The sequence below is a fragment of the Ptychodera flava genome, chromosome 20 (genome assembly GCF_041260155.1).
Source record: "Ptychodera flava strain L36383 chromosome 20, AS_Pfla_20210202, whole genome shotgun sequence".
Taxonomy (NCBI): Eukaryota; Metazoa; Hemichordata; class Enteropneusta; family Ptychoderidae; genus Ptychodera; species Ptychodera flava.
The window spans coordinates 35,244,537-35,305,484 of record NC_091947.1 but is presented as its reverse complement, the minus strand read 5'-3'; the positions used below and the strand labels follow the sequence as shown (position 1 = coordinate 35,305,484).

General features: G+C 36.5%; 4 protein-coding genes across 6 annotated transcripts; 2 read left to right on the top strand and 2 right to left on the bottom strand.

Annotated features, from left to right (window-relative positions):
- Positions 1-416: 416 nt before the first annotated feature.
- LOC139120806 (RING finger protein 145-like) lies at positions 417-8,135 on the bottom strand. The gene is made up of 2 exons (XM_070685371.1): positions 7,521-8,135; positions 417-3,174 (listed from the first exon to the last, which is right to left on the bottom strand). The coding sequence occupies exons 1-2, from the start codon at positions 7,705-7,707 to the stop codon at positions 1,517-1,519; spliced, it is 1,845 nt and encodes a 614-aa protein (XP_070541472.1). The 5' UTR covers positions 7,708-8,135; the 3' UTR covers positions 417-1,516.
- A 206-nt stretch (positions 8,136-8,341) lies between these two features.
- On the top strand, positions 8,342-12,131 carry LOC139120805 (E3 ubiquitin-protein ligase RNF139-like). The gene is made up of 2 exons (XM_070685370.1): positions 8,342-8,606; positions 10,148-12,131. Exons 1-2 carry the CDS (start codon positions 8,423-8,425, stop codon positions 11,983-11,985), a joined length of 2,022 nt encoding a protein of 673 aa, XP_070541471.1. The 5' UTR covers positions 8,342-8,422; the 3' UTR covers positions 11,986-12,131.
- A 10,700-nt stretch (positions 12,132-22,831) lies between these two features.
- LOC139120804 (uncharacterized) lies at positions 22,832-52,500 on the bottom strand. 3 transcript variants are annotated; one of them, XM_070685369.1, is made up of 7 exons: positions 52,396-52,500; positions 43,336-43,534; positions 43,037-43,110; positions 32,000-34,043; positions 29,334-31,123; positions 25,913-26,130; positions 22,832-23,095 (listed from the first exon to the last, which is right to left on the bottom strand). In XM_070685369.1, the coding sequence occupies exons 2-7, from the start codon at positions 43,508-43,510 to the stop codon at positions 23,026-23,028; spliced, it is 4,371 nt and encodes a 1,456-aa protein (XP_070541470.1). In that variant the 5' UTR covers positions 43,511-43,534; positions 52,396-52,500; the 3' UTR covers positions 22,832-23,025. The 3 variants fall into 3 exon arrangements, with proteins under 3 accessions (XP_070541470.1, XP_070541468.1, XP_070541469.1); XM_070685367.1 differs by lacking the exon at positions 52,396-52,500 and adding an exon at positions 45,019-45,111; XM_070685368.1 differs by lacking the exons at positions 22,832-23,095; positions 52,396-52,500 and adding exons at positions 23,246-23,437; positions 45,019-45,112.
- Positions 52,446-56,002, top strand: LOC139120807 (12S rRNA N(4)-cytidine methyltransferase METTL15-like). The gene is made up of 4 exons (XM_070685372.1): positions 52,446-52,983; positions 53,515-53,654; positions 53,853-54,044; positions 54,848-56,002. Exons 1-4 carry the CDS (start codon positions 52,579-52,581, stop codon positions 55,452-55,454), a joined length of 1,344 nt encoding a protein of 447 aa, XP_070541473.1. The 5' UTR covers positions 52,446-52,578; the 3' UTR covers positions 55,455-56,002.
- Positions 56,003-60,948: the final 4,946 nt, after the last annotated feature.

Sequence of the window (60,948 nt, the reverse complement as noted above, 5' to 3'; positions counted from 1 at the left end):
CTAGAATTGGGCTGTTAACAAATGATGTCATTGTTCTCTATTTGATATGCAAAAATAAATATTTGTCTGTAAATTTACAGTACATTTTGAAAATTTTGCATTCATGAACAACGGAGATACAACTCAATAGGTTACTGCCAAGATGATGGACACAAGAACAGACATATTGACTGCTCACACTACAACCTACCAGGGTACAATAACAGCCACGCATATGCGCGCATGGAACACCGACAAAATTTGTTGAATTTCTAGCAGTAGTGTCTGACGTCACACAATTAGTAACAAGCCTGTAACCACAAATGAACAGCAAACAAGCAAAATGATCCATGTTCCAGTAAAGAGAATGTGGAATGTTACTAAACACAGTTACAGATATACTTGTCTCAATACAACAAAGTGGAAACCACAAGATATCATTTTATTCAATTTATTTGCTTTCAAAATGTGTTTCACAGCCTGGATGAAAAAGTTTTTGCAACAAAGTTTGCAACTTTTTTGCAATGATTGAATGATGACAGTGTTTTGTTGGCAAGTTTTAATCTCAAACTACCGGTAAAGCATACCATCACGTTATGTTTGAACTTTTCACAACTTAAGACTTGATGGGTAATGAAAGTTTGTGTAAGTGATACCGACACCATCTGCCATGACACAGTCACATACATTGACATACCATCAGCAGTACATGAATAAAACAAATGGTTTCTGAAGGTATTTGACCAACTCTGAAAGCTGGCAATATCATTGGTGTGCTTGCCAGCTGTGTTTAAATGTGCAGGCAGTGTTTCATCTTATATTGTTTTTATTAACAGCAATACCAAACAAAAATTACTCCAAAAAATAAATAGAGATTTTTTCAATTGAAAGTATTACAAATAATGTACAGTAATTGTCTCTCATTAAAGATTATGCTTTGAAGGTATGGTATAATTTGGAGGAGGGATTACAGAATTATAAACACATGGTTAGTTATTTGGAAACAGAAGTTTCCAAACTTTTCTGAAAAATTACCAGCTCTCTGAACACATTTTCATACATTCTGAAATTGAGTTTGGAACTCGAATATAGTATTAGATCTAGCTTGAAAGATTGACATATGATTTACATTATCTACAGCATTGATCAACTTCATTGCTCACTATACCAGTATATAACTCTTGCCTATAACATGACTTGGAACTATCACTGATAAACTGTACTTTAAACATAATGCGCACAACGGAACTTGGTCACATGTACGGTACATACAGCAACCATCATATAAGCAGGCCTTGCTAAAACTACAGAGTTACTTATAATTTTCAGTAAATAACCATGGATAACACATCTCTCTGTTATCATGTATGGATACAGGTCACTTTTCACTACACAGGTAGGGTTAATATCTACCAGTACAAATCAGATCTGCTATTGTTAAATTAACCTAGCAATACACTAACTACATAATGCAAATTTTATAGCCATTATGGCTGATGATATATACATGTAGCATGTAAGGTTGCAACCATTATTATTATTCACCATCAATATTTCTATCAGCAGCCTCAAAATTGTGATTGTTTCCAACATTAACATCATCTGCGGTGTTCTCATGTTCTGTTTCGCTTTGCAAAGTTACAATTGGTCGATGACAAAGCGGACATTTGTCTTGGACATACAACCACTTGCGAAGACACAAAGCATGAAAGATATGTTGGCAGGGTGTGATTCTAGCAGATTTTAAATCCTGATAACAGATTGCACAGACATCGTTGAGCTTGTCAATTTCTTCTTGTGTGGCATGAGGCAGGGAATTGACCTTTCTCATTGCATCGCGTCGTAACAGAAAACTTTTCCATCCCATTTGTGCTCGCTGCCAGACATTAAAGTAACAGTGTACCACAATAACTGATGCACCAATGATGCTATAGTCACTGTACATGGATTCCATCCCACCATACAGTAACACTGATATTGCAACCAGGAACTCCAAAACTCTGCAGAAGGCTTTGATGAAATAAACAAGGTCATCCAGGTTTTCCCAGGGTTCTTTGCGATAGCCATCAATCATAAACAAGGCATAAGTCACTGTTGAAGCAAGTACTTGTATCGATGTCAGCACACAACTTGACACGATGATCAGTAGCCAGAACTCAGTCTCGAAGAAGGTGCACACAATGTAAGTCATGTACAGTGGAAAGAAAAACAGGAAAAGACACATTGCCAACACACGGAGGTGATACAGCGGGTTGTAATTGTGTGCAGCAGTCAATGACATAAGCACTGGTTCTGTGATCTCATGCATGGATTGGATGGTTGAAGCAAATACAACAAATAAGACAATCCCAAGCAGAAAAATCCTCTGTAGTCTTTTCATTTCAAGTACTCCTGTTTGCAAAGCTAACAGTAATAATGTTATGCCTTCAGTCCAGCCTCTATGTAACATATTGTGATTTACAAGTCCCTCTAAACCTTGCAGATACACTTTACACATAGTCAATGTTAGAAATGCCACATATGAGACAGTATAACACAGCCCAACCAAGCTCCATGGACTATCACAGCAATCTGCAATGGCTGCCAGCAGTATTATGGCCCAGTTTTCACTGAGAATTGGATGGCTTTTTGTTGAAAAGTAGGCATGAATTTGAAAACAGAATAGCACCAACCACGATATCAGATAGACAGCAGGTATGAAGAAACGGCTGTACATTGCAAGAATGACACTGATGAATCCGTAGACTTCCATGTATTCTTGCAATGTCTGGTAGCCAGCTATAGCCATGTTATATGGTACGCAAACATGCTGTATCATGAAAAATGCAAGCTGTAAAGTGGTGAACGCCATGGCAAACGTCTGAACTGTTCTCAATTCCGTCAATGGAATGACTGTACTAAGTCTGGAAAGCAATGGAAGCAGGTACGCCATGAACATGAAATAATACTTCATCTTCATCAAATGTGTACACAGGATGGTGATTATGATTTGAACACTGAAAAACAGAATCCACATCTGAAAAGTGTCTGAATTTGAAAAGATGGATCCATTGTAGCCAGCCTGTAGTTCATTGTCAATGTACTTTGATGACAGGTAATGTGCCAGGACCATTAGCATACCAGTTAGAATATAGCGATACAGCTTTAATAGTTGTTCAAATGATAGGACTTGCACCAGAAAAGCTGACACGTAACCTGTTGAGATCAAAAACACAAGAACTAAATCAATAAAAAATTCCTGTGACTATGATTCCAAGGATGGCAATGTATCACATTTGATCATGGATGAACAAAACATTGACAAATATTGGAATTTATTTTGCATTGTTGTTACCTGTTGTAGGAGCATTTGTTATGAGAAACTGGGGGGATTTCTTACTTTGATGATTAAGATGTAAGGAATTGTGAATGAGGCAAATGTTATCACTTTTCACAAGTTTTTTGTTGATGAGTGGTAAATCATTAATTTTGAATTTACAAAGATTCTCACTTGTATATTGATATCAAGTAGGAATGTTGCCACAGTTCTAAAACACATGAAAACAGTCCTTCCATCAGTACTTCATTGTTTGGGGTGTGAATCTCATGATACGAACTTTAGCAACATAATTTTCACACTTGTGGAACATCCTTGCTGAGGCTAAGTTTATAACATGCCACGCAGTATTTTCCTGTTTAATTTTGTTTTCATCAGATTGCAAACTGTCTACATGTGTAAATTTAGGAAAAAATGAAAGCAGCAATATCCTGAAGCAATGAGAATTTCATGATTTATTGAAATACTTTATGAATCCATTGCAGTGATGATTTTTGAAGTCTTTTTTCTATGACCACATATCACTAATTTCAATGACATGATGATCTTTGTCTTTGTCATGTACACGTACAGATTTAAACCCCACACAACTCAACTTACTAATACTTTTGTGAAAACTGATGTTGAAATGGTGGACAATGCTACCTACAGTAGGTCTTAGAGATGAAACTGGTTGCATAATTGCAAAGTGCAAACTCAATCATGATTTGTGGAAAGAATCAAAAGCACTAATGAGGACAGGTACCACTAAGGTCTTTGGAGACTGTAAAATTGAAAGAATAGTTTTGATTCAGAACCGTTTTTGAAATCCTTAAAGTGGCACTCCCACTTGGTAACATTTTTATAACACATTTTTTTAATGCCAGCGGTCGATATTAGATGTGGCGACTGTGCGCGGATCGCGAGATATCGGTAAAAACATGCCATTTTCTGAGCGTATTTTTCACATCCCGAAATCTTACGATCGTTTCTGATTATGACCCGAAATCCCCCGAAGGTTTGTTGTTGTGTTGATTGACGATATCCTAGGGAGTCCATAATAAGTTCTAACGATGCAATTTATTTACCTCCCACTGCGAAGACTTTAATACACAGCATTATGCCTTTACCTCAGGTAAGTTTTTTTTAACTTCTCCTTAGTTTTTGTCGTTTTAATTATTCTCAATCAGTTGTACTATATTTTTAACCAATGCCTCATAGATATCAGTTTTTTGCCTGTAAAATATTCACCTTCTCTGATTTTACTACATTTTGTCGTCTGCCAGTGCTGAGACAGCCTGTCGGCCGAAACTAAGTTCTGTTTCACAAAAATGTTTCCAATTTGAATATGCAAGAAAATGTACAGTTCAGATTTATATCACTGATATCATCTCCTACCGCGTCAAGGTAGTTTTTGCCATATTCAGTTTCAAAATGTTGAAATCCTGTCAATGTCTATCACCACTGTATAATATTGCATTGTTGACTTGAGTCGGCTATTCGTGCAGTGCGCTCTTAGCAAGGCAAAGATGTGTTATACTTAGGTGTGTCGACCGCGATTATCCATGGTGTTTCCGTGATAAAATGTTGGTTTTTATGATGTCAAATGTACTCTAAATATTTAGACAGTTTTCCTGTAGAAAGGGTTTATCTGTGTGCGACCAGAATTGAATCACAGACCATCGATGCATCGATTATCAATGCGTGAATGTAGCCCGGGCCGGTTGCGGCAAGACAGATGCATCGTCCACCTCGGCAATAGATTTGGACACGTACGATAAACTACGATTCCTGACACTTATTACCCTCTGTCAGTTACTTTATCTAAATTGTCCCCTAGAAGATTGATAAATGTTTGCAAAATTTATACATTGAGTTTGGTTATGAATTGAATAAAGCCTGTGCACGAAAAATTTACATAGGGCCTACCCCTCACGGTGGTGAACGCCGCGTAGGCACGCGACAGCGTAGACTCGTACTCCCAAGATTTGTTGACAATGGCCCCAGTGCCGAACGTTCGATGTTCGGAAACTGAATTAGGTGGGCCACCGGAATTCAAACTTTTACTTTTTTGAGGACATGTTTTATATCTCGCGATCCGCACAGTCACCACGTCAAACATCGACCGCCGGCATTAAACAAATGTGTTTAAAATGTTACCAAGTGGGAGTGCCACTTTAAAATTCAACCTTCAGGGCTCGAAATTAACTTTTTCCCCTGGTAGTCCCACTGGGCTACCATTTTCTGAAGTTGGTAGCCCAGTGACAAGGTCTGGTAGTCCATGCATGAAGGAAGAGTTTTTTTTGTAAAGGATATTTTTATTCATATCTAGACAATGAAAGATTTATTTAGCATGATTCTATCCAGGAAGTGAATTTTCTAGTCATTGACATCAATACCTGCATATCATAGCCTCAGGAGAACGGTATAGCATGTGTAGTGGACAACGGTGACGCCTCAAAGTTTGAGGACCCGACCTATTCACACATACACAGAGCTTATATGCAAATTTTGATGTTCGCCATGACATCAACTTTTCACTCAGCACATGCAAACATAGCATGGCTAAATAGATTGGCCATGAATTTCAGGATGACAACTTGGTACAATCATGTCCTCAATACTTTCGTGGCAATTTTGGCTATATTTCTCCACCAAAGTACACTTTCATGGGATGATCTCGTACACTTCGGAAAGCGTAATTTCTGGATGGCCCTACAGCTTTTTCTTTGCAGTTTGAATAATTTTGTGTTTAATTGTGATTGATACATTGTGATTGTGATTGTGATAGTAAATAACTATGAAAATGAATTTTCATTGGCGATCATTTCCCGAGCCTGTCATCCAAGTACATCAGTTCAGATAATGATATTTTATTGAAAGTTTGTCGCAACAAATGCGACTGCACTGTCGCCTTTTAACTTGCATAACAAAGTCATGTATGTCTAGCCTTTCTGTGTCTAGCTTGGTTGACTGTATGAATGTCGATCATCTCACCGCGATCAACATCATGTCAACCATTGTCCAAGGCTTTGGTAGTCCATGTTGGCTACCATTTCATGGGTTTTGGTAGCCCCAGGGAAACTTGGTAGTCTGTGGACGCGGGACTACCGCTAATTTCGAGCCCTGACCTTGTAAACAATTGATGTATCTCTTTTCAAGTTGTATGTTCTGTATGTTGTATGTAGCGTGTTGTACTGTTCTTATTATCCTTTATATGACGCATGCGGATTGTCCCTCTCCAATAGTCTCATTATAATGCATTATTATGCCTAGTTGTCTGAAGCAAGTTAACGCTGACATGGTTCATATAAGGCAAATCTCACAGGTGGCATGGAGATGGTATGAGATAGTCAATTATTATGCAAGTTCATGGTGAAGTTCAGCATTTGTATAGTATAGGGTCATGTTTATTACTTTACTATAACTGATTTACTGAAATGTATATACTTGTGTATGTGTCAACTGAATGAGATTTGTTGTTGTAACTTTCTGTGGTCACATCTATTATGTGAGGTATTTCTTGGCATCAAAGTTTCAGCTGTTTTTAGGACATAGATGAAGGATGGAGAGACTGTTGCTTGAATTCCTTGTCAGTGAAAACTTTAAAATATAATACCCTAACCAACTGAAAGGATCACACTCAATTGTGATGTTATTGTAACTCAAAATTTCATAGACTTTTTGAAATATAGAGAATGTGAATTGTCGTACTTTGAAACCGGGTTTATTTGAGGTGAAAAGCTTTACTGATAAGCTGATGTCGCCTGGTACACATTATTGACCTGATCAGTACACAGAACAAATAATATCTACCGGTACATTCTGAACAGTACAGCTAAGGTCAGTACAGAACGGTTAAGTACAGAGTAAAGCATGTATGTACCAGTACATTTGTAACACCTCCATGTTAACACACCTGCCCGCCTACACAAGCTGAGTGAAATACAGATAGCTAAATAACAGTAAGGGATACAATGATAGGAAAGAGTTCCTTAAGGCCCCCACCCCAGATTTTTTCTTAGGTAGGATATGCAACACTTTTAAGTAACCCTAATGCTAATTCAAAACCCCTTACAAAGATGTATTTGATGTACTTCTTCCAAGGAAAGTCTGTGATCATGGAGGTAGCAGAGAGGTACCTCCATGCTGTGATTAATTAAAGTGATTTTTTGTGGTCGGGGCATAAAGGAACTCTTGCCTATTTGTGATATTCGCTATACCTAAAGTGAAATGGTATTTTTACCAAGAAATTGAAGAATCCTTGCCACGTAACCCACATCTATGAACACCAACTGAGTCGGTGCGGACTCCCTCTGCAGTATGTTGACAAGGTCAGCATGGTAGAGTATTTCCAGGAGAAAAACGGCTGGAACTCGAAGTAATATGTTAGCTAGTCTTTTAAGTCTTTCTGTCGCAGGTTCAATTTCCATGTCTGGTTATCCGAATGTTGGACGTAAGAATGTGAAATTTCATGAATAACATTCCACTGCTGACGAATAAAATGGCGAATTCATTGATAATATATATCTGAGTAGTGGTTCGGAATTGAGTGATTGTGAGACAGGCACCTCATTAGTTCGTTGACCTCACGATGGATCCTTTGGGCCTGACAAGTGACATTGACAATCTTGTTTACGTATCGGTCAACGAATGTGATCACATCAGATCGCCTAATGATATCTAAGCTGTCTTGGTAATGGGTCCGCGAAGCATATACAAGGCCTTGTCTTGATCCGTGACATCACTAACATTGATAAAAGTACATCTATTTGGCTGATGGGCGATGCAGTGCTTGCTCACTGCACTGCAAACTTGTCTGACGTGCCCCTCGACAGCTGTACAGTTTCAATGACATCCTTTTTCAAGCAACTCCATAGTGCACGAAACTAGAAATACCATTTTAATGTATAACGTTAACTTTTTCAAGTTTTAATCACAATCTTAACAAATTTATTAAATGTTTACATTCATAGAAGTCGATTTAGTAAATATAATGCATCATATGTCTAGTGCATATTTACAATGATTTTGAACGAGCCCATTGAACCGGAAGTATACTGTACTTTGTTGCAGCTGCCGACTGGCTGCATTTCCGCAACACAAAATTCAAGAAACTCACATATCTGGGCGTGACCCGTCTGAAAAATGGATGGGATCAATTTACAGTCAAACAGAACCTCTCCTGGACACTTAAAGTCAATTATTCTAGCAATTTTAGACGTTGTTTTACGAGTGCCTGCAATTTTTTTCATCGATGGCCTCCTCAACTACCAAGTACCCCTACCCTGGCAAGACCAATCCGTGTTTTCAGTTGTTGTAACGGTTAATGGTAAGTTTTCCTGAGCAATGAGTATATCACGACATTTTAGAGCTGTAATCCTGTTATCTAAATTATTAAACTTACAGCTTTACCAGTGCTATCAGGTATTTTTGCAGCTTTTCGTCCTGAAGACTGCTGGCACATACCGTCCTAAACCGCCTTAGCCCTGCGTATTACCATATTACTACTACCTCCATGGTATTACTAACTTTTACGATGCATGTATGTGTTGTCCCGGCATGATACGGGCACTGTACCCATGCGGTGAGTCAGGCCGATAAACGCCGAGAACACACGGCATCGTACACAGGGCTAATATCGTCCTAAGCTCTGTGTGCCCATAGACCTAAGTTTCGGGGGTCTATGATGTCGAGGGTCTACGGTGTGCACGTGCAGTTCCGCGAGTCTGCTATTTACAGCCACACCTTCAACCACTGACTTCGTCCGAGCATATGATGAAATTATCAACCTTTTGGATTCTTTATGTTGATGGGATCTTTGAATACCAGTCTCCCCCTTATTGTCTATACCTCGCTGTAGTTGTTGAGCTTGTCCTGTCGATGTAGTATAAGTTGCAATGGATGTAAAAACAGATTTTTACATCCATGATTTTGCCCAATACATTCAGCTCACTTGAGACGATGGGATATCATGATGCTTTTATCCCATGAGCTGGCCCAGATAAGATTGCCACTAGTGTAACGTAGAACAGGATAGATGAAAAATCTGTATTTTTAATACCCCTGTTCTAGCAGAACTTTTTTTAGTACGTACTGACCAATCAAAACTGTACCTACTATACTGTTCCCATGGCAGAAAGTTATTCATTCATAGATTCCAAATAATCTTCAGTGGTGCCTTGGTCTGGCTGCCCTTAATTTCAGGGTCCACAAGTAGGGAACTGTATACAATGTGATCCGTGGGTATTTGAAGGGTGTATGTTGTACACTGGAGTTGTACATTTAGGACTCATTGCAGTTGCCATACCTTGTGATAAAATAGAAATTTTAATCCTTGCTACACTTAGTTCAGCGGGATAAATAACATTGATATCTAAACCCTACGATCTGCAGAAAAGCAACATACAAGGCATGAAATGTCATGTCCTTCCATAAAAGGTACATTTCTTTCATTACATAGAGAGTAAGCACAGCTACCTTGCTCTGGGTTGCTGTAAACTTGGCCATCAGTGTTAGCCTGTCTCCTATTACTACATGTATGTAAATCAGTGCATCATTCTATTATGGTATGAAGCTTTGTGTCAGTGATCTTGACTAGCATGTGCAATTACTGCCAAATTCGAGGCACGATTCATTTATGCAAATGAGATTTTGGGTAGCAAAGGATAGCAGAGGTAGCCACGCACTAATACATTACAGCTTGAAATCTATTTATTTCAAGATTATTTGGTTTCCACTACCCTGATACCGATCGATACGTAGCGGAGACCTCGGCGGAAAAAATTGTGCCCCAAATCCTACATTGTATAAGCATGTGCCCAGGAGAATTACTGAATATGCTAATTTTCTGTGCCTTTTTTTTTTTGGCAGGATTGATACTTTCATTTATCATGTTCAGCTTATCACTCCATGTACTATTGAAAGTCTATGCCTTTGCCATGGCAACTACAATTCTGGGTGCTTCACATTGGTGGAATCAAGTATTCAATGAGAAATTCAGGGATGCCTTCCAACAGTCGAAAGCAGGGGACATCATAGAAGATACAGAGTTCTATGTGTATTTGTTTGTACAAATAGTCTATGCAACAATGTTTACAGTTTCCATCGGAACCAAGTATGTACTATCTGTGGGATGTATGACATACTCAGCATTTATCATGCCCATCATCTTCAGACTAGTCTTACCAGCATATGTAGAACAGTTTGATACAGTTCCATTTATCATTTACAAATTCTCTCAGTACTTTTCTATAGGAGCACCATTATTTGTTCTATGCGCTACCATAATTGGTAAAATACCAGAGATGTACTCATCCGCAAGGTATGCATTTGTACTAGTGCAACACATAATACGTAATTATGGTGTACACATATTCGTGGAAGACCAATGGCGGAGACTTCATGTGCCAACAGTACTGCGTGTTTTCTGGATTACAAGGTTCATGACACAAGCTGTATTCCTCACTGTCATGTTGTTGTCGGTGGAGGATCAGTCACTGTACACATTGGAATATGAGAAGATATGGGATATACTTAGCAATTTACTGATCAGTGGTTGTGATTCTACATTGACAGTGTTGGGAATGAGTGCTATCATTTCATCCATTGCCCAAAAGTTTGGCAGCATCATTCAATTTATCCTTGGAGGAGAAAATGATGAAGATAAACACATGGGAACAGTTTCAGCCATTCTGTTCTTTATCTTGGCATTACAGACAGGGTTATCTGGTTTAGCACCAGAACAAAGATTGGCCAGACTTTATCGGAACTTTTGCCTTCTACTGACAGCTATCATGCATTTCATACACAACATGGTCAATCCAGTCTTGATGGCACTCAGTGCATCTCATAACACATCAATTACAAGGCATCTCAGAGTTTTAGCAATCTGTTTATCACTATTAATAGCAGCACCTTGGTTGATGATTCATATTTGGAATAATTACAACATTAGTACATGGCTGCTGGCAGTTACAGCATTTTGTGTTGAAGTCTGTATAAAAGTATTTGTTTCCCTTCTTGTCTACTTACTCTTCATAATAGATGCTTACAGAAATACATTCTGGGAAAAATTAGATGATTACGTATACTATGTTAAAGCCTTTGGCAATTCAATAGAATTTATTTTTGGTATTTTCTTATTTGGTAACGGTGCTTGGATCATGATCTTTGAATCAGGGGGAAACATTCGTGCATTCATGATGTGCATTCATGCATATTTTAACATCTGGCAACAAGCAAAGTTAGGTTGGAAGGTGTTTATGAATAGACGTACAGCTGTTAAAAAGATTAATTCATTGCCAGTGGCAACAAATCAACAACTCGATGAACTAAATGATGTTTGTGCCATCTGTTACCAGGAATTATTGTCAGCATGTATTACGCCATGCAATCACTATTTTCATAGTTTGTGTCTTCGTAAGTGGCTGTACTTACAAGACAAATGTCCCCTATGTCACTCATACATCTACAAAGAAGACAAAGATAATGCAGAGGATGTTGATGAGGATGAGGAGGGAGATGAGGAGGAGGAGGAAGATGTCATCAACAATGACAATGATGAACATATCCAAGACAATGAAGTTCTGAGACATAGACAATATCCAGGGATACATAACGAACATGAAAACAATGTTCAAGAACATGAGCCTGTAGACAGCACGACAGATAACAGTGCACACAGTTTACAACATGAACATAATGACTAGATAAAGTGTGTGTAGGTTCTTTAATTTGTATATTATATACATGTATCTGTAATGTTAATGTGCAATATAATTAATTTTGTAAGAAAACTGACACTGACTTCAATCAAAAAAGAAGCAATAAATTTTAAGATTTTTGTTACAATCTATTATGTTTGTCCCTCTGTCTATTTCAGCTGTACAAGAGGTACTGGCTGTAATTCTCCTTATAATATGGCAATCTAGTACTGTTGTTATTATCATCATAATACTGAAAAAGTTTCTGTACTGAGCTGTTAAATTTTAAAATAAGGAGGATAAAATCCTTTTTTTGTGCATCACTAATCCATGTTTATGATATTCACAGTCCCTGGTTTTAGAAGTACAATTCCATCATGACATACATTTAATACATGCTGTACTCCATTTATCTGAACACCAAATTTGTTGCTGGACAACTAAAGGCAATTCACAAGTTCAAATAAATATGGAGCCTATGTTAAATCCACAGAAAAATATGTCATGGTCATTAGTAACAAGAAAATCAGTTTTACAGACATTCTGTAAATGGTTAATATACTTTTCTTTACAATATCAAGGAATGCAAAATTTAAGAAACTGACAATATACCAGTACAGACGCTCAATTTCAACCAATGAATTCATTTGTTTAGTATTACTATTCATTTCCACTCCATTACACTCCATTTTCATTTTGTTTGTAAGATAACGTTTCACCAGTGGTTGGAAACCTTGTTCATCTTTATTGTTCAGAAACCACACTGACATCAACATCACTGTTCACTGTATCTCTGCTGCTCACTTTTTATCATATCACGCTATTACATTCAATTCCAATCATGTCAGCTTATAATACATACATACTGGTAGATATTTCATTCTTTATAAATTTGTTTGAACAGTTTTGTGGAGGGACTGTGGTTTGAATTTCTTTTTCTAAATCAATGAATCCAGAAGTGGATTGTAAGATTGCTTACATTGTACATGTAAGCATTGTATGTAAAGATTGAAAAGTGTGTTGACCTATGGTTAACCACATCAAGATGACCCCACGTGAACTTTGTTATCCAGTATCATGAAGACAATGAACAAAGACCTGTGTGGGTGAACAAAGGCAATGTCAGATTATCTTTTTGCCAAGTTTCATTGAAATCAGGTCAGACAAAATGGAGTAAGGTAAGATTACAGACAGATCTAGATTATGAATCCGAAATCAAAAGAAATAGTGTTAAAGGGTAGTGTCATTCTGAGAGGTGTAGAAAAGTCTGAATGTTTTATACAGTGCATGGGCAAACACAGATAAGACCACTGGATATGCTAAACTGTTCAAACCGGTAGAGGGCGCTTGTCAAAGGTCATGTACGTATGTCTTAGGGAACTCTAAAGTAGTGGGCAGCTACTGATGGAAAAGCTTAGTACACATATTCTGCTTGTACTGGAGATAAATGGCTTTTGACAGCCCTGTGTGTTCATGAAAAATTGAGTTATCAAATCTGTGGCTACCTGGAAAACTTAGGCGATGCTGATGTGCTGGATTATATGATGTAGCTTGATTTTTGCAGAATGTTTGGCAGTATTGAGTAATTGATGGGTAGCTTGGTTCGATATGCAGGCACACCACTGTACAAGGCTTTCAAAGCAAAATAACACATAAAAGAACATTTAATGCATCTAATTTATTTGCCAATAATGAATATTATAAAAATAGAGGTATGCATATTCACAGAAATTTATACAGAAAATTACTTTCTCAACAGGAAATCCAAAGCCAGAATCTGTCCTACAGAGATCACTGTAAGTACAGGATATCTTGCAATCAGGTAAATTACAAAGTTTTGAGTATCAAGTGTGGTCAGAATCAGACGTATGCTCTTTACTATTAACCTTCATAGAAATTGAATATCAAATTCAAATGGTAATATTTGTAATGATACCAGGACATTAACCCTTGGAGATTTATCAAACAGACTTTGCCTCCTCACCCATCAGTTAGGGCTGGAAATAACTGTCTGTCTGGTAAATTTCCAGGGGCTGACTGCCCTTGAACTAGGACTTGGTAAGCATTTACATTATGTCAAGAACTATACAAAGTTGAATCTTCAAGTCACCAAAGAAACAAATACTGATATTACTAGACATGTTCTCAACACTATGTTACAAGTGGTATAGCCACAAACTAATGACGTCAAATTGCCATACACAATACACAGTGCCATAATTACAAGGCGTCTGTGTTTTGTGTGTGGCGATTTGACGTCATCAGTTTGTGGCTATACTGCTTGTAAAATTGTGCCATGTTCTCCAAAGAAAACCAACAATCTTCATGATACAATATCACTGTAGAGTTTCTCTCACAGTGATTTTCTTCCATCTTTTGTTGCGTTTCAAAAACACACTTCAATGCATGTGAACATTAAGAAAACACGAGTAACAGCAAAGACATATTTTCTATAAAACAAAGATACAAAAAGTTATAATCCGACACATAAACCAAACGATGCATTACAGATGTGACTATATCTTAACATTCCACCTGTGTGTAATGCTTACAAAATTGACTACTGCATTAGATTCAAGATTGTCCCATGATACATTTCACTATGTCACAGCAATAATACACTAGTTTGAGAGAAATGAAAATATACAAGCAAGTGCTATGACTGGATGTTACAGAAGGTTGAGAAGAGGAACAGGTGGGTTAAACAGTGCTTGCAGAAATGAAAGACAAAAATTGTTTTTCGAGAAAATGTACAGAGACGGAGTTATCAAAGTCTAGCTGGTTTGTGTCTCATTTGTTTTGGAGACAAGTGTTGAGATGGAAGATCAACTTGTGACAGCACTGAGACAATAATCATATAAACATGGGTGATTCACAGGTGGTTGTCATGCAAACAAAAATATTCCTTTTCCCTGCAAAGTCCATTTGAACTTCTCCACTCTGAAAACACCAAATGTGATTTCGCATTGTCTCTCATCTGGATGCAACTCCATTCAATTCATACAAATGGACAGTGCAATGATTCACAATCTCTAAATAATGAATTACGTAGTTTGACAAAAAAGTGTAATATACAGTATTAGCATATCAGCAAAGTTACATCTATCACTAATCTTTTGCTGAATCAGAAATTTTAGAATTTTCAGCCAATAACCATTTTTCAGAAGACTTGTGAAACAAAAAATAATTCATTAATTTGAGATGTTATAGTTTTGAAAAATAAAATGTTTTAATTGCCCTTCAGGCCAAATTTTTTTCTCAAAGGAAAGTTACACACTAAACCATGGAACAGCAATAGATTTGTGAAGGTAACAACTAGTATTTCTTGCTGGTCTCATTCAAAATGATATTTACATAGTTCAAACATTACTGACATGACATTGTGCAATTAAAATACACAAGAATGAAAACAATCATTATTCAAATAGATCCATTTTGTTTAAATGTACACTGCATCGTCATGCCATCAACCGTATCATTTGCAATCATTTTCCTGGTAGAAACATGATGTCAACAAATTAAAAACATTACCTACAGCGTAGTAGTAAGTGCCGTAGTACTTCAAATATTGTGGACAGTAATCTGAAATCAAAGACAGTAGAGAAGTCTTGCTTCTACTGCTTATGCTGAACTAAAAATCTTGTGACCAATTACATATACAGGTTACCATGACTTCTAATGATTACTAGCATTCATTTGTTTCTGTCTTTCATAAATTGTCTGCTATATGAGCCGTGAACGACGGATAAATCATTCTATCACTGGCAACATAATATATCATCTACAGGAAACTTTATCACCATACACACATTAGATCTTCACTACTATGACCAGGCTGTGCGTTAATGAACATGACACTGCCGATCTAAATGACACAAAAATTATAGCTTCACTTTTAAGTGATAAAAACTACATATCTGATATGAGACTTGTAGTTAGTGGACTCACAGTTATTATTTCCTTCAAGACAGTGACATTCTGTACACTATGTAATTTGGCTATCATCTCCATGGAAACAGCTCCATTAGAAAGGAACAAAACAATCCCATGCCAATACATCATCAACAACTTATCATTAGAAGTGTGAGAAATTTTGAAAAAACATGACATGGAAACACTCTCATGCATTAGGCCAATTTCTATTATCTGTCTGACATATTTTTTCACTTTACCAAGCAGGTGCAAGTCTTCATTATACCGATATTATACAATACAGCGTAGTGATTCTTGTTACTGATACACTGTCCAAACCTTTACCTAAATACTTTATACTTTACAAATTATGCAATTTGTATTAAAACAATCAAAACACTTCCTGGTGCAACAGCTCAAGCAAGATTTATGTGAACTTAGACACTGGCTTTGCTCATTGTCCATTTGCAAAATATATAAAGCTATCCATGTGAACAAATACATGTATGTACAATAACAAAAATCAGTAAGATTCACACAACCTCAACAGAAAGGCTCATTGCTGTATGAGATTAGCCATTGGGTATGCCAAGTGTGGACAAACAACAACAACAAACAATTCAATGTTTTCTACAAATGGATAATATTAAAACTATCAATAATATATAATGGTGGCAAGAGAATACTACCAATTAGCCTTTATGAAATCTAGATAGGCAATCACATAACATGTGTGACACTGTCCCTTTGACGTGTACATTCACACTGTCCCTTTGACGTGTACATTCAAGACAGAAGTTCTTATATACCATTGAAAAAGTAACATAATATTTGATCTGAATTTTTCACTGACTATATATACATGCTAAAATGTTTGATAGACATTTAAACCAAGCAACGTAATTAATTTTGCAATTCACACTGAACACCTTCACCCATACAATTTTTAATTCATGTTTTATATATTGTAATACATATGTGATAAACAAAAGCTTTCTGGTAAATTTTCAACAATATTTTGGCAACTGCAAGTATCATACATCTTCTATAATAAATTCAAACACTTATATATGTTTCTCTTCATTCTAAAGACTACCATTTTATTTTACAAAGCAGATAATTATGGCATAATTATATAATCTTGAAAAGAATGATGTTCCAAGAAGACTTGTAAGTGGGAAGTACTTGAGTCATAGAGGGTAAAAGAGGAGTAAGATGATTGGTTCAACCCTTTTGCTAGAATGGTTTGACCCAGAACCATTGTTATCAATGGTGATTGTGGACCTGTTTACAGAGAATTGGGGGTGAACAGATTGAGGGAATGCTTTCTCTAGTTCTACGTAAAACTGTTCTCACTGTATTAAGAAATGTACACAAAATTTCAATAAACTCTCTCTCAAATGATATGGTGTGATCAAAGGAAATAACATTGTACAAAGACTCATGACATAAAACTACATATCACGTTACTGTCACATCATAGAATGATATTTTTGTAGTGAAAATGAAATCTTTTCAAGGTCATATCAAACATTACATACCATTCTAGTCACCTTTTAAACCTGTACATCAAAAATTATAGAATATAATGACTGTAGAGAAATTGGAATCAATCAAGAGTAACACCGCCAAAGTTTGAAAAGTTTATCATTGAATATATGGATTAAATGGATATTATTAGATATATGTCTATTTAACATTCTGAATAATACAAACATTTACTGTGATGAAAAATTTTCATGGTATTTTACACCAGAATGGAAATGTGTTTACTTTGAAGACCAAACTAAACAGCAGATGACTGCTGTCTATGAAAGAATAATTATGACCAATATACTGATTAATGTGTATCATACTGGTGAAGAGATAGATCACTTTCCCTTATTTCATGACCATGGAATAAACTTTCGCTATCCTTCCGCTTGACCATATGCCAACTACTACAAATTTCCTAAGTCTGTTTCTCAAATATGAATGTGCACCTATTCTGGAATAAAAAGTACACACAGTGTTCCATGGATAACATAGGCCAAAGAGGTCATGTGATGGCGGTACACACAAAACGAATCGCACAAACATGTATGTATAAGAATACATTTACCATATATGTGCTCGTGCATATTGTTTTGTTTCTTTGTTTGAACTTTGAGTGTAACCTGTTTTTCACCACGATGGCTTCATAGAATCATTTCAAACTTTGAGTTTGGCTCATTTCCTATTCTTTCCAATAGGATGTGCACAACTACAGGGAAATGTGGGAATGAAGGTTAACTCTTCAAGTCAAGTCTCAGTATCTGTCTATTTTCACTGTTTTAATGTCATATGCTGCAGATTTGTAATGCTGTAATAAACAATTCAAGCAATTTGAATTTATACTCTGTGCCTCAGGACAGATATTCCAACTAAAATTTTTACAATACTTTTCTGATCTACCACTTTTTGGGGCTCATTTTATAGCTCTTGGAGTGAACAAAATTTTCATTGGATTATTTTTGTGAAAATCAAATATTTTAATTTTCCCCATAGAGATAATATAGGGATGACAGTTGTTTTTAAACTTCAGGTGTACATAAATTTGTTGAATTGTTTCTCTAGTACCAAATTTGGCGTGATGAACCTTGATTTTTACTCTTGATTTTGAACAGGCATAGCCTAGAAGAGATTCCATATAGAAAGTTTGAACAAAAGTTTAAGTATTTCAATTTTGAAGCATGAACTACCTTAATACAAATGTACGGCATAAATTATGTATCTACATGTATAGCAGGCTGTGAATTCTAGGGAATGTCCCTTAAAAAATGCTGCCAATTTACAGCTTCACAGAAATTTCCACATTTAATTTGTTCATGCCCTGCAAAAAAATAACACAAAATGATATGATGAACTAACCCTGCCATATTTACCAAGGAACTTGGCAATCGAAGTGTAGCTGTGGATATTTTTTTGAAAAAGCCCATCTTACAGTTGCTAAAATGTACAATATGCTGTTTCTTGAGTGAATTCATCAAATTTGAATAAATCATCATACATACAGATAAAAAGTGCAAGTCTTTCATGCATCTTAGTCCTGTTGGCACTCAACTTCTTTATCATGTACCGTAGTATTATTGGCTATAATTTTCGAAAATAAACAGTTACACATATAGATATACAGATTCAGATATACATGTACAGCTCCATCAAAATATTTTGATGTTCTGATTATAATAATATAGGTAGTGTTACTTAAAAATACATCATGAAACTGTGAAGAATAGAAAGTAAATCATATTTTGTGTGTATTAGTGTCATATGAGGTTGGGACATCACGCTACAGATACTGTCTAAAACAATGGTACATTCTTGAAGTCAGATACTTTCTAAAACAATGGTACATTCTTGAAGTCAAATCATTACATGTACCTGGTAATAACATAAACATTGCTTCATGCAGCTAATTTATTGTACAGCTGATCTGATTAATCATTGATGACCAATTACATGATGATCAAAAACTAGTTGCCAAACAATCAGCCCATAAGAATTTTTGTCAAAGTACAGTAGTGGCATTGTAGTTCTAGAATTCCCCATCTCCATGAACCAGTATTATTGATTCACTTCAGCTTTGCTCATTATGCTTCCATTTAAAGGAAGTTTTGAAATAACCTATTATATCAATGTAAGAAGATGATGGGATAACTACATGTATCTCTCCTCTGTTCAATAGGATTTGACGGTGGTATTGAAAATTGTAACTACAGTCTATTATAGCAATCACTTTCAGTGAATCGTATCAATTATCTGCAGTAGTTTCCCTCTATTCTCTGAAAACATCTCTGACTGGTTGAAACTGATCATAACATAATAGACATGCAAAACAATGAAAAAATCCTAATCACTATATTTGTCTGATGTGAGTCAGTGTAACATCTGAAAATAACTCTTATTTGTGTAGCCACTTGACTTTGATGTAATTTCTATAATTTGATCAGACTGTTTTCACTTCTTATACATTGTATAACAGGGCTTGACAATTCCTATCGCCCGACGCCCGGGACAAGTGAATTTACGTTCGGGCAAGTCAAAATAAAATCTGGTCGCCCGCCGGACAAGTTGTTTATACAACTTCTGGCGCAATCAACGCGAACCTAAGTTGCGGTTTGTGCACGTGTCGCCCGATTTGCGTTGTCGTTCACACAACAAAATAAATGTCAATCACTGACTTTTTTAGATACAATTGTGACGTTCTTCTGCGATTCACTTGCCGACTCACACAATGTTGCAATTTTTCGATGATCGACATGAAATTGTTTCATCGTCCAATTAAAAAGTCGCTTAAAATTTAGCGTAAACAGCATTTCTTTGTTGTATGCTGACTGCTCCGCCCCAACAAATTAGGTAAAAAATTGCAAACCCAATGCCATAGCGCTTATTGGCAATCGACCGTGCAGTACTTAAAAATCATTTATGCGGCCTCGCGAGGTAGACGAACATTGTTGGCAGATAGTTTGTGGAGTGATCGCTGTAAATATGAGTATTTTACGGTAATATCTCCACTAATGCAAACAAGGCATTGTGCATTTTCGCGAGCCAGAACGTAATTTCCGCTCCGCAGACCTACGCAAAAATCAAGCAAAGTTGTTGCCGTAAAGAGGCACGTAGTTTACGACTGAGAAACGACATTGTGATTATTTACGACGGCGCCACGAGGGCCAGCGTGATCGACGACTCGATGTGATGATTTAGAACGATGTTTCTGACAAAAGATCTAAACATAAGCGTTATGATGAGGAAAAACGCCGTAGATGTTATCTGCCGAAATGGAATTTGGAAAGCACAGTGGCCTTGGTTGAAATGACGGTTCCAAAATGTTCAGTACGTCGTGTCTCAAACCCCACCCATTGCCAAAGCATGGAGGTAGGAAGAGACTACCTCCATGGCCAAACCAAGCGAAATGCTTTGCTTGACAGATACGACATGTTTCGCGTTGAATCGATAAGGTCTCACGAGTTTAGTCAACCGCATTTGGACTGTTTTGCACATCACAGATGAGATCGTGACGGGGACAATGATTGTGGAAATTTTGTGGGTCCCGCTGAGCACGATAGTACGGTTTCACTTGCCAACAATCCGATCACATGCACTCGCAATGCGTGAACCGAATGACGACGACCAGCGACAGAAACTGACCAATCTTTTTACGACGGCATTTATGCTTGCCAAACACGGGAAGCCGATGTATGATATGTACCTTCAAATTCAATGTTAGCCCTGCGTACAGGTCTGTGTGTTCCCGGCGTTATACGGCCTCTTGTGGTGGAGGCCGTATAACGCCAAGAACACACAGACCGTACGCAGGCCTACTTCGATGTAAACTTTTGAAAAAATCGGCGTCAACATCGGCGAAAATTACCAAGATAAGAAAGCCCTGAAAGCCGCTACGGAATTCGTCGCAAGTATTTTGGTCTTGATTATTACAAATGGAGGACAAGTAAATTTTTGAGAGGACAAGTGAAATTGAAAATCCACTTGTCCGACGGACAAGTGAACTGGAAAAAAATTGTCAAGCCCTGTATAAATGATAATAAAGAGGTACATTTTTATCATGCATTTGTGTATTTTTTGAGGTGAATTATTTAAGCAATAACCTCCGCCGCAGGAGGGTATACACGAGATTTTGGTACAATGCGCGACATATAGCACGAGCCGATAGGCGAGTGCTATATGGAGCGAATTGTACCAAAATCGAGTGTATACCCGACTGCGAAGGGGGTTATTGCTATTATATTATATCAACTTGCGTGTATTTGTTGTCTTACTTGGTATTCTCATCACTATGAGCGCCAAATGCAGAAAACGGACGTCTGAGAGATCGAACGTCGGAAATTCTGCGCCCGAGACCGAGCATTTTTACAAGTTGGGATTCCGTACAGGCACACAGTATCCTACGATAAATACGTCCATATCGACATTGCATTTTATTCGCATGCAACACGAACGATACTTGTCAAAATTACCTGCTGCCACTCACACAGAAAATGGGTCAAGAGTTCAAATCAAAACAAAAAAGTAACAATTTTTTTCGTTAATTTACATAAGAACAATAGTCCTGGCTTTTTCTGGCATACTAAAAAAATAGATTTGTCTCATTCTGTACCGCATACCGTCGCGACATTCAGTGGTGGCACAGTGAAATTACAGGATCTATTTTGATGGATAATTTGGACGTTAATTGTACCAGAAAACAAGCAGTTTTAAAATAACCCACACTTGCGATGACTGCAACTGTGATGAACAGTTGTGCAGATTCTGAGTGTGTTGCCCGATGCAGGGAGAGCTGGACGCTGACACTGCTCGTTGCATTTGATGTCAAATATATATCGTCGCAGTCGCCAGGAGTCATCCCATTGTTATTTTGAACTTCTTGGTCTACATCGTTAGGACATCCCGATCTGTTATAGCCCAAACTTTGGTAAATAATATCTGACATACCGTTACTGTGAGGAAGTGTCAATTTATTTGCGTATGAACGAATACTATCTTCATTTTAAAGAGCGGTACTAGGATATATCGCGTCTCGACTCCCGCAATATCAAGCAAAGTGCACGGTGCGCTGTCGCCCTAATATTTGTGTGCATCATACCCCAAACGTGCTGCTTCAGAGATGTCTTTCATCATCGATCCCAACTTATTTACACCAAGAGGTGAGTTACAGACCCACACTTTATCTGTGTATCAAAATTCGGTCTTCGGTCTTTGAAACAAAGTGGACTGTTTCGGTCTTTCTCGAGGGTCTATGGTTTAGATAGGTACGTTCAAATGCACCGACCGGGCAATTTTCGAAAATGCTGGTTTAGGGGCCCGTTTTAGCACTGCTATCAGTGCTAAAACAGTATTTTAGCATCGGTCGAATGAGCTCTCGTCCAATCAGAATGGCGCATGGTAGCATGATATAATATAATATATGTTATAAGTTGTACAGTTTCCATTTTTCTGGATTGAAGCATAAATCCATCATCTACCCCATAACAGATGATGTTTGACAATAAGTACATACAGTAGCAGTGATCCGGTATTGTATTGTGTTATATTCTGGGTGTGGGGAATAACTTCATAACTGTTGTATAGGGAGCCTGGTACCTGGGTAATCTTGGTTTATTTGATTCCTTTGGCTGCCAACTCTTCTTTGACTCTCCGTAAGTAGAAAGGATCAGGATAGCCATGACTGAAATATCAATGAGATAATGATATGATATCTGTGTTTGGATCAGGATAGCCATGACTGAAATATCAATGAGATCATGACATGATATCTGTGCTTGGATCAGGATAGCCATGACTGAAATATCAATGAGATCATGACATGATATCTGTGCTTGGATCAGGATAGCCATGACTGAAATATCAATGAGATAATGACATGATATCTGTACTTGGATCAGGATAGCCATGACTGAAATATCAATGAGATAATGACATGATATCTGTGCTTGGATCAGGATAGCCATGACTGAAATATCAATGAGATAATGACATGATATCTGTACTTGGATCAGGATAGCCATGACTGAAATATCAATGAGATAATGACATGATATATGTACTTGGATATACTGGTAAAGTCTGTATACACTCTGACTGCAGCAAGTTGTATGAATATTCGAACTTCAGATTAATAATTCTTCTACTCCATAAAACTGCTACAGTTAGGGTTACATTTAGCTTGTGTTGCTGTGTACTGGTACATTGTACATGTTGATCAATGTTCTTTCATAGTGTTGTTGATAGTTCAAGTAATGTGCCAAACAACGGCCATAAACACCAATAGTATAGGATAGCATTCTACTGATATGTAGATTGGAAGATCATGTTGCTCACAGGAGCTCCTAAGAATTGATGGATTTTCATGATATGGCGTATTAAAAATGGGCAGATAATTATCATGCTTTTCTTCTTCTGCAATTTTGAGCATTGACTCATGGATGTGACTGCAATAATATGAAGTTCATTTTTGAATGAATGTCTCAACCTTTACCTTGACTCACACCCAAAATATTACATTACCCTGAAATGCACTCTACAGCTCATGACATTTAACAACTATTTTTAGGGAGGCCAGCAGGTTGCCCAGGACGTGCTGAATTGACACTCAATCACCAGTGACTTAGTCATGTTCAAAATTGAAAAACATCGATAACGGGAAAGAAAATTGTGGAAAAAAATACATGAGGCTAAAAATTAAAAATGAAAAAAATGCAGCTATTCTCTCATATGTTTTTTATTTCTTTATACGAACTACTTACTTTTTGAATAAACTGCAAAATTGAGCTAGAAACGGTACCGGGAACGGCGATCTGAAACATGGCAGCACCTAATATTTACATCGCCGATTTTGAAACGCATTTTTGAAGGTGAGCCAATCAAAACATCCCTTACATCGAATACTCATTTGAAAGCCCAGATCTCGCTCTTTCTCGCGATATAAGGTTCTTCACCAACATAGGGCAGTGTATATGACCAAATCCGAGACAAAAAATTGAGAGCGATTTTTCCGAGACCTAACCCGACCAACTCTCAGTGAAACGTCCTCTAGTACGCAGTTTATCATTATTTCTTTTGAATTTTTGCTTGAAAAATGAGAAATTTTGAACAGCTCATGTATTTATTGACGGAGATATTGACCACGCTTCACAGTAAGTGAGGCTACCCACAATTCTCCATGATCTGTACACACGGAGATCACTCATTGAACTGGAGCAAATTTCTTCTGTACACAGAACAGCTCGGTCCATATATCAAAATTCTGGGACCATAGTTTTGATAATCATAATTCTCTAATTTCTCACGGTGAATAATGAAAGATCAATCCCTTTTGCGCAGAGGAGATAGCAATTTTGTGATTTTGTCGACATAGATTTTTGACAGCCATACACAATATTTTCAAGGAAACTAAGGGAATAAGTTGCATCTGTGTTGGCAAAAGAAAGGGTATTGATTTTTTTAAATGTTTGTAACAAAGGAAATTTGCATGTCTGACAGGTGGTATGATGAGACCATCTCAGTTGCTGATAACTTTACCATGACAAGTATGCAATTTTTAGCACCTCCAAACATCGACTTCTCATTCAATTTACTCCTGAATTTTAAAGATGATCAATAATTTTGGAACATAGTTTAACCAATAATCCTTAAATTAAATTCTAAGTTTCAAATTGTTCAGAAACTGATAAAATTGAAGAAGCCTTTACCAAATAATGTCAAAACTCTACATGGCCCCAGTGGTGATGTTTTGAAAGCCTTTATTTGGATAAAATACTTTTTGTAGGTAGTTTTATGCAGTAGAGCTATTCAAAAGTGTCATCAGCTCAAAAAGACCTTCAATTTGATATATCACTTATGCCATTTGAGCTAATATTTTCATTTTGTCATTTCTCGTTAAGTGTCGTTCATCCGTTGCCATGGATAAATCCAATATGGCCACCATCGTATCGCGTAATTTTAGGATACATTTGTGTGTACCATTGAATTCTATCTCCATGCCAAATTTGGTACAAAAAGAAGTTTTATTAACAAAGTTACAGCAAATTTACTGTAAATTTCAGCTAAAACTCCTTCATTTTTGTCCCATTGTTCCCATTGTTATTATATGTATTGTCTTTCTACAGAAAGAGTAAAAGTGAATGTTTTAAAAAGCTATAAATTGTAACCGTTCATCCAATTTCGAAAATTAAAAAATGTTTAGCTTCTCTCATTGAAATCTAAAAAACTACATTAATTAAAATGCAGATTGAACATTTCAAAATTTCAGTTGGCCTCCCAACTATTTTATATGGTACTACTACTGGGTCAACTGCTTTTAAAGCTGGCCAGATCAGTTCATGTTATAAAGTTCAAATAACTATGATTCCATAGTTTACTGATTCATAATACATGAATCAACAGATCTAGACAGTTTTTAGAAGATGTGATGAATTTGACATGTTGACTAAACACAGATCCTCTTTTCTTGTTGTGTGTATAATTATTATTAATATTAACTTACTTGGCTGGTCCACCATGTCTACTAGTCTTTTGGTGAATATCATTCCATACAACGACATCATCGAGTCCAGTAGTTACGGACTGACCAACGGTGAATAACAACTTAGCTTGAAAAGCTTTCTTCAGTAGCTGGAGTACTTCACGGCCTTGTGAATTATCTGGTAGATATGCCCTGCGTCTGGTACCTTGGTATGGTCTACCTGGATGGGGATGTCGATCCTGTTATAAAAAAAAGGAAAGAAGTCACAATTTATTTCACCTGCATACCAGACAATGCTGAAAAGTATGGGCAAAAGTACATGAAAATTGTTTTCTGAAAGTCATTAATGAGCATGTACGTGTTTGCAATTAGATGAGAGATACAAGTCTGTTGGCAATACTTCTATATAAACCCATATTATGCATTTAGAGTGGATGGTATCATGGCTGATTACAAGCTCACTACCCTCACTTGGTGGGACTTTGCTTTTCTGCAGCTCAGCTCAGCAGTGAGCTGTGTAATTTGCATTTCAGAATCTGATGTGATGCAATGTTGTACTGCATAGATTTTGAAGCATGTGTACTGGGACATTGAATCCTTATCAGGGACCAGAAAGTGAAAAATGGTAAAGTTGTACGCACTTAGTAACATAGGGCCAAAGTCCCTGAAGCTACTATAGACATGGATACAAAATTATGTATTTCCTGACTGTATGAAATTATCTCACTTAGGTCATCCTAGAGACTTGTAAATCAAATATTAAAGCTGTCTGACCAGCGGTTTTGAAAAAACAAGCAACTCAACAGTTGACAGAGCTCTGCTGTGTTATGTAGAGAATAACCTTTTGTGACACATGTATTGATGAAGAAGGTGGATATCTTTGATAGCTCGTTTCAGGATGGCCTGACCAAAAATGGAAAAAAAAAATCCGTAAAAATTCAGATTTGCATATTTGAATAAATCTAAGTTGGGTTATCCCTAGGGACCTGTATACCACTTAACAAAGCTGTCTGACCAGTGGTTATGAAGAAGATTTTTTACCAAAAACGCCTTTTTGGCACTAATTTGCATACATACATACATACATACATACATACATACATACATACAGACTGACGGTGCACGCCGGACGGATACCCATCCCAATAGCTTCTATAGACTATATTAGTCTATAGTCTATAGTAGCTAATAAACGAGAGTTAATTACATTCTAATTAAAGTAAACAAGACTTGCTTAAACCAAGATTTACGTCATAAAAAAACAGCGTATCTGTCAGGTTGTAAAGAATCTTAAGCTGGTTACCTTTATCAGTATTTTCATCCTATTAACAAAGCACATTTTAACTTTCAAATTAACATTGTAAGTAAGTTCTGTTGAATAAGTTGAGACTGTACATACTCAGAGAAAGCACACTGAAGAGACAAATGTTTGAAACTTAAGAAGTTCAAGGTCATCAAAAGCATTATAAGGAATCATGTAACTTTCATTGCACTGTTTACACAGATTGCATTTGCTATAAATAGCACATGAGGAATCTTACAGCCAAGCTTTACCATAAAAACCCTATCACTTTGACCACTCTTCTAATTGACCACTCTATTTTTTTCCTCAAAAAGTTATTTTATTTTATCCTTACCAAGTCAACAATAAATGGAAATTAGAACTTTCTCTATCTCTATCTCTATCTCTATTGACTATTTTGCGCAATTTATTTTAGATAACATACAGGCCACAATAAATGCTGGTTCAGAATATGTCAAAGTTGGGATTCAGGAAAGTTGCCTTTACATGTTTTAATCCTCCAAGATGGTAAGCATTTCACTATGAACTGTCAAAAAAAGTTGAACTTTCTGATAATTCTACACTAAAATTATTTTGGCTTTGATGATTTCCAAATTAATTCAATTATTTAAAATCATATTAATTATATTTTTTCTGGGTGAATTGATAGGGTTTATACAGTACAATAATTACATACAATGTAAGTCGAATTTTGACCAAAAATGACAAAAAAAATTCCTTAAAAATACACATTTGCATATTTCATCACAATTTGAACAAATCTAAGTTGGGTTACCTCTAGGGACCTGTATACCAAATAACAAAGCTGTCTGACCAGCAGTTATGAAGAAGAAGATTTTTTACCAAAAACGCCTTTTTTGGCATTAATTTGCCTATTTTCAACAATATCAAAAAATTAAAAAAAAACAGTTTTTCAAAATCATATTTTTCATCTACACAAGAAATATCAAATCGGTAAGTACTGCGGTTCTCAAGATATTTGAGTGGACGGACGCCTCACAAACGGACATACATACATACATACATACATACATACATACATACATACATACATACATACATACATACATACAGACTGACGCCGGACGGATACCCATCCCAATAGCTTCTATAGACTATAGTCTATAGTAGCTAAAAATGAAGCAAATTGAGTTAACAGAGGTTTTTACAGGCATCCTGTGTAAAGATACAACTCAATACTGACTTCATGATGGCCAAAATGTTGACATTTTAAACATTAAGGGCACATCCGCCAACAATTCTTTCACCTGGTAATCATTTATTAACCATGGATAACTAATGATGGCAGAATGACATAACGTTAGGATGATAAAGGTGATTTGCAAAACAGTGTCAAAACATTTTGCATCTTTAAAATTTCCAGGAAGTTTCTAAAATTCATCAGAAATTTCAGAAGTTCCAAAATCATCTAGCATTGTTGAATATAGTAAGCGACTCTAAAAGCTTCACCTGTATTTCATCTGCATAAAGTATTATTCTTGATGTGCAGTAGCTTTGAAGGCTGTTTATGTTTGCTGTGTCCATTCTAACTCTAGGGGAAATCCTTGTGAACAATCATGTGATTTTTGAATCACCCTAACATTTATATTATCACTTAAAATCATATTAATATTCTGTATTTTTTATTTATTCATGTGATTGAGTCCAGTTAACTTCAGTTGTACCAGTATGATTTCCTGGATTAAAATAATCTTGTTCATATTGAGAACACCATTTAGAAACAGTCGTTGGACTTCTTGTGACATTCAACAATTTCAGACAGATTTTACAGTTTGGAGTAATTAAATCATACTACCATAGGGAAATAATACTGTAATACAAGCTAAATGTAACTGACATTTTGGCAGAAATACGTGTACCAAACTTCAAACCCATTTTACGCAATTTCTGTTCTGTATCTTCTTCATTCTTTCTATATAAACTACAATGATTTCCTGAGGTTGAATTCAGACTATAAGAAATTTTAAATGGCAAAAAAACATATGGAATACTTTAGTCATATACTTCTCAATGTGTGACTGTCTTTGTATAATTAAAACACAACTATTTACTCAAAATGCTACACCTTGCTTGGTTTTTTCATGACATGCCATACTATCAGAAAACAGAGAGACTTACTATTTGAATTCCATCAGGAAATGTATATGTGATACAGACAGTACCACATCCAGGATAGCCAGGAAGTTGTCTGGATTTGTCAACAGAAATATCCATGGTACCGTCAGGCTGGTCTCCTCTCAGTGGACCATAGATGACACCACATACAGGACACACTGGTTTCTGATCCATGGCTCTTTCTATGCAGTCTTTACAGAAAGTATGCTGACACTGTCGAAGTGTCTTTGGGTTGCTGATTTTGTCCATACAGATTGGACACTCTCTTCGTGGAGAGACTATTGTTGGTGTGGCGGATCTCTGCCGAGATGAAGTCATGGTTGGTGTGCTAGGTCTGTGACCGGAAGAGGACGGTGTTGGTGTGGCAGATCTTGGACGAGGCATGGACATAGAACGTGAAGATGTCAAGTTTGGGGTGGACGGCCTCTGACGTGATATGGATGGAGATGGTGGTCTCTGACTGGATGATGTGAAATTCGGTGTGGCAGACCTGGGTCTTTCTTTTCTTTGTGATGTCTGTTGTTGTGTCTGGGTTTTTGCCATGGATGGTTGCAATGAGGTTGCCTGAACCCTCAATTTGCTTGTATCTCTCTTGGACGACAGCTGCAGACAGTCATAACAATCACGGCTATACTTTTTACATGTTGAACAAATGAAGTGAGAACAATCCTTCATAGTGCTGAGATTTTTGGAAGTACGACAGAGTTGACATCTTCTCACAGTACTTCCCAGCTCAAGAGAACCAGTCATAGCTTTCTTACGATCCATGGAGGATGACCTAGCCCTGGTGGAGCCATCTGCTGTCTTTGGCCGACTACGGTCCAAACTTCTGGTGCGTGATCGAGCTCCCCCAGAAGATCGAATCGGTGAGAATTCATCATCCACAAACAAGTTTTCCAGTCTTTTTTGAGTTTCTCGTGAGCTTTCTTTGGTATGAGGGCCTTTCTCATGCTCATCTAAGATCTCTTTAACGAGAGCTTCTTTGTCAGTGGCAGACACTACTCTGGCAATACCAGATGGTTCCCCTCCAACCGCACCACGGGACAGATCATCATCTATGGAGTTTTCCATTCCAAGGGCATCAATAGTTGCTCTCATTGGCTTAACTGCAGAGCTTTCTGATTGGTGACCTCTATGATACCTGTCAGCTGTCTTGGGTCGCAATGATGGCTGGATCCTTTCACCAGTAATTCCTGTTCTTGGTGATGACAGAGATTTCAAGGGTGAATATTTATCAAAAGCCGGTGCCAATCTGTACTGCTGAAACGCTGAACTCCTTTCACTGTCCTGTGCTTTTGTTCTTGACTCCCTATCCTCTTTTGGTCTGGTAAGCCTTTCTGATGAAAAGATACTTCTGTGCTTGTCTTTCTGGGATCCTCGAACTCTTTCTGAAGAAAAGAGTCTTCTATGATTTTCTTCATCAGTGTTGGCAGACTCTGCTTTGACTAAGTCATCTCTCACCCATGATGGAGGAGTTGCTGGACGATCTCTGACAACTGGTCTTGAACCAGTTTCATGTTTTTCATCCAACGGTTCCCTGGGAGATCTTCCTCTTTGCTCATCTAATTCTCTATGACTTGAAGGGCTTGGCTCGACCACATCATTACAACCAGCCATTCTAAGATTCTCTCTGAAAACCTGTTGCATGTTAGCCAAAGATGATTTTTCAAAATCAACAATATGGATCTCAGTCAAACACAAGTTGCCTTCGCCTCTCGGATGCTCCTTACTAAACGTGATGACAGCTTCAAACATTGCTTGAGCCACCATGTCAAGGGGAACACCAAACACACCTGAAACAAAAACAAAATTGTAGATATAATAGAGTGATTCGTGCTACTTTCAAAAATTGCAAACCTAATGGTTATTCAATCAAGTCTCACACACTAGTATATCCTGACTTCGAGATGACTACTGTTAATAAATACCGGTACATGTATGCAAGCAGCAATACAAGAACTGAATTTACTACAATAGATGTGTCAAAATGAGTGCGGTAGTTTAGAAAGACACTGGGGAAACAAATGACGTGCTTGTTAATGATACACACTTGAACAAACTTGGAACTATGTCCCAAAATATAAAATGAAACTGTTACTTGTCGACTGAGCCAAGGCATGTGAAATTACATGCAAACACAGGAAAAGAACAGCTCTAGTGAAAAAGACAACTGTGAGACAAGACTGTACTAGCAGAGCAGATTGATTATACAGGACTGTGAACTTTTCCTTCATCAATTACCTGCAGTTAATACAAGTTACAAAAATCAATCTTTCCTTCTTTCTTCATTTGTTTCTATTAATCAATTCTCATTTATTTGATTAATATTGATATTAAACTTTATTTATTTATTTATTTTTGAGCAGATATTTGCTTTTATGGGATTTAAATTCAAATATTGAAGATAAATGAAAAGCATTACAGCTTATCCTGCCAAGTTCAAATGTCACCATCAAGTCAAGATGGTCAGAACCACGAGGCATAACAGGTCCAATACACTGTTGCATTTCAACAAAGACTTGAATAGCTGATTTATACTGACTTGACCCGCTGATACAAGCCATGTAGGTAAAAATATACATAGAATTGGGCTCTATACTGGTCTTTACAGACTTTGCAGATGGCAGATGACAGGTCTGGTAGAATAAGAGTTACCGTAGTGTACATACCTGAGCTGATCAGTGGTAAGGCCAAGGACTGAATATTTAACAAGTCATTTGCATGATTAAAGCTGTTGATGATAGTTGCTTTCAGCGTTTCTACACATTCATTCTTATTCTTGTAATCTTCCCATCTAGGTCCAACCGCATGAAGTACGTATTTACATGGCAATATACCAGCACCAGTGTGGATGACTTCTGTGACATATAATGGTCCATGGTTGTCAATGTATTCTTCACATTCTCTATGGTAGTACGGACCAGCTGCTTTCCTAATGGCATAGGCAACACCTCCTGTATTGATGAGCTGTTCATGAGCCGCATTGGTGATAGCATCTACTGCTAGCTTGGTTATGTCAGCACAGTGCACTTTAGCTTTCACACCATGATCAGTAAGGAAAGTCAATTCACGGCTATTGTTACTTAACACAGTAACTCCATGGTTGTGACTTTTCCTTGGTACTAGCTCCTCGGATTCAGATTCTCCGGATGGTTCTCTTCGTGTTACAGGATCTCCATCATCATCTTCTACTTCATCTGCTTTGACAGCGTCTGTTTCTAATCTGTCAAATTCTGATGCAGAGCTTGTTGGAATTCCATCTGATGGCTCCTCTAGCTCTTTGGGTCTTTGTTGATCTTCATGTAATTCCCTGGACATTTCATCCCTTTGGTTACGAGCTCCTTCCAAAACATGACACAGACAAGACAGAAAATGAAGCCTAGCTGACTGAAGAGACTCTTTGTCGCCATACATAGCGTAATGTTCTGCCCCTTCCTTTTTGATGTAGATGTTACTGAAATTCTCCTTGGTCTTTTCTGCCGCTGCTTCACCTGTGGTTTCATCCAACCCTTTAGGTATATGCATGTCAAATTTATCAATGGTCTGGTATAGATTATCATACAAGGAAACAAACTGATCTCTTGCCAACTGTGTCTGTTCAGGAATTGTTCTTTGTGAGTTTGGTTGAATTGAAACCATGCCTGTATCTGCCGTCTCATCACATTGGAACGTGACATCACAGTCTGTCTCTATGGATTGAAGTCGACTTCTTTGGGTGTGTTTCATGAACATATAAAGATCGATATCTACTAGCACTGGGATGACTTCAACACGGGCTTCTGTATTTTGATGACCTGTGTGATCCTGTAAATGAATATCTTCCTTGACATGTCTTGTTTCTTCTTCAACGGGTGGTTCTGTCTCAGTCTTTGCCTCTTTAGATTTCTGATCAATGTTGGATTTATCAGATGTGGTCTCTATGGCAGCAGATCCTCCTTTTTTTCTTCTGCTGGCCAACAACAACTCATCTGAATATTGAGACTGCTGGTTGCTAAGGCTTCCTACATGATCTCCTCTGTATCCTGCCATGTCATTGGCTGCTGTAGTATCATAGCGTGCTTGCCTATTTCTAGATGGTGGTCTATCAGCTGGACTATCATCTGGGACATGGTTTGACTCACGTCTGCTTTCTCTCAGTGTTCTGTCAAGAGACAGTACATCAGCAGAGGCATTGCCTGATGATCTTCTGTCATCAAATCTTGTATCTGGCAGACTCTTATATCTCACATCACTTGACAAACTGTCCATCGATGAATCTGCATGGATATCACTGACTTGATCCCTGCTTTGTCTCCCTCGTCGTGATGGTGGTCTGTCTGTTACAAAACTTCTATGAAGTACATCAGATGTAATGTCGTTATCTATTCCATTCTGCATGCTATCCAAACCATTGTATCCACTATACTCACTTCTTGAACCATTCACACCAGCTCTATGATACTGATCATCTAGATCACCATTCCTTGCTGGACGAGTTGTTTTGGGTTTTTCTTTAGGTTCAATGCAGAATTGTTTTAGGAAATGCTGCACTTTCTTAACCTGTATCCAATTGCCACTGCACTTATATGCATACTTGCCAGTATCTCTTGAATACTCATGCTCTAATTGAACTCCTGTTTCATCTTGTAATTTGTGTAGAGTGTACTGCAGCTTATCAGAAGGTATTGCCATCAAGATATCATCATCGATAAAAGCCTGTACTGAACTGAAAACCTACATGAAAGAAAAAAGTGAAAATTCGCTGAATTTAGAAATCTATGGATTGTAATATTATTTGCAACAATGTTAATGAGCAATATGAACACAGACTTGTCTGTTGCCATGGTACTAAGAAGGTTAGAATTTCTCCACAGTGATCATACAGGTATAGAAGTACAAGGAATGGAGTAAAAAAAACTAACAATTATTAAAAGCTTTGTTTCAAAGATCAAAGACTTTGTTACTGCTAAAATTTCACAATACTTTCTGTTGAGGTACACTGTAATTGTTGATCAATACAAATGACATAGCTGTGTAATGTTTTACATTTCTCTGAGCCAGGCTGATTTGAAACAAGTCATTTCAGACACTGTGCTATAAAATTGGTCTGCATCAGCAGGAAGCATTAGGAATCAAACTTGCACCGAATTAATTATCACTGAATTTATTATAAAGATTATGATACATCTCAGTAAGAAGAGACTGTGACACAAGTTACAAATAATCTCAGCTGAATTATGGTACATTATTGAGTTTTATGTTATGCACAAAAGTCTTGGCGTGTGGCACTTGTTGATAAAGTACTTTTTTGTAGAGTTATGTATCTTAGCATTGTTATGGTCAGATAAATGATGAAGATGAACTGTTTTCTATATCTAAATGTCTATTTCATCAATATTCCTGATTAAATTTATGCAAAAGGAGTAATTTAGAGTGCCCTGGTATTTCAGCATTTTACTAAATTATCTTTTGATTGTAGACACATGGCCCAACAGAGTAACTATAAACTAATCACAATAGACCTTCACAGTGAAACCTTAATGCTCTGAAACCTTTGACATAGTTTCCAGTTTTTTTTGTTTTGTCTGTGCTGTTTTCCCTTTCAATCCTCTTAATATCCTGGGACTATTTCTACCAGTACAGTTAGCAACAATGTCAAAACAATTCTTCTGATTGGTATATACACTGCCAAAGGTTACCGGCTTCCAATCCCCAAAGAATAAAACACTACTGTAATGGGCAAAGGTAATGGTGCGGAAGGACATAAATTATTGTTTAATGTAAATAAACGTGTACCTGGTAGCAGTGTTAAACTTTAATGTCAGGTTTTGAAAACAAATATGTTTGCATACCCCAAAGTTCCTTTACACAGGTCATACAATGAAACAAGTCATCGTTGATGACACAGTCCCCACTTGTTAATGGGTGCTTTGATTACAGGTCCTCAGAGAGGAAAGAGTCCTCTTCATTAGGTCTGTGATAAAAATACTTTTGAATAAATTTGCTTGATACTTGTCTGAGTTGTAGTTCAGGACATGAAAAAATCGTAATAAAATGGCCACATGGTGGCCATATTGGATCGATCACAAAACAAATCAATGTGCATATGTATGACACAGGTCAATGTCCTTGTACCAACTTTGATTAAAATTGGTTGAAATATGCCTGACTTATGGCTTTGTACATGAAAAAATCATAACAAAATGGCCGCACAGCAGCCATATTGGATCGTATCACAAAACAAATTTACATGCATATGTATGACATTGGTCAATCTCCTTGTACCAACTTTGAATAAATTTGCTTGATACATGTCTGAGTTATGGTTCTGGACATGAAAAAACGTAATAAACTGGCCACATGGCGGCCATATTGGATTGAATCACAAAACAAGTCAATGTGCATATGTATGACATTGGTCAATGTCCTTGTACCAAGTTTGAATAAAATTGGTTGAGATATGCCTGAGTTATGGCTCTGTACATGAAAAAATCATAACAAAATGGCCGCACGGCAGCCATATTGGATCATATCACAAAACAAATTGATGTGCATAGCTATGACATAGGTCATTGTCCTTGTATCAACTTTGAATAAAATCTGTAGAAACATGCCTGAGTATGGCTCTGTACATAAAAAAATCGTAATAAAATGGCTGCCTGGCGGCCATATTGGATCGTATCACAAACAAAGTGACGTGCATATGTATGACATAGGTCAATGTCCTTGTACCAATTTTGAATAAAATCGGTTGAGATATGCCTGAGTTATGGCTCCGTACATGAAAAATCGTAACAAAATGGCCGCACGGCGGCCATATTGTATCGTATCATAAAAAGAATTGACGTGCATATCTATGATATTGGTCAATGTCCTTGTACCAGCTTTGAATAAAATCAGTTGAAACATGCCTGAATTATGGCTCTGTACATGAAAAATCGTAATAAAATGGCCGCCTGGCAGCCATATTGGATCGTATCACAAAACAAATCGACGTGCATCTGTACGACATATGAAGTAATCCTTGTACCAAGTTTGAATGAAATTGCTTCTGGCATCTCTGAGATATCTGCGTGAACGGACGGACGCACAGACGGACGCACGCACGCACGCACGCACGCACGGACGCACGCACACACGCACGGACATGACCAAACCTATAAGTCCCCCCGGACGGTGTCCGTGGGGACTAATAAAATGTCCTAGTTTAATGTCCAGCCTGGATTTGGATTCCTTTCAAAATGTTTGAACAAATTGAAAAATATCCTGATTAAAATCCAAACAGGGATCAACAGCTCCCTTTGACTTTCATGTAAACATTTGCAAACTTAAGAATTAGGTAGAGACGTTTGAACAAAATATGACTGCAATCCAATTACATTATCCTGAAAAGATGATTTTGATCAAATGTGAAAAATTTCACCCAATATACACTTTGTAATATTATTATCATAACTTGAACATATCTGGGTAAGTTCATTTCGAAAGTCCGAATTGGTTTCTGAGAAGATGTAAGTTGAGAGACAACAGACAGCATCATCTATCCATCTATTCAATAAGCTACACTTCACCAACTGCAGGGAAAGGTATATAATAATTGACAGGCATGACATTTTATCAAGTGTAATCCATGCAGTTTGCCAGTTTTCTATTATCAATACATGTAGTTTATAGCAGTCAAAATCAGTGTCTGATACGGTTATCTCACCAACCACTCAGTCTACAAGAATACTCAGTTCCTCATAACTGATTTCATTTTTTTCAATTTATTAATACATGTAAGTTCACTGTGGATCACCTGATTTCATTGATTTACAAGCAATGCAAGTAGCTTTATGATATTCTAGACCATCAACAAAACAGGCATTGAGAATCAGCAAATCTAGTAACCCTGAGTCTTTGCTATTTCATCAGTCCGGTAGACAGAGTGAACACCAATGCAATGAGTAGGCACAAGAACTTGAGGCATTCACCTTGATGGTGGTCCCAGAGATCAAATATTAAACAGCTTTATTCATCATTGGGTATAACATCATCCTGGTAAATTGAATACCCTACTAGAAGCAACAGGGCTGTGATTACGCTCCGCAATTTTTTAACTTCTACATGTCCAAACGTAAATCTACAATGAAGTGCAACGATTGCCCGATGACTAGGGGAGTGAAGATCCGTCAAGGAGATTTAATGTTGTGCCCGAACTGCAATAAGAAGAGGTTTGGCAGGCTATCGCCAGAGCGGGTCACGACACCAACCAAGATGGCCGACAACAATAGCGAAGTGAAGGTCATTGACGCCGACTGTGATCAACTTCAGCGTCTACTTCAACCGGTTTTAGCACAGTTAGCGGAGATAGGGAGGGACTTACAGGATGTCAAACATCAACAAACACATCTGGCTAGCTCTATGGACTTTTTCAATGCCAAATTCGAGGAAATGTCAAACCGTATCGAAATCATGTCTCGGATCAACCTACAACTTCAAGAAGACAATCGAGAACTGGGTCAACGTGTACAGGCACTGGAGAAGGAACTAGCCAGTCTCAACCAGTATCATCGTAGAGTCAATCTAGAAGTCTCTTGTGTCCCAGAAAGTGACAACGAGGACGTTACCGCCAAAGTGCTGTCAATTTTTAAGAAGATAAACCCGTCAATTTCTGATAGCGACATTGACATAGCCCACCGTACGAAAGCTGCTGACCATCCAGTGCCACGTCTTCCCGCGCTCGACCTAGACCTATCATCGTTAGATTCACAACCAGGAAAGCCAGAAACTCCATATACGACAACAGAAGAAAATTAAAGGGTACCACTGCCAGAGATTTCGGACTTGATAGTACGTCAAAATTTTCATCAATGAAAATCTACTACCAGCAACACGTCAACTATACAAAGTAAACATATCCAGAAAGGAAGCCAGATACCAGTTCATGTGGACTTACAATGAGAAATCTATATCAAGAAAGACATCAATTCAAGACCACTCATCATATCAAGAGAAGCTGACCTCAGCCGCATTATTTAGTACAAGTAAGACACTTAAGAGACAGCCATTCAAAAAATCTACTCCTTTTCTCTATTTGGTATGGCTAACATCTAACTACTACTTTTCTAAACCATGTTTGAAGATATTGATGTAAATGACAGTGAAATAGTAAATGTAAGCCACCACTCCATGCCACCGCATGATTTTGATGATTGTTTTAATTCAATATTTCAAAAGTCATTCTGCTTATCCATGTCAATATCAGATCTCTACAAAAAATGTTGACAGCTTAAAGCTACTGTATGAAGACATCATTCACTCTCAATTTGCAATAACAGGCATTTCAGAGGTTTGGGACACAGATAATCTAAGTCTATATAGTATACAAGGCTACACACTAGAAGTCAGTTCACGAGAATCAGGTAGGGGTGGTGGGGTTGGGGCATACATTCACTCATCATTAGTTTATAAATTGATTAAAAAGAATGTGATACATTCAGAGTCTCTTTGGTTGGAGGTATCAGTCAATAATACTAAAATAATAATAGGAATCATCTATAGAAAGCCAAATACCGATATCTCTGAGTTTCAGATTAGTCTGCTTGATGTGCTAAATACGTTCAAACTTGATAAAACTAAATGTATTTTAATGGGAGATTTTAATATAGATGCCAGAACACATACAACTAATGTTAGTTCCTATTTTACATCTCTTGAATGCCTTGGTTTTCACCAGTTGATTTCTACACCTACCAGAGTGACCAGCTCATCTGAAACATTAATTGACCATATCTACACTAATATTATACAGTATCCATTCATGCCGGTACTTTAATTACAGATATTTCTGACCATTTTCCACAGTTTTTATTGTCATAGAAAATATGACAACAAATCTCTCAAAACAGTATAAAGTCTCATATAGAAATTACAAATTCTACAATTCTACTCGCCTTCTGTGAAGATCTAACTCATGCTCCGTGGGATCGAGTTTATAACTGTAAGGATGCAAATGAAGCATATAATAATTTTCAGAGTGTTTTCGATGAGTTGTGCAATAGACATGCTCCCATTAATGTACAAATTCGCAGTACAAAGAAAAACCGGAAACCATGGGTCACTAATGCAATTAAAAAATCAATTAATACAAAACACAAATTGTATAGTAAAGTGCTCAAATCAAACTTTGATGTCATTGTTGTTGATAGATATAAGAAATTTAGAAATGTGTTGTCTACTGTTCTCAGGAAAGCTAAACAAATGTATTACAACAGCATTTTTATGGAAAACAGGGTAATACCAATGTAATTTGGAAAACTATCAAGCAAGTCCTCGGAAGTCATGAGGAAAAGGCTAAAAATACCTTGCCAGACAGCCTACGAGTACTGACAAATGGAGTGCATAATACATTGTCAGCAAAACCTGACATAGTAAATGCATTCAATAATTATTTCGTCAACATTGGACCTGACCTTGCCAACAACATCGATTCTCCTCATAAAAACTTTAATAGTTACCTCACTGAACCCAAAACACATTCCTTTTTTATGTCCTCCACTACACAATCTGAAGTTCATAACATCATCTGCACCCTGAATCCAAAAAAGGCATGTGGCCATGACAAAATGCCAGCCAGACTTATAATTGATGGGGCAGCTATAATATCAAAACCCTTGGCATATATATTCAATCTTTCATTTCAGACTGGAATTTTCCCCCAATCTCTAAAAATAGCCAAAGTCACACCAATCTTTAAAAAACGCACAAAAGATGATCCAGGAAATTATAGACCTATATCAGTATTGCCCCTGTTAAGTAAGATTCTAGAAAAAATTGTCAATGCACGCTTAATTCAGTACATAGAAAAAAACAATATTTTATATGAGCATCAATATGGATTTCGTCATAAATACAGCACAAAACTTTCAATTGTAAATCTAATCAATTATCTTATCAACAACTTGATAATGGCAAAGTAACACTCGGTATTTCCTTGACTTCTCTAAAGCTTTTGATACAATCAATCATGAAATTCTTCTTTCTAAACTTTCTCACTATGGTATTCGAGGTCTTCCTTTACTTTGGTTCAGAAATTACTTACACAATAGATCCCAACTAGTCTCTGTCAATAATAATGCCTCATCATTCCTTAATGTTACATGTGGAGTACCACAAGGATCTGTCCTTGGACCTACCCTATTCTTACTATTTATCATGACATTGCCCGTTCCTCCACATACTTCAATTTTAGATTGTTTGCTGACGATACCAATCTATTTCATACTTTCCCTGCTAACCAAGTTAATATAAATTTAAATACTGTCGACATTCACCTCAATACTGTAGTGGACTGGTGCAGGGCTAACAAACTTACTGTAAACTACCTCAAAACAAATTACATTGTCTTCAAAATCATAACAAACATATTTTCTTGAATGGTACTCTACACATCAATAATACAGTTATCAATGAGGTTGAAGTGACATCATTTGTAGGTATTCACATGGACAGACATCTTAAATGGTCAAAGCACATTAAAATGATTAATTCTACTATCAGAAAAAAGGTTGGCATCCTTTTCAAATTGAGACAGTTTTTTACCACGCAATATCCTTATTCTTCTATACAAAACTTTCATCCTACCACACATCACTTATGGTCTTGAAGTTTGGGGTTCAACATATTCCTCACATCTCAATAGTATCTTTCTTTCGCAAAAAATGGCAGTCAGAGCTATAACTTTCAGTGACTTCACAGCAAACTCAGCTACTCTTTTCAAACAACTTAATATTCTCGATATATACAAATTACATAAATTACATATCAGTACATTCATGTATGATCTTATAAATAATAACTTGCCACACAGTCTTACAACATACTGTCAGTTGCCTTTTCATTGCTACAGTACTCGTCATAAAATTAATGGTAACCTTTATGTCCCAAGTGTCAACACTTCCTTGGGTAAATTCTCGATATCATATACAGGCTGCATCTATTGGAATACATTACCTAAACAAATTAAAACAAAACCACTAGAAGTTCGTTCAGACACTCCCTTTCAAGTCTCCTCATACACGGTTAGTGTTTTACATGACGAAGAGTTATATTCAACTTTACAAATATGTATATCATAGATATATAAATATATATATTTCACTATACATTTTGTTTTTTGTTTTTTTTTTTTTTTTGTTTTTGTTTTTTTTTTTTTATTTTTATTTTACATATTTTCTACTTATTCGTAATGTATTTTTTGTAGTTGTTCTTATTTACTTAGTTAGTTACTTAGCACTTTCAAGTCTACTTTTACACGATTGTTTTTTGGGTTTTTTTTTTAAGTGATGAAGAGTTATATTCAACTTTACTATATGTATATCATATTTAAATATATATATATTTTATATACGTTTTTTTTTTTCTCTCTTATCGTTTTCTTTTTTACGCATTTCTACTTACTCGTAATGTATCTATTTAGTTATATATTTATTTATGTAGTTGTTCTTTTATTCACTTAGTTACTTTGTTACAATTAGGTTACTTTGCAATCCCACTACTTTCATGTACACTACCCTCGATATACTTCAGTTTTCTTTTTTCTTCTTCGTTTCCTTGCTTTAACATCAAATGGCTTTGGGAACGGACTAGACTAGCATTTGCTATTTTCCGTTTCCATTTACCCTTTATCACAGCACAACTCAGATGTACATTCATCATTGATTGTAATATTATTATGATTAAGGGTAATAAAGATTATTATTATTAATAAGATTATTATTATTATTATTATTATTATACAGAATAACATTATGAATATGTATTTCAGATTGATCAACTGTCATCTCATTAACGATGACATACCAGCGCCCACATAGTCTCAGTTACCCAGACTGCTCTGTGAGGCTCTCTCTGGCCGCCCCAACACAGTCTGGGGAAATCCAACACACAAATCTCCGAGCAAGATGGATTGACACGGAAAAGAGCAATTCATCCTTGGAGCAAATGATCTATGATGTTATTATTATGTTTTGAGACAAAGTCATGGAAAATATAGCTTCAGCATGTCCAAGCTTATGTAGTAAGTGGCTTTCATAAATAATGTGAACTTTTGTATCCTGGGTCTATCATCTTCTACTTGTCCGTAAATGGAGCCGAGGCATAAAAGTCATAGTTCACATTCATTACTAATGACGGACTTAAGAATCCATGACTACATAACCTCTTATTTACATGTATATATTCCGTGACTTTGTCTCAAAATTTAAATTACATCATAGATCAGTTTCTTCCAGGATGCATCGCTCTTGTCCACGGTTGACTATCTTAGCTCGCACATCAGTGTCTGGGATTTCCCCAGATTGTGTTGGGAGGCCGGAGAGAGCCGTGAAGAGCAGTCTGGGTAACCGAGACAAGTACAAATACATGTAGCTTTAGGAATGGTAGGAAGCTATTCTGCTACAATACATAACCATTTGTTTGTCAACTTTTTCACTCCTACCATAGTAGTACTGACATTCTCTCAACTTTGCTACACTTCATGAACAATCAAGCAATTCACACTGACCAGTGTTTTTGCATCTGTGTGATACAATTTTATAATTAAGTGGTCATTGCCCTGTGTTTTGTCAAAACTTTAAAAATTTACACTCAAGGTTAATTTGCTCCATCCAGTAAAATGAATTCATGAAATTTAAAACATTCATGATATCAGTGTGGATATGCCATGAAGCAATCAATCAACTTACCTGATGTGGTAATTGTTTAACCTGTACCCATTTGTCATCCATTATTTGTGTTGTGTGTTGAACTCTCTCACAAACTGTAATAAATCATAATTTTATAATTGAGTTATTACACCTCTGTGTACTGTGCAGTGGAGCTGTTAAGATCAAAGTTGACTATGCTAATATCCTGATCAAACTAAAATGAGAAAGGAATGGCATTTATCTGTACATTCAACAAATAGTTCCTTACACAGTCATCTTTGATAAAATTCACTAGAACCGAAAATGAATGAAATACAATTATATTTATGATGACATACCTTCTTCATCATCAAATGTGATCATAGCTTCATTAGGTCTACTCCCACTCAATGGGTACACCACATTAGTGACATCACCTCCTCCATTGTGACTTTTCTGAAAGTGAATTGTCAGTTTCTCTTTGGTGATATAAGATGGAATGTCAGAAACCAGGACACTTCTCTTGTGAGCCATGCTTCTGTGATAGCATCGATAACTCTGAAAGACAAAAAGTCATCTGTATTTAATGTATAAACTCTGCAGCTGTCAAAATATAACCTATAAATATGACACAGGAACTGTATTCTAATGTATTGAAGAAATTAAAGAATGCTCCTAAAATTTTTTTTTTCTGTCATAAATGACACTGTTTGAGTTCTTTGTCTGTAAAAGGAATTTCAGGTGGCTAGAATTCTGTTTACAACTACTGGTACAGTACCAGGTAATTCACAAAAACTAAGTTTTTAACAAAAGACACAATGAATATCAGCTGTACACGCCTGCATATATCAGTGTTACATTTCTACTGGTGTATTGGTGCTTTTCAGTTGTCAAATAGGCCCTTACGGAGTATTGGTGGTTGTATACTATCAAACTAACATGTTACCATGGCAATGACTCAGTTTCACCCTGATTTCCTGGCTCTTCACCCCACTTCCTTCTGTGGAGGTCCAACTTAAAAAACAATGCCAACTGAATGCCACAATCTTTAATTAATTTGCAATGTGGAGAGGGAGAGATGCTTAAAACAAATGACAAAGCAAACTTGACACTGGTGGCGCTCATCATACCATCAGATAATTACTGTATGTAGGCATCTGCATTGTACATGTTGGGCAAAGAAAACAAGAGATTTTTTTTTCATCCTTTGCATTTGGTAATGTGATGAGATGACACAATTTTCTTTTTTCCCCTTTCTTTTCCCTAAGCTATGTGACACTATTAGTGATGTGTGATCTCTGCACTAATGGTTATAATTAACTTTCTACAGACAGCAGAATACCTTCCCTTCCTTGCATTTTAGGCTATATTACTGTACATGATAGATCATTCAAGTTGTGGTGCTAGCTACTTGTATAGGACTGCTGCTGGCGACGACCACAACAAATTTAATTCTTTTTGTCAGTTTTGTTCTATGGTTCAACCAAGGCCAAAAAATGTTGAGGCTATCATTATTACGGAATGCTGTAAACATCAGTCTGCAGACTTCAAAAATCAGTAAAGAATAGAACAATGCATTTTCAATAAATCAAAACTTGCCTGTATGAAACCTTAAACACTTGAGAATATAAACTCTTCAACATATTTCACTTAAAAGTACTGTAGAACAGAATTCAAACAACTACAAAATTTTAGATAAAAATATTTAAAGTTATCTTGACACTGTGTCAAAATTCAAAAGTGTTTAAATTTAAAACAGAATAACTACAAGTTAACAATGCAATCACTGCCTAGATGACATGGGTACAACTATGTAACAAATTCACTTCCATACAATGAAACTACCAGCAGATTAATAATACCCAGTTACCAATACTTAGATACTCACAAAAAAAGTTTACATTAGATGACCTATGGGTTAATACCTGTTTCTATCTTTAAATATAATATCTTACAAAAGTAACTTTGTTCCAATAAAACAGAACATTGAAATACCGTGAAAGTTTAAAATCTCGTAAGTATTAAAGAGGACTTATACATACCGATAATGAGTTCATGTTGAAGCAGTGAAAAGAAGTTGGACCAGAAACTTTCCAAATTCTCTGCTGACAAGTTTAACTACTATCAACGGTCAAAAGACAGTTACTGGATGAAATACTAAAATAGCTAAGCTAATCTACATATCAGTGTTCATCTATTGTCAAGTTTGCCTTCTGCACATTGAGTTCTACTTGAGTTACAACAAAGCCACCTCTGAGCCACTCACAACTCCTAACTCAATACCATAAAACATACCAAAGCATGTTGAGGCACAGTCTAGTTCTGGTAAACAGTTTGGAGTATCAAAGATCCATACCTCCCATAGGGACTGTGCTAATTCAGGCATACCTGGGCATGCACCCAGGGTGTTCAAACTACAGTATACTGCTGTACTCATATTACAATACATTGCTACTGAGTAGAAGCTATGCATGCATTTTTCCTGGCTTAATCCACTGGCAAATTATCATTTTAAAATGTTCATAATTTTTATGAATTATTCTTGTCTAGCTGAAGATACAAAGCACATTGACCATACTCACAAGTGGACAAAAAATGCAGCAAAATTACTGTCTTTCAAAGGCTTGTTTGTAAACACAACAATAACACTACACCAAACAATCCATTAACCTTGGTTTGAAACAGGAACAATAGGTCAGCATTTATTTTTGCAACTGTGGTTTATTATCAATTGCGGATTTCAGCCAACTCAAGCAATGAATTTGGCGAGCTTACTTATCTAGAAATTCTATTGCCTATGACTCTCTTCAAAGGTCACAATACAACAACAGAAGTATCAAGTCCTGCATGGAAGGTGATCCCATCATTGCAAACCACAGTGACAGAGGTCATTCTGACAACCAATTAATCAAATACCTGTGTGTCAATTTCATGTTAAGTTGACTACCTGTAAGGTACATGTACAGATCAGTTCAAACAATAGCGATTGTTTTGTCTGTTGATGGATGGTAATTCAACACCTAAACAGTTTTAGCATATCAAATGAAATTGGAAGACACTAGAGTGAAAACTAATACCTCTCTACACAGTGTCTTTGCTAAAAGCTTTCATGTATACACAGGTATAGTTGTACCCCAGGTAATGCCGAGTCTGCAACTTAATCCCACCAACTCCCTCAATAACTTGAGGGCGATATTGCTGCTAAGGAAATAAGTAATTCTTCCTCATAGGGGATTTCAGTAAAAAAACCATGCATACAAGAGATGTTAGTACACTATAGCAATTCTCTGCATAACTACATCTCCAATGTAACAAATCCGTCCATCTACATGATATATATGATAATTAAGGTCTACATATTCACATTTACAACAGCTTATACTTCCATGGATACATGGTCCATAGTTTACAGCTATCCGTAGCTGAATGGTTCAAACACAGGCACATGATATTATGGTAGCTGATAACAGAGGTCAAATTGTCAATATCGTGACAAAAACAGCAATAAACTTTGGAATTGGTACACAGAGAATGGGTTTGAACGAGTCCTTGCCAATCTTACCAGTACCACATTTGCCATTGATACCTAAGTGTGATTTACAATGCTTTCTTGCCAATGCAATAAAAAGTCATTAACACAGTTTATACCAATCAACAACCTTCCACTTTATCAGTTTTATTTTGCAATTCCCTCTTCTTCTCCACTAGTACCTTGAGAGGAAACATTAAACTACCTATTTTGAAATCTTCAAGTTCAGGACTCATGTACTGGTACATTTATGTAGAATTGAAATTTCCATATCAGCACTGTACCAATCTATGAAATGTAAAGACATGTTAGAACTGACACAAATCAACCCTAATAACTCATGACTCAACAAATTCATAGAAAAAAAAAAATATTAACCTTTATAAAGTATATAGTTCTATTTATTTTTTATGACCATACCTATGTATAGATTAAAATGTATGATCATTGATGTACTGTTATTTTTCCTGAAACACTGACAAAAAGTGAAAATACAGGGTACTACGTGTACTTTGTTCCAGATTTATACTAACTACAACAAATCATTGAATGGTATGGAAATACTGTTTTTCTACTTTAATAATGAACAGGAAGATAAAATTACCAAAGCACTGTATCTGCAGTGTACCAGGCTATTCATACAGTATCTAAGTTGTGTTTCCCTTCTGAACTTTGACCCCAATGATATCATGTCTATTGATACACAACTAACACAAAGCATTGGACAGTCATGTTGTTATTGGTGATTATCAGTTTCCTTATCATGTTTTCAAAACCACAGTCCCTCCACATTTAGAATTATTACAAGCATTCTGTGGTACAAAAACTCCACTTGTGTAATCCTATCACAATTCACATGATTCTATGCTGCAAAATGTTCATTTGGGTGATGACTGTTACACTGACCAATGGTATTCCCTGATAATGAGTGATATTAACAGTGCCATACCCATTATAAACCCTTCCAGATTATTTTTCTTAACAGACATACCATATGCTGTGATTTGTACCTGATTATCATTGAAATGCACAGCTATTGCTAATTGGCTCATTGTACAGCTATCTTGGCAGGCATTGGGCATGTAGATAATTACATATGAATGAATAACTTAACTGAGTTCATTTAAAGCATTAAAGGGATGGATTTTATCAAAGAAATCATATGCATTGCTACTATGCTAGAAGTGTAAACAAACAAGCCATGTTTCCTGCATGTACCGGTTATATTTTCTTGTCCAGACATGATTTATCACTTATGATTATGGTGGGAGATATGGATCTGATATACCTGTACAGGTCTGCAGATAACATAAGCATTTTTGAAATCACTACCAGAAACAAATATCAATGCTTTGTGGGAGCTACATGTAATCCTGCATTGTTGATGATAGTGTTAAAAAGTGTTCAGCTGCAGCCATAATTAGGCATATACAAAATTTTGGTAAAAGGTGGCTAAAATAAAAGTATAGGCGGTTACAATCAGTGTGTGAGCATATTAAGTTTGTGAAAAATGTCGTGATATTTTACAAAACTAATCATTTTCACAGCCAGCAAATTTTAGCTGACAGCAAGTTGTGCCAGCTGCTGGCTATGTTCTACATCCCTGAGCCTTACAATGTATGCACAGTGTACCATATTGGATGCCACATACAAATGTACATGTACAGTAACATAAGAACAGTATGACATACATACGCAAGAAAAGTGAAAGTGAAAATGCTTTTACCCAATGTACCAGTATTGTTAAAACTCATCAAAATTTTACATGTCTGAATATCAAAACTGGTAGAGATTTAGCAGGAATTCTAAACAAATACTTGACCAGCAATCTTGCACTGCCGGAAACATCTGCCTTGAGCCTTTGCAGTGGCAAATATTATCCAAAATTAAAGCAGCTACATAGCACCAGCCATCTTACATCCTATTCACTAGATGCTTACTCAGTGTTTTTGCAAAGGTTCTGGAATGTTGGTAAATGATTTGGGAACCCTGTTAACCTTTCTGCTGTCCCTAAATCTAATTGAATTGATATACAGAGGGGAACCCTGGTAACATTTGCAAGTTCAGTTAGTGTGGAAGCATGATCAGCATGTGTAACGCTGCAGCTCAACTTTTTTTTTAAACACTAGCATGTCAGTTATATATCACAAACCTCTGGACAATAGTACTAGCAGTTAGAGATGGTCTTGATTTGATAAAATTATCTAGCAATCCTACAATTCAAATCAGAACACCATCCAAGAAATTACCATGTGTCTGTGGCCACTACATCAAATGATGACCAGTCCTTATAAGATGAAATATATAATTATTAACACTTAGCTTTATTAGAGCAATGATTATGTAATAATAATGTAACACACCTGTGGACAATAGTACTAGCAGTTGGCATGTATTCCAGGCAGACAATTGCCTCTCCCATATATTCATAAAATAATTTTCTTTTACACGGATAATATTATTGCAATTCTCAAGTGTGTGAGATGCAAACATGTCATCATAGGTATCCCAACCAATGCAATGAAGATATTAAACATATTGTTTGATATGAAAGGAATACGCATACCACAAGAAACAAAAAGGTTGAACTTTTTTCAAATAAAAGGTGTACTTGACAAAGTTTTCCCAAGATTCATTTCATATAATACAATACTTCTGCAACAATAGGCTTGGGCAATATGATACAGATGTTGCTGTTAGGTCATACTTCTGCTGAGTACTTGTGACTTTTGTCCTATGGCCCTACACTGTACCGGTACATGTGGTAGTTGAGCTCTTACTGTACTGCTCAGGCTTCACAAAGCAGGAGGTATTATCCAAACTTTGGCAAAGATTGTTGTATATTTTGTTTATAATGTTTAAAAAGATATTTAAAATGCAACAAACAAGATGACTAAAAGAAAAATGACCAAAAAACATGATTACGCATGTTGAATGAAGATCAGAATACTTGCTATTAATAATATTGTCAATATTCACATTGTACACATTTGTCTCACATTAAACCCGCACCAAGGTAACATTGACATGCAGAGTGAATGTAGGTATTTCAAGTCCTGGACAACATGTTTTGTGAATTAACTTATCTTGTTGCATTCATGTTTTTTTTCTATTTTACAATACTGTCAACAATATCTGTGAATTCTTGTATGGTGTGTTTCACAAGAAATAAGACGTCATCAATTATCCTTCTTCAGTACTAAAGAAAACTGGCTTTTTTTAGAAATAATGGTATGGTGGTGTTAATGAATACTGATTTCATAGTAAGTTTAGTTTAATGGGGTTCCCACCTTACATGTATCTTACAGGGGTACTTTTGGAATATCAATGCAATCCTTATCAAGAGACAACAGACATGGTACCAAGGTTTCTGAATCACTTAACCTCACAGAGGTTCCCAACCCTTATCAAAAACACTGCTATCCATTTACTGATTAATTAGTGGTTTTAGTAGTACTGGTATGCTTTGCAGTAGTAGTAGTATCTGCTGAGAAATACATTTCAATTTATCCTACACCATCCCATATCATTGCAATGTCAGTCCTAATTACCTGTACCTTGTATTATATCCTCTAAAGGAACAAAAAATTGTTTTTGAACTTACATGAAGATGAACACTTGTTCATTCCAGTTCTTTGGATGATTTTGCAAGTTTTATATTTGATGTGCTGACTACCAACTGTCAACTTCTAAGTCAATCGTTAACTGCTAAAGACATTTATAAATTCACACTTTTATAATAATTTCTTTAGAAATTGCTTCTCACATGGATCAATTTTAAATTGAGTTTAAGTTAAGTTTGTGTTTTACTCTAAGCAGTTAATGATCTATTTCTTATGGTCTACCTGTACATTATGGGATTGATTGTGACTTCAATTTTTGTTACCTAGGATACCATAACAGTACTCTCTCACAGACTATCAATGCCAATACTGGTTACAAGTGAAACCTGACCATTGATCTCTATGGTATCAGCTTGGTTGCACAACCTGGGTGGTAAAAGTAAGGGCTGTTATTGACACCTATCGAATAGTTCCGTGGCCTTTGCTAGAGAACAAAGAAGCTTACGTATATGTCATTGAAGAACTAAAACTTGCTCTATTCGCAATGTCTTAAATAGTTTATATGACACAAATGTTTTATAGAATAACTTAATTTTCAATTCTCTGATCACTTGAACGCGATGGAAAGTTCCTACCACTAGCTGTTCCAACACACTGCATGAGGTCCATGAGTTATTATTTTAAACATTTATCAAAATAATTAGTAGGAATAAAAGGAAAATATTTGCACAGAGGTAGTGGCAGTTACTACTGTCACCTGGACAACGAACACCTACCAGGTGCTCTTCTACAGTGAATTTAGAATTAGACTTAAATACAAAAATACCAGGAAAGTTTGGGAGGCTGACATGAAAGAGTGCAAGCTCCCAGAACTCATCACTAACTATTAACAGAGTTCAATGTTCATGTAACTGTGGTTCTCTTGGCGTATCATTAATTGCTATCACATCGGTAAGTTATTGGGTTAAAAATTCATTTATCTCTCTTTGTTCTTAAAACCTGCACAATCCTTGAGGGAGAAATTAGGACTAGAAATTCTCAAAATCATTTGAGTGCTAGATTAAAAAAAAATCTTGTGGAAAATACAACTTGGGAATTTTGAAAATCTATTCTCAGCAATACAACTTGGGAATTTTGAAAATCTACTCTGAGCAGTTTCCACATTTTAACCTTTATTGTACGGTATGTCTCACTAAAGCACTGCAGCTAATGATACAGAGGTTATCAGATGTACCATGTAGAAAACTCATTAATCATCTAAGTTCTATGGCACTATTTGTACTCAAATGATAAGTGACACAATATTTGACCTTTATTAAAAGTTATTTAGCGTCTTGACTTCAGTTTGACAACTTGGGACAAATTTTGATGAAAGTAGTTTGACATGGTCCTTCATCACTTGGGGAGTATATTTTCCAGTTATTTTCATTTATATGATGATTTTATAACATTATTAAATTACTTAAATTATATTAAATTGGTTTACACATTTACATAAAATACAATTATGAAAATGCTAAGATCAAAACAATATAAAAGGGGCATTTGAGTGCTGCATTCACTGTTTCAAGTGAATGGGAATAGTAAGTTTTATGGATTCACACACCTAGCTGCGTAGGATTGGAATATGAATGATGGGGCACCTACACAGACACTTGCAAAAACTGGTATGATTTAATCAGCAAAACATCCCAGTTTATGGAGGGACCGTGGAAATACTGGCTAAAAATCCCTCAGCTCCAATTAACAGTTGGTGCTGGTTACAGAATGGGTCACGAGTCGGGTCTGAGTCGCCGAATCGAACAGTCGTCCTTAACAAAATTGCCACAATTTATATTGCAGCAACCGTGACGGAACTAAGTTTGTCCACTGTGAACTGACCGTGGACTGGTTTGTCAATAGTGAAGATGTCACCTTTCAGAAAACATTTACTTATGTTTGTTTATTTTTTTATCCGTATCAATTGTGATTTGTTTGCCCAAAGAAGATGGTGTTTACACGCGTGCGACAGGAAAGCACCAGTCTCAAGATGCTAACACAGCTATAAAAATGTGGTCGTTCGAGGATAACCGACCGAAATGTTGAAAATGAAAGCAGCGTGCACAGCAGACATTTTGTTGTTAACCAAGTCCTGACTTGCAAATAGCCATACACGCCTACCACCATGCAATGCGCTGTACACCGCGCGTCATAGCGACAGCGACCAGTTCACAATCACAAGTCGCGAAAAGAACGGACGCAACAAGAATCCAAGTTTCCCCTTTGTAATCTTATTGCGTTGGTGTAAAGCTAATTTAACAGAATTTGAAATGCGCTACCACTTTTACCTTCACAGTCGAGCTTCTTCGGTCAGAATGTGGTCATATTCTGTGCAGAAAATAGCTCCGCTGTTTTTCGTACGGACGGTATGTAAAGTAAAGGTTAGCTCCCGACCCGGAAGCACTACTCTTCAGGGGATCCCCCAATATTTCCCATAATGCATAGTATCCAGCTGTTTATGCAGTGTTGACATGTACCATGTGCTTGTGGAATCGTGCCTCAGACTCAAGGAATTTTATAACTTTACCACACGATTCTGTGGCATTCCAAAAAGACTGTCCGTCTTCCTGCGCTCAACAAACTCGATATCCGAACAATTACTATTGAGTAATGTTTATATAGCCCTAGGACCTGCCATTCGAATGATGTTCGCACTGAAGATGGCATTTCGCAGCTTAAGTTTGATGAAATTCTGTTTTCAAACTTTTGAATGGAAACGATGTCTTAGAAGAGCCATTGCGGTGAATAGTTTCAATTTACAAGCTTGCCGTTCAATGCAAAGCGATTCAAAGCCAAGCGAGGTTGAAAGCGAGAGTCTGCATATTCCGGTGATGCTAGAAGAAGTACTCAACTTTCTCGCACCCAAGAATGGACAGGTATGTTTAAATGGAACCCACGTATATGGGGGTGGGGTGGGGGTGGGGGTTGAATCATTCGTGCAAATGTGGATCGTGTCTCCCAGGAATGCAGACTTAGATATAAATTTATATGAAACCCATGTATATGGAAGTGGTATACATGTTCTAAATCTGATTCTGATTACTAAACTATGTAGTGAGGCGACTATCACCAAACGAAAACAGCAAGTTAAGAACAAGCAAAGGTGGAATTTCAACGTCGCTATTTCTACATCTGAATTTATCAGATTAACATTTTCTATGAAATGACTCGAAACTTTTGTAAAAGTTGTTACTTTCTCTGTGTAGCTCATCGCGGTGGTTTGTCAAGTATGCCCTGTGGTAAAATTAGTGAGAAATTGTAACATTTTAGAGAAATATAAATATCACTTTCCAACAGTTCATTTTTGTAAAAACAGCAATATTGTTGCTCTTACAAGGGCAAGATATAGGCCAGGAAAATTTACTTGAACACAATTCATAGAAAGTCAATTTCTTTTCTTTTGCCAGGTTTTTATAGACATGACATTTGGAGCCGGTGGACATAGCAAAGCTATTCTGAATTCAGCTGAAAATATTACACTGTATGGTCTAGATAGAGATCCAATAGCTATCTCAGTTGCCAAGCAACTTGCAGCAAGGCATTATGGGTGAGTAGCAGCTTCAATGTCAGTGACCAAAACAATAAAAATTGCATTGAATAGAACATAATTTTGAATAATCTTATTGGGTTAACTCATTCAAGCATGTCATTTGCACTTAGATTCAAATATTGCAACATTAACTTTATTCTTGTTTTACTATTTCTTTCCGTTTTTCTTTCTGTGGTATATTTCTTATCGCAAAAGAGACAGACTGGTAGCAATGGAAGGAAAGTTTAGTGAACTTGGAAACCTTCTTAATTTTCATGGTGTGGATGAGAATTCCGTAGACGGAATACTCATAGATGCTGGATGTTCATCAATGCAAATGGATCAAGCAGGAAGGGGATTTTCCCTCAGCAAGGATGGCCCTCTGGATATGAGAATGGATGGAAATAGGTATGACCTTTCTCATAAAGCTACACTATTGATATCATGTCAAGTTTTTAATGGATTTTAATTTGGCTGTATGTTTTTTGTCATCTTTCAAAGTTGATATGATTTGGATAATGCACTCTTGACCTTCATTTTACTTTGCTGCATAAATAATGTTGTTACCATTGTATACTCGTGTGTTTTCCTTGAAATTAAATCTATAAGCAGTAAAAAGCTCTTTCGTTTTAGATATCTCATTTCGTCATAACACTTCACTGTGTAGCTACAAGACCATTGCCATGGTGATATCAAATAACTCAATTCCTGTCAGCGCCGTACTTATCAATCAGTCTGCAATCTGCATATTCCTTTTAAAATGCATTTATTTCAAAATAATCTTTTAAAGTACTGATGACTATCATACCTCAATCAAAAAGGATGTAAAATAATGTTAGAACTAATTTACATGGAGAATGTCTAAATTGTGAATGGTATAAAAGGACAGTTTCCTGAGAAAATAGTGAGTCAAAGTCCTATGCCTCTGCAGTGTTGCACTCCAACAAAGGAAAGACATCTTGACAAGATTAAATTTTGACACTACAAGTATAGAAGTCAACAACTTGTAAAGTTGTATTTAATGAATAACAACATGTGAGAGAGAGAGAGAGAGATCTTCACATGAAATCAAAGTGCTCAATGACAAAATTACTTCAAATACAATGACTTTACACTTGAAGTATTTTCTTATAAAACAGCTGCTAAAAAAAAGGAAAGTTTCATTTGTACTCTGTATTTTTATTGAACACATTTCTTATTATATGTCACAGGAATCCTAACCAACCCACTGCGGCTGATGTTGTCAATGCTCTCAGTGAAGCTGATCTTGCTAAAATTTTCAAAACTTATGGTGAAGAGAAACAATCACGCAAGATTGCCCGTGCCATTGTTGAGTATCGTAGAAGCTGGCAGCCCATATCTACAACAAAGGAACTAGCCCACATCGTATCATGTGCTTTCACTCACAGAGAGGCACAGAAACGTAAAGACAAACTCAGTAGACCAACTCACACTGCTACGAAGACTTTCCAAGCTTTGCGTATATTTGTTAATAATGAACTGAATGAACTTGCCTTTGGTTTAGAGGAAGCTCAGAAATTCTTGAAACCAGGTGGTAAGTTAGCTGTGCTAACGTTTCATTCCTTAGAAGACAGAATTGTGAAGAGATTTTTAAGAGGCATTGATTATTCTGAGAAACCAAGCATGAGTATTGGAGAGAAAATGAGAAGTGGTATGGACAGAAATGTCAAGAGGAAAGAGTGGAGAGAGATCAATAAGAAAGTTATTGAATCATGTGATGATGATGTAGCAAGCAATCCAAGGGCTAGATCTGCTAAACTAAGAACTGCTATCAAAATTGATGACAGTGAAAACTAAATGATTTTCATGTCAGTGGCCAATGAGATGAAACATGTCAAAAAATGATGTGAAAATGATATAGATAAGTGGTGCAGATGAAGAGGTACCTCCTGATAACTAAGTGCTGGGTTAAGGCAGTTTTGAACTCTTTAATGTCTTCCATGATTATTTTAGTGAATACTACCCTTAATCATAGTGTTTAGCAATTGATTTGCTCAAAAATAGGATGATAATAATTTTTGATGGTAGTATAACATCCAATATAGTTGACTTTCACTTCAAGTTTTTCCAGCTCACTGTTCTAACTGCCCTTCTGTCAATGCCTCTCTGAATGAAAGTTGCCAGTTTTCTGTAATACCAGTGTTTTGTTACCGTAAATATTTGTCACTGTATGAATATCTCCAATTTGCTTCATGTGGGATATACCGGTATGTCTCATTTACATTTGATTGATATCAGATCAATGGGATTGACAACACCTGAAGCTAATGTCCTAGTCTATTCAGTTTCTTTCACATAATTTATACCAGAGTAGTCAAATCTACAATAAAGCTCTAGTAATCTTTGATCTGTTTTCTGGTATTTTTGTTCAATTGTAAGTGACATGCTCTTCTTCTATACCCACAGTCATGTTAACATGTTTACCATAGTCTATTACATGCCTCAATGTGAGTGCAAATCAGTGCATTGATTTGAATAGAAACATCCGGGAGTTAGTGGGCTGTGTGAACGGTGTACTGACCATAGCTACCCAGTACGGGGCATCCCTTCGACGTTTTCAATGTCTAAGTAGACACTTAACACTAGATGTAAAATATCAATGCACGCTTTGACTTCCGTTAAAATCTGTTTGATGCTGGTTGATAATGGTAAAATTGTTTGAGAAGGCTCTGCATGTAACTAATATCATATAACGTTAACTGTGAAAGGCATGTAATAAAAATATTATTGCCTAAATACATAGGTTTATGTGCCCTTGCAGCAGGAGACAATTTGCCGCCCTCACATCGGGCAAATTGTCACCTGCTCTCGGGCACATAAACCCATGTATTCAGGCAATAATATAATATGCAGCCTGTAGCCTGTATATACATATGTAATAGCCAAGCTCACTGTTAACAAATGAATTTATGTCCTGACTAGAACACACTTGGCAACAATAACATTGCTTATTGTCAGGTATGCATTATGTTGAAAAAGCTGATAATTTGTGATGCAACATACCACTAACTGTATTCATTTTATGACAGAAAAATAATTAAAAAAATGATATCAAACAGTACAGCTGTTGTTCATTTAATATAGACCTCCTAGGGAGTGAAAGTACAAACCGTCCTTCACTTAAATTATGTGTGGTTGTTCTATATTTAGTATTTGAACTGTTCACAACCATCGATACATTAGCTTGCTCTGGACAAGTGATAAAAGTAACATATAAAGTTTCATGATGGCCAGTTTTCAGTTATACAGGAAAATTAAGTGTTGAAAAAAAATATTTCCCAGTCAGACTGCTTCAAAACAAAAATGGACATGATAGAATTTGTGACAAATGAATGAATTAAAGTATCAATTCTCTGTCGTATTGTTACATGTATTTTAAACATTAGTTGTCCACAACCATTATACCTGTAGTGAACCAGCTTCCCATGATGCAATGCAGTATCCCAAAATCCGTGTGCCACATCCCTCAATCCACAAGTACTTCTTTTAAACATACTGAGCACACAGGTCTTTTTGCATTTTTCAAGCCATACAACAAATGGACCTGATATCTCAAAATGTCATGCATAATGTGATGAGTGTCAAATGTAATTTGCTTAACATTATTTCAAGGTTGTTTGTTTGAAAAAGTTGTGATTAGCTGAACAAGGTCTGTTTCTGATAGAAATCATGAATTATATACCATTGCATTTATCTGTTGTCTGTCATTTGGGCCAAAGGTATCTATTAATGACCTCTATGTCAGAATGTTTTCAAGACAATGAACGATATGAATTGTCAACTAAGTCACTCTGACTCTGAGCAAATTCTATTTCAGATGACCAGAATCATTGATTAGTGGTGTAAGTACCTGTTTGTGTTCATGTGTAAAATGTGAAATTTGGAATAATTAATCCCTCAAATAATTTGTTCTGATGTGACTGTGAAGAACAGGTGTTTGAGGAATTGATGGAATTTACGTCTTTGACAAGTATTGCAAACAACATTTTTCATTTACCAGTGAAAAATTGATAGCAGTCTGCTGGCGAGTTAATTTCATCAAAGTCAAATGAAGTACACTTGGTGACATGCCCTACTACTGTGAAATTATAAAACTCCCCACCAGACTCAACATGTGTAAGCATTTCAGGGATAATGAATAAAGCTGTAGAATCTACATTGAGTTCCTTGCACACATGGAAATATTATAACTTAAGAGGGATAATATTCAGCATTTTACAAGCTTTGTTGCAGATTTTTTAAAAGTATAATTTAAATGGACTAATTGTAAACTGTGAAATTGCTTTCCCTTTGTTAAGTACACAAACAGATCAAGTATACATCTTCAGGATTCACTGATCTGTATTTTTGTACAGTTAGATAAATGTTACAATTTTTAAGGTAGAAAGAGTCATACAACCACTTTTTCAGAACAACCCAGGCATATACTACATCTGAACTCCCTTTCTGTTCATAGCAATATAGCATAATGGACTCACACGTAAAGCTTTCCAAAGTCTGTGATGGTTGTATATTTATCGATAATGATACACAATGCAAATGTCATACAGAAACTAGTGTGATATCAACTGATGACATTGAACAATCTCATTTGATGTAGCTTTATGTAGGTAACAATTCAAAGATAACTTTATCATTTGGCTTTCAAAAATCTGGTCAAATTTCTTAGTTTGTATTCAGAGTATTTCATTTTTTCTGTAATGCATTCATAGTCGACCATAGTCTTTTCATCTATTCATGTCATTGAATCAATTGTCTGCGATATCAGAGGTTGAACTTTATTGAATCTGACATTCGTCACAAAGGCAGACTGTTTGAGTTTCAGGGCAAATGATTCTGGAAATGATTTTAGCATTGAAAACTTTGTTGCATGGCCGTAGCAACGATAAGAAGATTGTCCAAATGACGGCGCTAGCTGGCAAACTTGTTTTTGAGTCACTATAATGGCAGCTAGACGCTGTTTTTCTGGTGACTGTCAGGATGTTTGACAAGGATCATGTCATTCCAATGAACGACCCGCATTTGTAAACTGGTCCGAAGCATCTTTCGGATTTTAAAAATCGTATCTGGACATGTGACAATTTGTATATTTCGTTTTTCAAGGTGTTTATTTTGTTCTCAATATAGCAGTTTGAATTCACTTTTAATTGACCGACATATTGATACGTAGTAAAGTGTTTGAATATAAAGTAAATCGATTAGAATACCGAAATCTTAGAAATGTTTAAAACCTAAACATCCGTGTACTCTCGTGTTGGACGATACTCAGAGGTGTTTTACTAGTACATGAATTGCGCCCTCTATAAAAGGTGCCATTAATGATCAACCGTACGGGAACATGGCGAGGACATGACGTTTCCAAAGTCCTTGTCGTATACGTAGTTACCTGCCACCATAGAAACAAACGATCGGGAAAGTCCAGCATAATCTTGTTTCAGTATGGTCCATACCTTCTTTTTGATGGTTACAACTTTACGTACCGCAATACACCGAGCACTTCAATAAAACTCTGCTTGTAGAAGTAAAACAATCACTATACGCAGAGTTACATGTACAAATGTAGTGGGGATTGTACCCTGTGTTCCTTTATCTGTCAGAAGTAAATTCAGAGCTGAATTGCTTAATAGATATCATCCAGTCACATGAATCACATCGTACGAGACACGTGGTTATTTCTCATACCATGTCGAGAGCTTCCGAACACTGTAAAGGTCAGGCCTGGACCGGTAGACTTGATTTTCTGCAGGAAAATGTACGATGTCCTACTTCAAAAGATATTTTTCAAAAAAGCACTCAAAATTAATGTTTCAAAGATTTTACAATTACAATCGAATTAGAATTAAATAGCAGTGGCAATCAATAGGTTTCAAAAGGAAATGGACTGTAGTTATCCAGGGATACCAATATTTCCTATTATTGTTCAGGAAATCGAATGAAAAAGCATCATTTCAGTCCATTTTCAACTAGTGTTCATCCGGTGAAAAAGACAGGTGAACTCAACAGTAAGCGCAATGGAGGACATATATTTACCTACAAAAATCTGAGGATTCAATTTTCCTGCCAAGGGCCGCAAATGTCGTTTCCTGACTCTTAAGAGTGTAATAACACACCAACACACCTGACCAATGAATACAATCGATAACTTTTCCTCCTTGTTCACGGGCACTTCAACCGACATTGATCTACCTATCGGTAACCGATCATAATAAAGGTAAGTTGAGAAATTACTGACCATTTCATGAAATTTATCTTGTTACTTCATATAGTGTTATATCATCGGAAAATACACTTTTCTACTGTGGCTATTATTACTTCAGCTTACTCTAGATCTGCCCACGCGTCGTTTCGATGTTTTGAGTCTTCCCCCACCCCTAGATGACGAATTATCTGTCTGTACATTCTGACGTCACCTTACCAATACAGCGCTTTGCCTTTAACTTTTCCTAGGGATAAGCTTATTGATGGCTATGTCAACCCGGTATGTGTATGTTGTTGTGTTTGTTTATGATATTGAATCATAAGAAGATTGAAAATGAATATTGCTTTGGAACTATCACCTTTAGCTGTAATCAATATTTCAGCAGCAGAGCTCGGATTGCTAATGACGCCGTGTGTACTAAATGGAGGTCTGATGTGAATTAAACATTAATTCTCGAAAACAACTCCCAGCCTTATTCTCTCTCTCTCTCTCTCTCTCTCTCTCTCTCTCTCTCTCTCTCTCTCTCTCTCTCTCTCTCTCTCTCTCTCTCGGGAATGAGCGCACAGGAATACGCAGCTACTGATTGTGATGTATACCGACTCTAAGACAACACACATGCATTCACATATACCCATCATCCCACACTCTCTAAACACACATATACATAGAGGGAGTTTGCGTATATTTCATAATAATGCGTATTAAACAATTAAGTTAACTACAGTAACATAAGTAAACAAACAGTTACGACAATACCAGAAACAACATCTCACACCGTTCGTAAGCTCGCTGTGTTTATGGTTCATGAACTGCTGAAGCACCAATATACACACATTTTACGCAAGGAAGAATTGACCCTTTTCTGCTAATACTTTAACGGTGAACTATATTTTATTGGATAACACTTGGATAGATGCTGTAATTTTGGTGATTTTTTCACCAATTTTTCTTTGTCATGCAGCGGCAAGTTCTTATTGTACTCCTCCAAGCATGTTGGAACACCTACTTTTCCAGCTTGTAAAAACAGAGTACGATTGTTATTTGCATTTGAATTTTACTCCGCACTAAAATTCACTTGTCAACAACAACAAT

Excerpts from the sequence above, each read along its gene's own strand:
- LOC139120806 (XM_070685371.1), bottom strand. The coding sequence starts at position 7,707 with ATGGAAATTGAACCTGCGACAGAAAGACTTAAAAGACTAGCTAACATA. Across the intron at positions 3,175-7,520 it reads AAGGATTCTTCAATTTCTTG|GTTACGTGTCAGCTTTTCTG; the intron begins GTAAAAATACCA and ends TGATCTCAACAG.
- LOC139120805 (XM_070685370.1), top strand. The coding sequence starts at position 8,423 with ATGGATGGGATCAATTTACAGTCAAACAGAACCTCTCCTGGACACTTA. Across the intron at positions 8,607-10,147 it reads AGTTGTTGTAACGGTTAATG|GATTGATACTTTCATTTATC; the intron begins GTAAGTTTTCCT and ends TTTTTTTGGCAG.
- LOC139120804 (XM_070685367.1), bottom strand. Across the intron at positions 31,124-31,999 it reads CTTACCACTGATCAGCTCAG|GTGTGTTTGGTGTTCCCCTT; the intron begins GTATGTACACTA and ends TTTTTGTTTCAG. Across the intron at positions 26,131-29,333 it reads TTCCTGATGGAATTCAAATA|GATCGACATCCCCATCCAGG; the intron begins GTAAGTCTCTCT and ends TTTTTATAACAG.
- LOC139120807 (XM_070685372.1), top strand. The coding sequence starts at position 52,579 with ATGTACCATGTGCTTGTGGAATCGTGCCTCAGACTCAAGGAATTTTAT. Across the intron at positions 52,984-53,514 it reads TCGCACCCAAGAATGGACAG|GTTTTTATAGACATGACATT; the intron begins GTATGTTTAAAT and ends TTCTTTTGCCAG. Across the intron at positions 54,045-54,847 it reads ATGAGAATGGATGGAAATAG|GAATCCTAACCAACCCACTG; the intron begins GTATGACCTTTC and ends TATATGTCACAG.